Source organism: Typopeltis vanoorti, chromosome 24, assembly GCF_054136105.1.
Source record: "Typopeltis vanoorti isolate ZY-2024b chromosome 24, IOZ_Tvanoo_1.0, whole genome shotgun sequence".
Lineage (NCBI taxonomy): Eukaryota > Metazoa > Arthropoda > Arachnida > Uropygi > Thelyphonidae > Typopeltis > Typopeltis vanoorti.
In genome coordinates, this window is record NC_143572.1 from 84,288,464 (window position 1) to 84,360,552 (window position 72,089).

Sequence of the window (72,089 nt, forward strand, 5' to 3'; positions counted from 1 at the left end):
AGGGAGAAGAAAGTATTATACAACTTTTTTGTGTTAGATCATTTGCTGTGTGAGGCGGTAATAATGAAATTCCTTTTTCTAGACTACAAATGAAATCCACCTTAGGAATTTGTTGAGGAGCTATTGCATAGTTGACACCTTTCTCGAGAATAGCGATTTCTGGTTTCTTTAAGATGTGGTTTGAGAAATTAAAAATAACTTGGTTGTTTTTAATTTCTTAATAAATGAGTCTAAACCTTCTCCGGTAGAGAAGGTTTAGACTCATTGTGGGTGGTATAAAGGTAGTTGAATTTTTTAATCTGGGTCTGTCTGCTTTTGTTGAAAGCTTTGGCGAAACTGGTATTAATCATTCTATCTAAGAGTTGCCAAATTTCCTCATCGGAAGAGCTGGAGAGATCCATGAATCATAACATTGTGAGTCAATTTGACTAAGCACAAATCTTGTGTGATGTAACCTTTCACGAATGAGTAACATCGATGTCTTGAAATAAATATTTTTAGCTTGTAGAGTATTGAAAAGAGGTTTAAGAAGTAAAAACTTAGGAATTATACAGTTATCTCAGCAACGTTTTAAAAAAGTGAGATGGTCAAGTAAACTCACCTTTTTACATTTGTTCCCACAATATATAACCTCATTGTTTGCTCACTGCCTAAATTCTAACTACTTTTTGTGGAAAAATAAGATCTACCAACAATTAACAAGCTTGGCGAGGGGGATCCCACTCTCACTTCATGTGCTGACCTCTTTATGGAAGACTTAGAAAATAAAATCCTATCCCAAATTATTCCCAAACCTAAAATTTCGTTCAGATATGTGGACGATATATTCATCGTGTGGAACAACAATAAAGATGACCTATATAATTTTCTCAAAAAGATCAACTCCTTCCATCATTCTATTAAATATACTCTGGAACTTGAAAGAGAAAAACAACTACCGTCTTTAGACATCTTAATCAAAAAACAAATTGATGGCATCTATCAGTGTACAGAAAACCGACTAATACAGATCGCTAGATACATTTCAGCTCTTCTCACCACATCTCACATAAACTCAGCATTGTACACATGTTAAAGAAGAGAGCGATTCGAATCACAACAGACAACGAGACCCTTAAAGATGAGTTAAAATTTATTTCTAACAATCTGTAATAACGGCTATCCAAGAAGACTAGTCAGTAAAGTCCTTTTCTCTGAACCACCACAAAGAGAACAAGAAGATATTCAATATATAAAAACGATTGCAATTCCGTTTTTAAGTGGCATCTCCTATAAGCTCGCCAGCCTCTTCAAACAACATAAAATAAGAGTAACATTTAAACCAATAGAATCTATTCGTAAACTACTAAGATCTCCAAAAGACAACCACCTTTTCTATAAATATGCTGGAGTTTATAATATTCCATGCTCGTGTGGCTCTAGTTACTTCGGACAGACTTCGAGAAGCCTCGAAATCAGGCAAAAGGAGCACATTGGCTATGTCAAAAACAACAGACCGGACATTTCTGACCTATCGTCTCATTTCTCTATAACTAACCATATCATCGAGTGGGACAAAAGTTGTTCCCCTTACTTAGAGGAAGATTACCATTCAAGAACTTTCAAAGAAGCAGCCACAGTCTCCCGTTCTACTGTCAACCTTAACCGAAATCAAGGCCTAATGTTCCCAGAGATATGGAAAACCCTAATCAGATCTTTAAAAACAAAAGAAATGAACTTTAATGCAAACTACAGAAAGTTCCTTAGCAACAGCTAGCTAATCTTGTACACGCGATACGTGTTTCACGCACGTTCGATACTATTTTATTTGTAATTATTCTAGTCAGTTTTTTACAGTTATTCTTGTCAGTTATATAGTTACACATATTTGTGAGATTGTTTCAGCCTATATATAAGTGCCCCGAAGATGCCAACAGTTAAAGTGTGGCAAAACTAGTTAGTTAAGTTATCTGTGATCTGTGAACCAAAAATATTATTATTAATTCTCATGATCAAGAAAATAAACCTTCATTATGAATAATAATAATTTTATTATGTTTCTATGTATTGGTCGGCGCAGTTAACCGAGTACCTGGTGCTTCGCAACCATATGCCTGGAAAAGGAGTGTCCTTGGTTCGATTCCCGTCGCTGACGTGAGAAGCTTACGATCTTTTTCAGACATAGCGAAATTAGCCGGTCCTGGACGAGGACTGCAGGGTTTTCTCTCCAGTCATTGTTGGGTTTTTCCTCCTGCCAGCAGGCAAACCGTCCTTGAGAACAGAACGCTTCTATAGACTTATTATACACTGGGAGACATAGGGCCAACCACCTTATCCTTGTATAACGGTTGCAGTTATAAGGAATGGAAGCCCTCGACACCGTAAAGGTAAAAGAGGGAAAGAACTATGTATTATATATTTAGATTTTCATAAAGATATGTTTATCCTTATACAGTGAAGGTAATATTTTATTGATCTTTGAGTTTCCTAATTTCTGTTTCGTCTTAAAAAGGTATAAATATTCTTTCTTACTTCGATACTACATGTCCTGTTGATGGAATATTAATATTTATGAAATTATAACCGCAATCGTTATAAGAGGATAAGGTGGTTGGCCCTATGCCTCACATTGTATCCTATGTCTGTAGAAGCGTTATGTTCTCAAGACCGGTTCGCCTACTTGCGGGAGGAAAAACTCCACATAAACTGGGGAGGAAACCCTGCATTCCTCGCCCAAGGCTGGCTAACTTGGCTATGTTCTGAGAAAGATCGTAAGCTCCTCACGTCAGCAACGGCAATCGAACCCAGGACACTCCTTTCTGAGGCATGGATAAACGTGTGGACTAATACATAGATACATAATAAAATAATATTTTGTGAAATATATCTTGCACTGCATTTAGTTTTCACATATCGGCATCAATGCAATATCATTTCAATTTTACAGCAAATAACATTCTCAGCTAATTTTTTTCGGCGAATAATTGGTGCGATGATTTTTTCTCTCGATGATTTGTCCCCGCGATGAACAGTCCACGCCATGAATTTTCCGGCAATGTTTAAAATTCGTATCAAAAAATTCCAATTATCCTTGTCACACTCTAGTATTTGCCAATGATAATTTGATCTCATCACGAAGTGTAAACCCTCTGTGTATGCTTTCTGTATTTAAAATTATATTATATTAACACGTCCCGTTCGCACCTGGCGTCTGTCGTTCCTTTTTTCCCTGGCGGGTACTAGCTTTTAGAGGATGTATGCAGCCTCCGGGTCCAGCGGTCGCATTTTCACAAAGTTTTTTAAGATATATTAGCAGCAACTATTTTCGGGAGAATTTTATATCCAAAATTAGCATTTAAATGTCTGGATGACATCGAGTATCTGAAATGGAAGTCAAACCAATTTCAAGTTATATGTTTGCTTTTTATAAATTGAGCGCTTTATGTATTCACTGATTATTATAGACAGCTGTTACACAATTTTCAGCTGCAACTAAAAATTGAAAGTGTATGTTACAAATGCCTTTTACTTAGCTATGTATATTGTTACAATAAACGTGTTCTGTTTGTGTGCATGCAGGATATTCTGGGGGAGCAGAGTGTTTTCCCATTTCGTTCCAATTGTCTCTAGTTACACTAATTGTTACTAAATATAGTATTGGGTTGGCAAATAAGTTCGTTCGGTTTTTCAGAGTGGAACGAAACACATTTAATATATATAATACATACTAGTCTGACCCTCTTTATCAATGACCTCTTGCCATCTGTCCACCAACTTCATTATGTATATATATAAAACAGCTGAGGTTTACTTGCGAAAAAACAAATCCAGGTGTCTTTTTTTCTTTTGCCAATCCAGGACGTTTTGTGCTAATTGCACGGGCCAGTCACGTTAACTGTGAGCAATAGACAGTTGAGTCAATCGTTCTGCCTGACGGTAACACCTCGTAGTGGACAACACCTTTATAATCCCACCATACAGAGCATGATCTTCTTTGGGTGCAATCCCGCTTTTGAGTTTGTTTGCGATGGTTCGCACTTGTACCCCATGCATCAAAAATGGGTCGTTTTCTTGGTGACTTCGCAACGAATCACAGATGGATATTCAAGCAGTCATATTGGCCTCAGTCAAAATCATGTGGCACCCATACATTGAGTGTTGAAACATATCCCAGCTTGGGCAAATGGTTTTCAATGCTTGTATGGGATATGTTCAGTACTGCAGCAAACTCCCGCACTGTTTGTGAGGGATTTTTGTTGACGATATCCTTCACAGCACTCTAATCAACCTCGGTCAGGCGACCGGCGCATCACTGGCGTCGAAATCTCCAGAACGGAATTCGGCAAGCCAATATGCCGGTAATGTTCATTATTTCCTTCCATTTGTAAAATTATGTCAGACACACACGCAACTGAAATAGGCCGAATGAAAATTCTCTTAAAGGTTACGTGAAATGCGAAATGAAAGATGTCAAAATCTTGCAGGACGACTTGGATAGATTGGAGTTCTGAGCTAAGGAGAATGGATGTCAATTCAATGTGACAAAATGTAAGGTTATGCCTTTTGAGGTGAAAAGATTAGCAGCTGTATACCACATTGGTGGAACTGTACTCCAGGAGATTGACGAGGCCAAGGATTTGGGAGTGTTGGTGGATAGGGAGTTGAAGTTTAGGGGCACATTGCAAAAGTGGCTAAATCAGCTCATGAAATCACTTGGTTACTGAAGAATACTTTGAAGAGCAGAGACAAGCAAGTTATTGTACCTCTGTACTGAGGTACAATAACTTGGATTGATGGATGGACACAATAACTTGATAAGACCTCATCTCGACTACTGTGCCCAGATTTGGTCACCTAGGTTTCTTCTTGAGGGGGAGGAAGTGGAAAGGATTCAGATGCAAGTGGCCAAGATGATAGCAGGTCTATGGAATGAGAACAGATTGAAGATTTGTGGGTTGCAGAGATTAGTTGGTGGGCGGAAAAGGGGAGATATGATTGAGACATTCAAATTGCTCAAGGGTTTTTATAGGATTAATTCAGAGGATATTTTTGAGATCAGGACTGGTGGTGGGAGAACTACAGGAAACCTATGGAAGCTGGCAAGAGTGTGGTTAGCAAGGGTGTTAGAGCTGGGTTCTTTACTTTTAGAATGGTAAATGAATGGAATAAACTGCCAGATTCTGTTGTGGGTGCTGTGACGGTGAATGAGTTCAAGGCAAGGTATGATAGATACTGTGAGAATGTCGTAAAGTTGTGTGGACATGATATTTAGGGCCTCCCTCGATGAGTCTAAGCACTCGCTGGAGTTGCCCGTAATAATAATAATAATTACGGGAAGGGTCACTACCTAGACTGGTTAGAAACCTTTATTGAGGTTTCTTCAGTGGGAGTTGACTAGTGTATTATACTTGGATGAAGGGTTAACTAAGCATATGATTTCTTGTATAACCAAGTGGAAAAAAACAACTTCCAACATCTACCTCTAATCCAGAGGATTTTAATAATAAGGTGAGACACCTTTTGGCAACTCTTAGAAGAAAGTATGACTTCTGCATTACTTCAACCTTGTTATCACCTGGGGGTTTAGCTCCCACTGAGCAGACCTCAATAAAGGTCGAAATCAGTTGATGACTTGATTCTACCTAGGTGGCAATGCTTTAGCCAATGAAGTTTTAACTGATGCCCAGATGAGATATGAACAGCTCTGCTCAGTTGGTGAGGTGGAGCTGCCACTGGATAGAAAGGATGTTTTAACAACGCTGAGTTAAAAGATCCTTTGGGTAACTCATTGTTGGGGGATCACGAGTGTTTGGAGAAATACTCCGCACATAATACAGGGAAACCGGTCCGGGTATAGATCCTTCCCATAATGCATAGCATTATATATGTCCACAAGGAGATGTGCTTGCATTATGGGATACTAAGGCAAATGATGTGAATTTATATAGTATGCCCACCGTTCTCTCCTTGGCATTTTGTCAAGAATAGTCGATTCATGCTGAAGGGGAGAAAGAAATGATGTACGAATTGGTCGTGAACATGCGAAATCACGTGCTTTTCAGTCTACTAGTAGTAGCTTGATTTTTGTTGTCTTTTTTTTTTCAATTATTTTTTTATTATTAATTTAAATCTCCTAAAAGAAGCGCCAGAGAAAGAAAACCATCGAAACCGTAGCTTTGAATGATTTTGATGTAGACATTATAAAAAAACTATTCACGAATTTTACGTGGTCGAAAAAAGAGTGCCAACTGTTCCGAAATTGTTTCCTGTGCTTAAAGAAAAAATTAATTTTTCTTGGAAAAGAGAAACTTTAAGGAAAATACTTCATGAAATCGGATTTTGTTTTAAAAAGTCCCAGAATAAAAGGAAACATCATGGAGTGAAGTGACATTGTTTTATCTAGAACACAGTATTTGAGAGCAATAAGACGTTTCAGGGAGGAGAAAACAGACTGTATATCTAGATGAAACTTGGATTGATAGTAATTTAACTTAGGGAAAATGTTGGCAGTCTAAAGAACAATGTGGAGTACTACAAACCGGAAATGCCTCGCGGCAAATAATAATTTTGTATGCGGGTGGAGAAATGTTTTTTTTTTTTTTACCGAATTCAAACTTACTATACAAAGCCAATTCAACTACTGGAGATTACCATGGGAAAATGAATTCTGCGATCTTCGAAAAGCGGGCAGAAGAAGAACTGATTCCAAACCTTCCTAAAAATGCTGTTGTTATAACTAATAACGCTTCATATCATTCTATTATTAAACAAAGTTCCAAATTGGTCTAATAAGAAGCAAGTTCTTATGGATTGGCTCTCTGCAAATAACATTTCTCATTCCCCAGATATTCGAAAAATTGAATTGCTTAATTTGGTAAAAAGAAACTCACCCAAAACTAAAGTATTTAACTTCGACACGATGCTCAAAGAGCATGGATTTCTAGCTTTGAGGCTACCACCATATCATTGCGATATTAATGCTATTGAGTATGTTTGGGCAGAAGTGAAAAGTTTCATTCGCCATCGCAACGTAACTGGAGATATTGACATGTCGAAACTTTTTTAGCTTTCAGTAATATTGCTCTCATGTCACCTCATTGGAAAATATGTATTGGGAGAGAGACGGAATTATCGAAGAATTATGCGAACCTTTGGTGATCAGCTTAAGTGAAAGTGATGGCGATTCGGACACCGATTCAGATGACTCTGAAGATTAAAAGGCTTTGATAATGGTATTTTTTTCCAACATTTTTTTTTTTTTTTTTGCATAGGCTTGTTAAAAGAGTCACAACAAGTCATAAATAATTAATCGGTTTAGTACATTAAAATGTCTCAGTTCTCTCAACTGTAAGTTTAGAATATTTAAGTTCATTTGAAATAATTTCTGTTTTTCTGTATAATTATTCTTATTTTATAGAAAACTTTCTTAAAAATAAACTTAGTTAAATTTTTGTTTTATGCTATACCTTTTTTTAATTTTGTTAATACTCTACGTACATTTTTCCATCTGTTATACAAGCAAAATAGTTACACTTTAAAAACTACAATGTTCGCAAAAGAAAAGCTAAATTTTCCGACCTGTAATAATAAACAAACTAATCCCAGAAGACAGATTGATTACCCTATTATAGGAATGGATTCTCCTTTTTCTGACATGCGCAGAAGTGTCGAAGGATCTCTAATCGGCCACGATTAGAGATCCTTCGACATTTGCCACGAGTTTGCCCCTGTCCTGATAATAAAGGGTGTTTCAAAGAGAATGACCCGATTTCAAATAATTATATTTAATAATGAAAATGTGGTACAGTTACAAAATAAATTAACAAGTATGAAGTATAGTCTTAAGTTTTACTCGCAACAATTACAAATGCTCAATGTGTCCTCCACCTGCTGCACGGACAATCATCAAGCCGATAGCTATATTCATCCCAAACGCATCAGAGAGTGTCCTCTGTCACAGAATTTCCTGCAGCTGTGATTCTGGTTCTGAGCTCATCCAAGTCAGCGGGTAGTCTTTAACGTATCCCCATAAAAAGAAGTCACAAGGTGTGATGCCTGCAGATCTTGGAGGCCAAGAGTTCATAAGCAAAGTTCATCGTAACACATGCGAAAACATGAGGGATGGTAAGTTCTTGGCTAGCACGACGAATGGACTTGCGCGGGCTTAAAGCCTCTTGAATTCGTTGCACATTCCCCTCTTTATATAAACACCCTGTTTCTTGAAATTGTCGATACCAGTGACGAATCCTTTTGTCCCGTGGTGGATCAATTCCGTAACGTCGTCTAAACGCACGCTGCACCGTAATCACGGACTCAATCTTGCTAAATTCGAGAACACAAAATGCCTTCTGTTGACTAGACGCTATCTTCTAATTAACTAAGCCTAGCGGCTATTTGGACGCTAGTAGAAGCATCTAGCGATCGTCATATCAAACTCGGGGCCAAGGCCGTTCGCATGGTATAAGTCACTTTCATTTGTGGTTGCAGAGATATACAATTTTCAAATCGGGATACTCTTTTTTGAAACACCCTGTACTTCAGGCGGAAACTTTGTTTGCTTACACTAGAATACAGGATTAAAACGATTAACTTACTGCTAATCTTAGGATATGGCGATACGCTGCAAAGTCTGTGAGGAAATAGCCGTTGATAACAAGACTATTATAAGGTGCGTAAACTCTAACTCTAATAACTATCATTTTTACTGTGCAGAACTGAGTGAAAGTCAGTACAAAATAAATTATCAGAAGACAGAAAGCTGACTTCGGAAAAATCCTTTGTCCGAAAACGGAGGCATTTCACTGCTGAACAACGGTCACAAGCAAATGTGTCACTCAGCCCTGACACCAGTGCAGCTACGGCATCGTATTAATTTTAAAATTTTTATGTCACGCAGTCTCTTAACTTGAAGTTATGACAGCGCAACCAAAGACAGGTTGGACTCAACAGTACATTTTTAATTATTCCATTTCAAAAAATCAGAATCTTTCCCTTCAGACGGTCATTCTATTAATATGGGAGACTACTGGAGATCGCAGCGGATGCTTAACTGCGTGAGAGGGCAGCCCGTCTCAGTTTGCAACCGGATATCACGTCACAGGAGGGGGGGATGAAGAGGAAGTTTCGCATTCAAGCATTAGGTGATGCACAGTTCTGCCGGAGGAGGAGGAGGGTAGCGGCTGGCTAGTCGAATAATGATGCCGTTCAAGCAGTTAACTGTTTTTCCATGTGAGGAATTATGTTGCCTGTTTCTTTATTATGCAACCATGAAGACGGCATAGATTTCGTATTTCTTACTCTTTCAAATATTTTCCTTTATCCTTTAAAATGGTGCAAACTGTAGAAGCGGCAGAGAAATTTCTCAGAAAGAACTTTAACTGAGTTGCCCCCTTGATGGATGGATGGTGATAATTTCGTATTTTTTTCTCTGATGCGCTTTTCTTTGTTTCTTTTGCTCATTTTCTGGCTTTACAATGTTGCGTCTTTTTAACATTGTTAGAAAAGTGAAAACGTTATAGTTAAAAAGAAAACAAAATAAAAAATCAGGTGTAATTGAAGAAAAATAAGAGTAACACACTCGCGTCGCCAAGGCTAGTAAGTGACTTAGGTTTGTTCATTAAGTCATTATATACTGGGTAATTCCCCGTACATGTCCCTAATTGCCTTGGCCTCGAAAAATATAAAAAAAAAATGCGAACAGAGAAAATGCGTAAAGATAAATTCGTTAAGCGGCAATTCGTAAAGTGAGAACTACTTGTATTTCTTTAAATAGAAAATTGACTTTGAACAATACATATATTACACTCCGAACTGGCCAGGACGTCTATATACATCCAGCACAATATGGATACGATGCGTGCTGTTTTGAAAGAACACGGATAAGAAGTGCAGTTTAGCCTTTATGTTCATTAGAAGGTGCGATAATCCTTCATACAAAAGAGAAACCTTATCTAGATTTTCTCGCGATCATAGCTAGGTTTCAGTTGCTGATAACAAAAAATGCAGTTCCTTGTTGAATGCTGGGTAACTGGCCTTTTACTTACATGGAATAGACCAAAAATATACATTTTTTTTTTTTTCTTTTATTGTACAAGTTTTAATGAGAGGACAAAATAACAGATCCTTGCAACTTTATTCACTTGAATATTGCATTACCTTGGCAAACTATCATTATAATAGCCAGGGTGTGCTTTCAAAATATATACACCATTGAGCCCTTTGTAAAGATGTGAAGAGGGCGCAGCGGCTCAAATTATTAGTATTCAAATATTCTGAAACCCCTCAGAAGGCGCGGCTGGGTGAGTTCAGAGAAAATACACCTAGCCGGTGTGATTGGTTATTGTGCCAACCAATCCAGTTAAACGTTGTCATTTGTCATGAGTTGCCGTTTTTGTTTTCTGAGTTTCATCTGTTTTGCTTGTGTTAATTGTGAACTGACGTGGTAGGCTAGTTTTTATATTAAAATACACATGGACAAGTTTTTAATATAAAATTTTCCAAAAAATTTTATAAATTTTTTGCCCATATTTACAATGGGAAACAGTGTTCACGATCTAGTGAATGTCCCGTTGTTTGCCAGAACTTTTGGTGATTGCATGACGGTACTCGAAGGAGGTAAGCCTCGTTCTCCTCTTCCAAATTTACTGAGCAAGCACAAAGATGCAAGAACTGAGTAAGAAAAGAAAAGACACTTTTCTTTTCCATTACACAGTAGGATAGAATGGTTAACTGTGGATGCGAAGTGCAGTCAAGACTTTTTTGTTGGCCTTGTTTATTATTCTCCAGAGGGAAAGGCGTTTGGATAAGCATGGATATGCTGACCTTAACTATTTGACTGCAGCAGTGCAAAAACATGAGCGCTCCCAATCACATGGTCAATGATTTTTATATCTTAATGTGTTTAGAATACAAATTGACATTCACTTTGACAAAGAAAAATTGAAGTTACTCATCATAACGAAAAGGTAAAAAAGAAAATAGAGGCATTTTAAAAAGATTAATTGATGTTGTATGTTATTTGGCTAAGCAAGAGCTTCCTTTGACATGATGAGGCTGAAATTTCAGCTAATCGAGGAAATTATAGAGAATTTTTAAATGTGCTCCGTGAGTATGATCCTCTTTTAGACATTTAAGGGATTTCGTTCATTTGAGGTTTATGCTTTCCATATTTAAAATTATATTAACACGTCTTGTTTTGCACCTGGGCGTTTGTCGTTGTCTTATTTCCTGCCGGGTACTAGCTTTTAGCGTCTGTATGTATGCGCGTCGAAGGATCATATTTTCAGAAAGCTTTACTTCTACGCAGTTAGCATTCAATTGTTTTGAAGATAAAGAATATCTGAAATGCAATTCATATTGATTTCAAGTTATATATATATAAATATATAACTCGAAATGAATATATATATATAACTCGAAATGAATATATATATAACTCGAAATGAATATATATATATAACTCGAAATGAATATATATATAACTCGAAATGAATATATATATAACTCGAAATGAATATATATATATAACTCGAAATGAATATATATATATAACTCGAAATGAATATATATATAACTCGAAATGAATATATATATATAACTCGAAATGAATATATATATATAACTCGAAATGAATATATATATATATATATATATATATATATATATAACTCGAAATGAATACATATATATATATATATATATATATATATATTCGTTTTGTTTTCATAAATTGAGCGCTTTCTACATCCAATGGCTGCATTACAAACAGCTGTTACACATGTTTTCTGGAATTGAAAATTTCAAAGTGGTTGACAAATACATGCAACATGGCATGCTGGAGCGGAGTTTTTTCCATTAAGTGTGTCGTTCGAGTTGTCCTACACTAATTGTTTCTAAATATAAAACAGATGTTAAAAATCTACTTACTGTATTTAATGATAAACAAAGCTTATCGTTTCCCTTGCTTATGCAGTATCGCATCTGTTGAGGTTGGAATGTTTTTTTAGCGGTATGGAGACATTTCTATTCTAGTCTTCTGAAATTAACAGCAAAAATTTAAATATTCCTTAATAAAAATCAATACCTTTGTGTATTTATAAGACGTTGTTGATCTACAACAAAATACCAGCACATGTGAGATTGATAAGACAGAAAAGCCACTGAGACTAAAAAAAAAAAAACTAATGAATGCAGGAATCACGAAAGTGTGGATAATTCCAAAAATAATCAGATCTATTGTGTTTTGCATAAAATATATACTGAGTCTCAGTAAACAAAAGAAAATTCTTGGAAAACGGAGCGACATATACACGAACCAGAGAAATACACTTAACTTGTGCAATAAATTTTACGAGGTGATTTTCTGATACATCAAACCATATTTATTCCTGCCATACTTTCCATCTCCTCGTAAGATTTTTTTTAAAATTATGCCATCATAAATTCACTTATTCATGTCTACACTTTATACGTTCGTTCCGTTCGCTATACCGAACAACTTATAGGACAAACATATCACAAATGTTAATTATTAATAATTCGTTTCTTAATCCTTTCCTTTCATTTCTCATTCTCACTTGTCTTATAAATGATAGTTCACATATTTTCACATTTGGAGACAGGGATTTCTGAGTCACTTAACTTGAAGAATTTTTAGTCTTAAATCAACGTCTGAAGCATTGAAAGATGTAGGAGCTTAAGTGCGGTTGAATTCTTCCAATATTACATCAATCAGCAGATGAGAGCTGGGAAATTTCGAATAGTTCTACGTAGTAATAAATGCTCACTGAACACTGCTACTGCTGATTGAACTATGCTATTGCATTAAAATGGTTGCCATATGGACATGATTAGCTGTATTGCATTCATTTGGATATTCCTCATTCAGATTTCTTGTTATCAACAACTGTAACACTAGCAGCTTGAAAAAGTGACGAAGATAAGTGAAATGGTTTAAAATTCATTATGAACAAGAACTTCATACAAAGGAGATATTTGCATAAACAATTTCTCAACATTGCGTCATTTTTGTTCCATTATTTTTAACGAATTTTCGTCGTCAGTGTCACAACGGATGGCGAAAGGTGATCAAGACTTTCTTGTGCTGCCATCTGCTGTTTATTTGATGGAGTGACTAGATTTGATAATGAAGAGTGTAAAGCTGGAAGGCAACTTCGTCATCAGTGTCTTCCAGACCATCCACTTGAAATGTCAAGATTCTGCAAGATCGAGGACATTTAATCATTTCATTCATTTACTTGGTCAGTGATTCTTGATTCTTTTGCGAAATGAATAGTTTAAGGAAAAGTAGAATAAGTCTGAACAAGCAGAACTTAAGAGAAATACAAAGTGTCACATGTATTGACATTGATCGAAACCGCACCATGTTTGAAAGCAGAGAACCGCTTTTATTTCATTTACGCGACAGGAATGGAGCATCATAACATAACACAAGGCAAGAATAATAATCAGCAGAATATTTTAAAGGAATTCTATGAAAAGTACGAATGGTTTTAAATGATGCTATTTAAAATGGTCCCCAATACCTTTTGGGGATATTTTACCTGTTCCCTTTAACGTTATATAGCATCTTATTTCATTTTTTCTTAATCTTATGTAAATAAGATTAAAAATAAAATAAAAAGAATTGGCGTTTGTACTCCATAGCGCTTGACCGCACGACAAAAGGCGTTAGAATCTAGTCGCCCACTAGAGGAAGTTTTTCTAAGCTATTTCTCGGCTGGTTCCAGAGTTAGTCGATCTCTGGCACGGGCTAGTGGGTTTTTCCTTTCGGAAACTCGGGTTTCTCGTCCCGTAAACTCAAGAAAATCGGCAGTCGAACCAACACTATTTTCAGACGTTAAATGTATTGTGTTAGGGTTAGGGACCACCAGATGGCTGCACTTACAACCTTCTTCACTGCATGCCGATTAATTAGTGATAACCTTAGGCCAGTTTTCTCTGATTGGCTACCAGTGGAGATTGAACTGCCCACTCAGTCTCCAAAAGTTAAATAGGGCTTAAAAACGCCTCACCTACTCCCTAGAAGGGAACAAAAAGGTATTAGCTGATTTTTTTTTTTTCTGAAATAACATCTATTTTTCATTTTTAAATTTGAGGAAAATTTATTGTAGTGAATTTTTTTATTCAATAGTAATCGTTTTCCCATTCTAGTTATTTTATTAATTAAAAATAGCCCTTCAACAACTCTCTAAAAGACCATATGCTTCCTCAAACTGAATGGACACAGTTTCACAATGCTGACACTTGAAAGGCATATTACCTTACAATATAGTCTGTTTTAATTGAGTACGCATTTAAATTTAACAAAATCACTTTCCAATAAGTATTGAGAAAAAGCATCATATCACGTAGTTTACACGTTGTGCACTGCACAGGCATGCCTGGTTGTAAATGCTAAGAGTAATACGATTTCTTTCTTCTAGCAGATGGCAAATCAAAACGAAACTCACCAGAATGTCATCGTTTGAATGAACTCATCTCTCTCTCTGAAAATCTTAGTTCAGGAAAGCCTGTGCAGCGAAGGTGATGGACACATCAGTGGCGGTAGCGTTTCTCCAGCTCATGAGCAGAGTGCTGCATATCATCTGATTGGACAAAGCATTTCTTATTTGAATATTACGATAAACACACACACACACACACACACACACACAAAAAAATCCGAAAATCATTGTTTTTTCTTTAGATAATATCTTGTTTCGATGAAAAATTGAGTTCTCAAGAGATAAAAGAATAGACATTTTAATTTTAAAGGATGTTTTGTTAGGATGTCACCATCTGCTTCAATAAATTTCTTGGATTATTTCCTTTCTTTTATTATGAAGCACTTCTATTAATGATTCGATCTGACTATCACACCTTTGGGTCTGAACGATGTTTTCAGCGATTCCTATTTCTCTGAATATAGCTGTCTTATATTGTAAAATAGAATGGAAAAGTCACAGCTCCTCAAAGCCGTACCATTATATATCATACTCAGATAAGTTTAACACCAACGTGTTCCTCAATACCAGACTGAACAACATAAATCACGGCAATGTAAGGGATAATTGCCTAAGCATTGTTTTCGTTGTAGCATGAATTGCTAATTCTGGCATCGTGACTACTGTTCCATGTACAGATGCTGATTCGGAAAGATCTTAATTACCGTTTCTTTCAGTTTTTACTTTTAAGTTTGTTATTATTGATTATTTTGATATAAATATTAATATAATAGACGATATATGTGATTAAATTTTCGTAAATAACTACTAGTGAAATTGAATAAAACACAACACTTAAAAAAAAAAGATAGAAAATCAAGTTAGAGAGATATTTACTAAATTTGGGATTTTCAGTTCTTTGACAAATATATATATATAGTTAATAAATACGTGCGGGAAAGAATGGTTACCAATCTGGTTAGGAATACAAAAGAAATTATGAGGTAAAATTAGCTGTGCAGGGCAAAGAGAATCCCAAATATTCTTCTCTTTCTTGTGGGTAAGAGCAAAAGCTATTATGGAAAGATATCTTTAAGTAATGCTGCTGGTACGAGGGTAACCCAACGCAAAGAAATAATTCCATTCGGGATTGAATATTTTTTGGAAGGTTATCGTCAATTTGCAGGTAAGTCAGTTCCCGATGTGACATACATTGATGTGAGCTTTGGGAGACGACGAGCTGGAAATACACGAAGTGTAGGACATGCAATATTGCAAAATCGCTACCGGAATTCAGTCATTTGAAATTTTGCACCTGATGGCTTATCACACGTTTCCTTTGACTAAGATGTGCAGTTTACGTGTTAGACAGAGCTCCAGGAGAGTGGATGGAAGATAGGTTATTGCCATTACTTAAAGGAAAATCAACACCAGAGGCTGGAAATTACAGACATTTTAGTAAAGAGGTAATTAAAGTTTAAAAAGTAAGTTAAAGACCGAACGCAAAAATGGTGATATCAGAATATGATATGTTATAATGGGCATTATGTCTGTGTACATTGGATGGAATTGGTGTAAGGCAAAATGGATTGGAAGATAGTTGGCAGAGACAAATCAAAGAGTAATATATTGCGGCGTGTCACCAAAGATGTATCTATAATATTTCACTGATAAGCCCATTCTTGTTTAATTTCTCAATTAACGATACTGAAAGCAGTTTAATGCGTGATATTTATTTGTTGATAATCCTAATTTGAGGATGTCTTGTGTATGTAAAACAAACATGGATCTTTCAAGATGACTTGAATAAGACGAAATCCTGTTAACAATACAATGGCTGAATGTGGAGTTGGAAAGTTTCGGTTAAAAGGGTTCAACCTGTATATTATATTAATGAAATTTCATTTCTGGATATTGATCACACTACAGTTATGTGGTTGGTGGCTGAGAGGACAAAGAATTTCAGATACGCCTATTACAAAAATTAGCAAAATAGCTGAGATGATTATTTGGATGCTTACAAAGGTACCGACTAGTAAGAATAAAATAGTTATTATTCTTCTTTAGAAAAGTTTGAAATGCCGCATCTGGTGAAATGTTTCAACATTGTCCACATATCAAAATGAGATGAAAAAAAATCGCTGGACTTCGAAGCTGTGAGTAAAGTCTGGAATTTATCAAATCACCACTGTCAGAAACTGGCGAAAACTTAGTACAGGATTTTCTCACTTTACGAATTTTTTGGATGGGAATTTTTAATCTAAATTGTACGCGGTGAAGGAAGTAATGGTCTTAAGAACGTAATGACGTAATGATCAGGTCTATTCCTCAAAGATCGCCTAAATGACACTTCATAATAGAGATTAAGCCAGCTACACATACGCGCCTCAGGTCCTAACTGGAGAATGCATGCTGCATGTAAGAAAGAAATTCGGTAGTGTATGGTTCCCCTGTCACGCGATATCCTGAGCGAGCTCCCAACTCATCCATTGCTTCTGCCAACTCTATACTACATAAAGAAAAACTTGCAGTTTTTGCTAAATGTTATTAAAAGTCGCAATATTTAATATGATCTATTTAGTGCATATCCACATTTAATAAATGCTAATGTTAAAACCTGTTTTTATTTTATTTTTTCAGCGGCCTTTGCAGAAGGCGCGGCTATGCAATGCATCGCCTGCTTACCATGTTATGCACCCTGCACACGAAACATAATTTCATCGCATAAATGTACGTTTTTTCTAGTCCTCTTGACTCCACAACAGTCTTTGCTTACACGATTGCACTCTAGCCGCCTTTTCCTTGGAAGTCATGAGTGGCTTTTTCTTAGGAACACGTGATTGAAATCCCAATATCTCAAGTTATCACAGCATCGTAGATTTAGATACATTCCCACCTAGTTCTTTCCATCTGCTGTGAAAATATTTTACACATCGAAAGCAGTTTTTATTCGACATTCTTCAATCTACTCTAATCTCTTGATGCACTGTAGTGATTACCTTTCGATCGCAGCAACGGCAGTCGAAAGGTAATAACTAACGGTGCGAAATTGGAAATTCCGTTTTTACTTTTAGTAATAACTAAAGGTAATAACGAAAGGTTTGAAACTCCGTTGATTAGAATACTGTCTCAATACTCTAGCTAACGCTGGCTTCACAACCTTTCAATTCCTTAGCTTAAATCTGTGGAGTTTGGCCTTTGCGTAGAGACACCATACGAAACTTCTTAGCTTGCAATATGTCACTCGTTCGACCAATGTTTAGCGAATGATTAACTGAAATCCACACAGAAACGATTTGTCATACACATGTCAGTCCTGCAACTACTGAAATATATGCTATTCCTACGCTCTCCTTAAAACTGATCGAAGAAATTTGGAATATTGGAATGCTTTGAATCACAGTAAAATTTATTCTATTTTTTTGAATGTTTTCAAATAAGTTTTCTTATAATTAAATTTACATTTTTGTTATTAAATGGTTATATAATCTACAAAGTAATTAGATTTAAAGGATGCTAATTCATCTCATCTCATGCAATCCAGTATGTGACATGCGCATATGGTTATTCGGTTAGTATTGAAGTAATGTTTTAACATCCCTGTGTAGTAAAACGTAACTTTAGGAGTTTGTGTTTTGTCTTTGTGGCCAGTATGACAGTCTTCTCCTCTTCCAGAGTCCTAAATGGACCGTTGGGTCACTCATGGCTGTAAGATGATATTCTTTGTTAGCCTCCTCGGATCATTTGTCCATTTTTTTAATGTTATCAGTCCATTTTAATCGAGGTCTGACCCTAATCCTTAATCCTGGAATGATTCCTCTAGTGCTTGCTTTGGAATGCCATTATCCCTCTTCACATGTCCAAACCATTTCATCTGTCTTCTTCTGATGACTGTCAGAATATTTTCCATTTTTTAATCCCGTCTATTAAATCAATCTGTTTTCGGATAATTTCATTGGTTTCGTGAGCTGTATAGGGAATTCCCAAGCGTCTTCTGTAAGTTTTAATTTCACAAGACTCCTGTCATCTTCCCTCAATAAAGTCCAGGCCTCACAACCATAGAAGAGGATAGAATTCACCAAAGTGTCAATTAGTCTTAGACTGGTTGTGATTGCTATTCTGTTATCTGTCCACAATGGTTTTAACTTCTGTAGGGCAACAGTTGCCTTAACAGTTCGGTAATTAATGTGTTTTTGAGCGACCATATTGACTCATCGTGCTTCTTAGATATGTGAACTGATTTACATTCTCAATTCGTTAATTTTCAAGTTGCATCTTTAAGGGTTCAATGCCTAATTTTGAGGTTATCATTGTTTTTGATTTTTGCAGGTTTATGTATAATCCTTTTAGCCCTTCAGAAGTCAAAAGATTTCTGAAGGGCTAAAAAGCTGTGACAGATTATTTTGTCCTATGTGTATTGTAAAAATATGGTCGATTGTACTTCTGGACTTTCAGAAACCTATAGTTGCTGTTTCCTTCAGGAATTGTTCCATACATCATATCATAAAAAAAAAAAAAATAAAAATAATAATAAAAATAAAAATATATTTTTTTGAAAGTAATTCAGAATCGCATTTATAGAAAAAGTGAAGAAACTCTAATTGAAACACAATTCGGCTTTCGGAATGGTTTTGGTACTAGAGAGACCCTTTTCTGTACCCAAATATTGATACAAAAATGCATAGAAAAAAAGAAATCTGTCTTTATGTGTTTCATAGATTTTGAAAAAGCATTCGACAAAGTCAGACACACTAACTTAATAGAAGTCCTTCAACAAACAAGGCTAGACGAACAAGACGTAAGACTAATAACAAATCTGTATTGGAATCAGTCAGCTACCGTTCAATTAGACAACATTACCACCAGTGATATTAACATCAAAAGAGGAGTGACACAAGGATGTGTGCTCTCACCACTCCTGTTCAACATATATGCAGATGTAATCTTTAAAAAAGCATTGGAAGAATTTCCAGAGGGAATCACAATAAATGGAAAGATTGTTAACAAACTACGATATGCAGATGACACCGTGCTAATTGCAGATAACATTATGGATCTCCAAAAACTCATTGACAGAGTATACATAGAAAGCCAAAGAATGGGAATAAATATAAACATCAACAAGACAAAATACATGCTCATCAGCAAACATCCAGCCTCATCAATGAAACTGACACTCAATGGGAAAAATATTGATCAAGTGTCAAGATATAAATATCTTGGTTGTTGGCTTAATGAACAGTGGGATCCAGAAATAGATATAAAGACAAGGATTGAAGTTGCACGGCAGTCCTTCATGAAAATGAGAACACTATTCTGCAATAAAGACCTAAACATGGAAGTCAGATGCCGAATGCTGAAATGTTATGTGTGGTCTATTCTGCTCTATGGAGTTGAAACATGGACATTGAAGGTGACAACCATCAAGAAAATCGAAGCCTTTGAGATGTGACTATACAAAAGAATGCTGAAGATATCATGGACAGAAAAAATTACCAATGAAGAGGTCTTAAAATCCATTGGCAAAGCTAAACATCTTGTACAAATAATCAAGAAACGAAAAACATCATATCTTGGCCACATCATGAGAAACAGCAAATACCAACTTCTACAAACTATTTTGGTAGGAAGAATTGATGGCAAAGGAACTAGAGGAAGAAAAAGAATATCATGGTTTGACAACATCAAAACGTGGACAGGAAAGAGCAGTGCACAACTGCTCAGATTAGCACAAGACCGCAGTTTGTTTGCCAAGATGGTCGCTGACCTTCGATAGAAGATAGCACAATAAGAAGATGTATAATCCATTTTTTTAAGGTTCCGAATGCACGGCTGGTTGTCTCTTGTAATTCTTTTTCACTTCCTGCCAGAAGAGCGATATCATCTGCAAAACGTCAGTTGTCTATTCTTAGTCCACCAAGTAGTATTCCATTGTTATATTCATGAAGAGTTTCATCTATAACATATTCCAGAAAACAATAAAAAGAAGAGAGGACAAGATGAGAAATAAAGAGATTTATTGATCCTAATAATTTTACTGTCTATACCATGTTCTAAAATTTTCCGTAATGCCTTGTGCCATACTGAGTCAAAAGATTTCTGAAGGGCTAAAAAGCTGTGACAGATTATTTAGTCCTATGTGTATTGTAAAAATATGGTCGATTGTACTTCTGGACTTTCAGAAACCTATAGTTGCTGTTCCCTTTAGGAATTGTTCCATACATCATGAAATAAATTTAGCACGGTGTCTATGATGATGTGACCTCCTTCGCGTATCAGTTCCATTGTAACCCATCAATTCCCAGTGATTTTTCTGTATTTGAGGAGCTAACTGCAACAATGACTTCTTTTAATATCGGGTAATCTCCTTCCTCCGAACAAAATTCCGTCCAAAATATCATCATTCAGTTGGGAATCCTTTTGAAGAAACTTGATTGTGTAACATTTCCATCTATCAACTATTTTCTGGTTATCCATGATAGGAGTCTTCTATACTCCAATTAATTGCAGCAAAAGGTTTGTTTAATTTATTGATAATTTGAAAAGTACTTTTACGATTATTTTTATTTAGGTCCTCTATGTTTTTGCATTCATCTAGTATCTGTAGGTTTGACTTCTTTTTTTCAATAATCTTGGTAATACTTTTATACTACCCTCTATTGTCACTACTATTAATATGAGATTTCAAATATCTACTTCCATTGCATAGATCCAAAATATTTTTGATTATCCATGGCTTATTGACATTCCTTTTGTATCCAAACATTTCTTCAGCTGTTCGAGTTATCTTTTGTGAGAAATATTTGGTTTTAGATACATACACATGCATCTTCAAGGCCCACCTTTCCTAATTGGGTTGTGGCGGCAGCAGATGCAAGAGGAACTCCCAATGGTCACGATCGTCTGACACCAAGCATGTCCACCCAAGGTTTTGGATATAATCTATCCAGCCAGTCCTTGGCCTTCCACCCTCTGGCTTCACAAAGAGGCTCTTCTGGGGGAGCCTTTCTTGTGGCATTCTGACCAGGTGCCCGTACCAATGTAACTGTGATCTCTCAACACCGAGAACAACGGTTGAGTATTGAAGATTTCTCGAATCACAGAGCTTCTGACTTTGTCGAGTCTTGTCAGCCATACAACCACTCAATGGAACATCATTTCAGCCGCTTGGATTCGTGTCCGCATTCTTTCAGTCATTACCCAACTCTCATGACCATAGGTGAGGATGGGGACATAGACTGTATTGAAGGCAGCCAGCTTTGTCTTGATATCGCGCTTGCTGAGCCAATCCGGGTATCTAGTTCTATGTCCCATTTTCCATCACTCGTGAATATGGACCCTAGGTATAAACTTTTCCACCTGCCTCAGTGGACCCCACTCACATGTAGAGTGCACTGGGATGGTTGTCTTGAGACCACAAATGTTTCAGTTTTGGCCACACTGATCTTCATTTCAGCTTCTGCACAAACAGCTACAAAGCTATCGAAGGTCCGCTGGAGGTCATTTGTGGAAGAGCTAAGCAGATCTAGGTTATCTGAAAAAAGCAGACGTCCAATGCTCCATCTTCCAATTCTGACACACTCAGCTGTGGCTATCAATTCATTCCATAAATATTATGAAAAGGAAAGGTGACAGAACACACCCTTTACCGAGACTGAGAGGTTAAGGCTTTGTGCTGTTTACCCGGACCCAAAACTCCAGGCATTCATACAGGGACTTGATGGCAGCTAATAGTTGGCCATCCACTCGCTACTCCTGTAATACTTCATCATCATACGTATCAAGGATTTAGGCCTAGTATGGCCTGTTCCGGCCTTAGAAGTCATCGTTGAATTGTTTAAGAGGACGTCCTGGTTTTCTTTTTCCTAATGGCTTGTACTTTAAGGCTTGTTTTGGTAATCTTTCTGTTTTCATTCTTTGAACGTGTTCCATCCATCTATGTTAATATTTATTTTTTCAATTACTGGTTCTTGGTTTAATTCTTTCATAATATCTTCGTTTCTTTTGTGATCAAATAGGGTATACTTTGCAGTTTTTCTCATAAACTTCATTTCTGCTGTTGTTAATCTGTCTTTTTGTTTTATTGTCCAGATTTCGCTTCCATACATTAATACCAGTAGGGCTAATGTATTGTATGCTTTTAGCCTGGTTTTTTTGAACTAGGTTTGGTTTAAATATATATAGAGTTAATTACTCATGTTATTTTTTAAATATTTTGCAATTTTTATGTTTATATGTTTATATCTTTTTCATTTTCTTAAGTGATCATGCATCCTAGGTAGTTAAATGAATTCACCTGTTCTAAGATCTTGTTATCTATCTAATACTATTTTAGTTCTTGCTGGATCTTGTCCTTTAAAGGCCATAGTTTTTGATTTTTCCGTTGATATTATCATACCATAATCTTTGGATATCTCATTTAGATCTGAAATAGCTTTCTGTAGTTTATCTTCAGAATTTGTAATTATTATTGGCAAAGAGGAGAGTGTTTAAGTTTACTGTAGGAGAAAGTTTAATTCCTTGATGTAAATTTTTACTCCATTTTATTATTTCATTTAAGTAGATATTAAAGAGTTGCTGAGAGAGGACATCCGTGTCAGATCCCTTCGTTTATCTCTCTTGTATATGATAGCTCATGATTTAATCTTATTTGTATTTGATTATTTTCATATATATATATATACTTGTGACAGCTTTTAGGATATTTGGTATGTCTTTCTTTTAATATGTTAAATAATATGTTTCTTTTAACTTTGTCAAATGCTTTTTCAAAGTCAATAAATGCAATATGTGTTTCTAAATTATATTCTCTTCTTTTCTCTATTATTAATTTTAGGCAGAAGGCTGGGTCTATACATGATCGTCCTTTTCTAAATCCATTTTGTACCTCTAGAATAGTTTTCGGAATATTTCATTAGTTTGTTATTTAAGATTCTGCTGTATATTTTGACACATGAATTGAGTATACTGATACCTCTATAGTTTTTAGGGTCATCTCTATTACCTTTCTTAAAGATAGGAATCACAATTGCTTTTTTCCATTCTATTGGGGGGATACCAGTTGAGTAAATTTTATTTAAAAATAATAGTCTTCCTTTGAATCTTGTTTCTGCGTATTTATATAGTTCTAAACCTAGCTTATCTTCTCCAGGTGATTTTCCATTTCTTGTTTCTTTCAGGCTGATTTCTAATTCTTCTTCAGTTATTTCCTTTTCATTTTCGTTAATTGTTTGCCAGTTGTCCTTTTTAAAATATTTGTCTGTGCACAGTTCTGTGTAGTAAATTAGAAATTCTTCTACTTTCAATTCAGTGTTTAATTTTATGTTTTCTTTGGTATCTGCATTTAGGTGTTTCAAAGTCTTATATACATTGGGTCTTATTTTGTATAAATCATGTTCTAAATTAGAAACAAATTTATTCCATGATTCTCTATGTCTTTTTCTGACTTCCCTTTTAGCTATAGCTCTTATTCTTTTATATTCTATTCTATTTCATCTTCTAATCTTTTACTGCTTAACCATTTTGATAGGCTTCTTTTTTCTTTTCGATTATTTCTTTGATGTATCATCCCAGATCTTCAGTTTTTTTCTTTTATTGAATGTTTTGGTCTTTCCTAAGCTTTCATTTGCTGCTGCATTTAGTATCGTTTTTATATTATTATATTATTAAGCCATTCTATTTCTATTTCTTCATTTTGTTTAATTTTATCTAGATACTGGTTAATTCTTTGTTCATATAGCCATTGCACATTTGTCATTCAACAGTCATACTGCTGAATGACACAAATGTACAATGGTTTATAAAGTTTATAAAACTATGATACATGTGTATCAGTTTTATAAACAAATGTTTCAATTTTTCTTTCTGTTCTTGTTACTTGTAGCCATTTAGGTGGTAATCTTAATTTTATTTTAACAAGGAAGTGGTCACTGCTTATTTCATATCCTCTGTGATCTAGTGAAAATTTTGATGTCTTTTCATTTAATATGAAGTAATCTAATATTGATTTCCATCCTCCTGCTGCCCAAGTATATTTATGTATGTCTTTATGTTTATAGAAGGAATTCATTATTTTTAGGTTATTATAAACTACAAAGTCAATCAATTTTTTACCATTTCTGTTTAGAGTGTGTTCTCCATGTATTCTTATATTATTAATTTTCGTGTTTCCAATTCTTGCATTTAGGTCTCCTGCGAAAATTATGTAATCATTTTTATTTATTATATTATATGTGTTTTGTAGCTGATTATAAAAATCAATATTATCCTGTTCCTTTCCTTCTTCTCTGGCATATAAACCAATTATTGTTAAATAGCCTCTATCTATTTTTATTCTAGCTTCTATCATTCTTTCATTCCATAATTTATAATGTTTTAACTGTTTTGAAAGGGAGTTATGAATCCAAATCATGACTCCTGCTTGTGCTCTTTGGTCTCTGTCGACTCCACTGTATATCACATTAAAATTTTCAGTTCTCATAGTTCCTTTTAATTTCTTTTTTTGTTTCAGTGATTACTGCTATTTTAAAATTTCTTTCATTTAATAACTGGTCTAATTCTATTTCTTTATATGCTATTCCTCTTACATTCCAGTTTGCTATGTGTATTATATTTTGTTGTTTCCATTTTCGTTTTCCCTTTTCCATTCCAGGGTCGTTTCCCATAGATTCAATCCGATTATCTTTTTCTGTCAGCTTACAAGTATGGTTATGTTCTCCATTTCAGGGGACTAGCCTGACGATGGAATAGTTCAGTGGTAGGGCTGCTACCTTAAGGCTTCTGAACTCGCCTTCTTCCGAATTTAAACCCACAAGAGGAATAGGGTGTATTGAAGGGGAAAGGGTAGATTATAGAAGAAATATAGTAAGGTTTATAGAGAGGACATAGTTGTAAGGCCAGAAATGAAAAGACCCCAATGCCCTCGAGTACTCTAATAGCACAAGGGTCATAAAGTAAGAAGAGTTGGCTGATAAGGCCTTATAGGAAAGATTAAAGTAAGTGGGTCTTCCTCAAAGTAGAAGGAGAGGATACATCCAACTAGGGGTCCAGAGTGCCGCTTCGCTTACAATCAAGATGATTGCCCCTTATGGCCCTGTTGGTCCACGAGTCCTTATTCAGTATATTCGGACCACTCCACCATATATATATATATATATATATATATATATATATATACATACACACACACACGCACATATGGTGGGCTCCCCTATCCACCACCCAGGGGACGCGCTCTCTAGTGGTTACAGGTTCCCCTGAGAGTCCTGTAATCCTTGCCAAAGCTTATCCCAATCCCGATCATATGCCTTCTCTAAGTCCACAAAACATGTGTAGACTTTCTTGGCATATGCCCAAGATTTCTCACAGACGCCTTAAAGTGAAGATTTGGTCAGTTGTGCTTCTACAAGAACGAAAGCAATTGTTCTTCCTGGAACTTTGACTCAACTATACTCCTGCACCTTCTATCAAAGTGCCTAGCATATACTTTCCTAGGCAGGCTGAACAGAGAGATGCCATGATAGTTGCTGCAATCTCTCTGGTCTCCCTTCTTCAAGCCTGTCTGCCATTGCTTTGGTGCTCTCCCAGATATCCAAGCAGCCTGATACATTCGAGTCAACCAGAGAACACCGTCTCGATTGAAAGCTTTTAGCATTTCGGGCCGAATTTCATCATCACCAGAACCCTACCCGATTTAACTGCTAAATGGACCTCTTCTGCTGTGAGACCAGTCATAGCCCCGATCTGCACCTCTTGGATGTCCCCAGCTGCTGAGCTACCTGGGTTAAGAAGGCTCTCAAAATATTTCCCTCCATCTGTGGAAGATATCCTTCTCTTGTTAAAAGTGCACCACCAGAGCCCTTAATTGCTCTTCCTCTGCACAATTTCCTCCCTCGAAGGGAATCTGCCAGAATACTTTGCATTTGCATAGGATGTCTAATCTTTCTCCAAAGGATTCTCAAGTTTTCTGCTTCCCTGCCTGAGTGTACCAGAAACACATCTCAGATGAACTGACTCTAAGCCATGTTAAGCAGCCTCCATTTTAGCACAGACAGCTTTTTGGACATCTTGGTTCCATTAAGTTGCCCTTTTCTAACTGCCTGTCACCAAGCCACTTTCTGCCACAGCATGAGTGTAGAGGCAGCTGTTCTGAACAGTTCCAACTCCTCAACATCTGCAGTATGCTTCTGAATCTCTTTGAACATGGAGGAAAGTCATCTGCAAAATTCTTCCTCATAGCCTCATTTTCTAATGCCTCCCATTTCACGCAGTATAGCTGCTTAGGTCTACCAGCATTGATGGTAGCATCTGGTTTCCAAAGCAGTGCAGACAAGGTGGTCAGTTGATAGTTCTGTTGTCCAGCACTGATTAAAATAGGTCTGCTGAGACTATAAAAAAGTCAATCAGAGACATTTGTTCATGTGTATCCCTTTACCAGGTATACTTATGGACAAGCTGTTAGCACAGCAGAGGTCCAATAACTTCAACCCATTCGCGTTTTAGATTCGATATTTTATTTTTTGAAGATAGTGTCAAAAATTTGTTTTAATTTATGTTTACATAATGTATTTATTTGGGTCTTAATTTTTTTTTTCTATATTATATCTTTTATGAGTTGATTTTGTAGGTAATAATTCTCTCATTTTCATATTCGTGATGACCATATTGTGGTCACTGCCAATTTCAGCTCCAGGAAATGATCTGGTTCTTGAGAGGTTGGAGTTTTTAAATTTTGTGCTAACAAAAATAAAGTCCATTTGGTTGTGTGTTTTACCATCAGGGGAAGTCCATGTCCATCTTTTGGAACGTTTATGGGAAAACAGTGTTAGTAATGGAGAGTTCATTTTGTGAGGCAAAATTGATCATTTCAAAACCTCTTTCATGTCCCCAGAGCCATTCACTCTGATAATTGGGAGAAAATCTTCAATGTCTATTCCAATCACCCTGTACAATCAAAAGGTCTTTTCCATTCACTCTGGTGATTGTTGCATTAAGTTGACCATAAAACTCTTCTAATTCGGAGCCCTCATAGAATCTGGTTGGGGCATAGTCCTGTATGGTGGTGATATTCAGTGGTTTTTCTCTCAGGACTAAAGCAATTCTGCTATTGATAGGATTACATTCCATGACAGAATTTCGTGATGTGTATCAAAAACCCAACACCTTTTCCGCTGCAATCACATCCAGAGTAAAGAAGCAAATGTCCATCTGTTGTTAGCGCTCCTGTCACATCACATCACAAAGTTCCATAAGTTCATATCTTTTTAGTTCATGCTGTAGTAGTTTGAGTTGACCATCATAGTAGTGTCCTAATATTCCACGGTCTGGTCATTAAATAGTTGCTGAGTCTGAATCTGGATCCAGTTTTTTCATTATATTTGTCAGTGATAGCACCAGTTGCTAACTTCTCATTGCCACCCCTCAAGCTGTTACCAAATAGCAACGTGGACCAGGCAACATCTGAGCCAGCATTGTATGCTGGGTTAAATCCTTTGCCATGAATATCTAATGGACAGAAAGTCAAGCGAGATGGCAACTATCTCTTGTCTTCACTTGCTAGCATTTAGTGGGATGCCTTCATGCCTTGGATAGCCCTACCAGGAGTAATAATACTTCCGTGCTTCGCCCATCACAAAGAGGGAATTTTCATTTCATGTCTTGTAATCAATGTAAAGCTAAGCACACACTATCGCTGCAGCAGGCTGCATCACATTGCAAAAATACGACAGTGCATGCTACAGGCATGTCTGGCTGCAGCTCATTACACTGACCTTGCTTGTGACAGCACGTTTCCTTTGTACTTCACTCTTGGTCGGAAGCGTCGACAACCGCAGGCTGCTGAGTCAAGGCCAGTGCACGCTGGCCTTAATTGCACAATCCACATGTAAAATGATGAGCAAGTGATTATCAACCATGTTTGAACTTGTCGCAGCATTTAAAACCATTCCAGGCTATTAATTTTTCATGGAACAAATATTCACTTTCTGCAGAACAGATTTTGGGAAACCCAGAGTTAAACAAAATGCCTGAAATTTTAATAATCGACCCTAAAACACTTGGCAAGTACAGTCAACTGTAAATGTTTCAAAATAGAAAACAATATTAACTTTTTCAAACATTCTCTTGAATCTCAGATACCTTTTGCTGATGTAAGTTATAATAATGGCCAGCACTTCTATAAATAGGTGGGATCATGTAAAAAATCTTGTGGGTATGATGTCATCTCAAATGAAACTAAACAATAGGCGGAGAAATATTTGCATGCTGATAAAGCATCACAAGAGAAATTAACGAGGAACAAATTTTGAATTTTAAGCGATGATAAATGGGATTAAAAATTAGGTACATCACTGTCATAATTATAAGAGAATACTCTGATCGTTTCATTTAGGTGGTTTCCTCAAAGAAGTGGTCAGTTAAATTTCGATGAACAAAAAGACGAGAAGTACAGGCCTTATTTGAAATAAAGAAATGACTGTGCGTGTGATTACTTAATCTAATTTGCTTTTTTTAGAATTGAATTTCCGTTATATCCCTAAAGACACATTGTCCTATTCAAAACCTATTTATTATAATTTTAAAAAAAATCTTATACATTAAAATGAGTATTTGTTAGAAGCAATTATGTTATCAAAACATTCTCAACTTTACCAAGAGAACTGCATTTTGTTAAATTTCGGAAAGTGAACCAAACACCTCAGCAAAAATTACTTAGCAATTACAATTTGTAATTCACATTTCACACTTAATAAATTGTCTGCAGAGCAGATGAATACAATTCTCATTTCACACTAAATTAAAAAACAAACATATGAAATGGTAATGAAAATAAAGCTAATTAACTAAACCTTTATTCATTCCAAGTCATTGAAAAAGTGCTTTCATATTTCTGATGAAAAATGCATATGTTGAAATTGCACTCCTGTACTCTAGATACTGCTGTCTCCCAACTTTCATGCTCTTACCTAGTCTGAATCTTTAAACACGTGAACTTCAAACGAGGGGTGGTGTGGCTACACAGTATAAAGGTAGGACAGAAACTAGTCATGGTTACTAGATATTAGCATGTACAAAATTCACCTGAGAGTTCTCACAGAAAAAATAATCAGATTGATCTGAAATATCTTTCATCTTTCTACTGCCTCGTATGAGAAAAACCAAGCTCTTCAAACACTTCTTTGAAACAGCTTTTTGTTCCATTTTCATCAAGTGTGAAGACATCGATTTAATTTAAACAAGATGTTAGGAACCAACCAAATACCATCAAAAAAATGAAAGAAAATCGCAGGTAGTCAGTTAGGAAAATTGTATCCATTCCTTCAAGAGGATTTCATTTCTAAATTAGTAGCAAAAAAGTGAACTGAAATGATTGAAAAATCCCTGCTTGCTGTCAGCAGGTTTCTGATACTGCATCTTTCTTCAATGCATAGCAATAAATAATGAGTTCAATTTTTGTGATATTAAAACCCATTAAGTTTGCACTGTTTTGATAAATTTAAGATGACTTTTCTTTCAGTCCATGTAAATATATTTTTAAAACTCTTTCGAAAATAATATATTATTTTCGAAAAAAAAAAAATGATAAGTTTTCCTTGTGAATCGGTTTAAGTTGTGCTAAAAAGGGTGACTTGGATATTTCGCATATAAAGTTTCTCACCAAAATGCACTCTTTTCAGACTCAAACTTAATAAAAATTTCATGTTGCAAATTTTGCACAGAAAAAGTTTCTCACCAGACTGGAAATGTTTGAAAACTTATTGTTGCAAATTTCATATAGAAAAGGTTTAATACCAATATGAATTCTTAGATGTTTTTCCAGACTCGAACTGTTTGAAAACGTCTTGTTGCAAATTTTACATAAAAAAGTTGTATCACCAGAATGGATTATTAGATGACTTTTCAGACTCAAAATGTTTGAAAACTTCTTGTTGCAAATTTCACATAGAAAAGTTTTCTCACCACTATGAACTCTTAGATGTCTTCCCAGATTCCCACGCAATGAAAACCTCTTGTTGCAAATTTTGCATAGAAAAGGTTTTTCACCAGTATGAACTCTTAGATGTCTTCCCAGATCCGAACTGTATGAAAACGTCTTTTTGCAAATTTCGCATGGAAACGGTTTCTCACTAGTATGAACTCTTAGATGTCTTTCCAGTTTTGAACTGCATGAAAACCTCTTGTTGCAAATTTTGCATGGAAAAGATTTCTCTCTGGTGTGAATGTTTTCATGTTTTCTCAAGTGACACAAATAGAAGAATTTCTTGTGACAGATTTTACATTCAAAGGAGCAATGTGTGGTGTGAATTCTCATGTGTTTTTTAAGATAGCTTGATTTAGAAAATTGTTTGCGACATATTTCACATGTAAAATGCATTTCTTTAGTCAGATAATCACGTTTTTGGTGCTTTTTAAGAGACTGTATAGCCGAAAACAGAGCTACACAAGTGACAAGTGTAAAGTTTCTCACCAGTATGCACTCTTAGATGTTTTTTCACTCAAACTGTCTGAAAACCTCTTGTTGCAAATTTCAAATAGGAAAGCTTTCTCACCAGTATGCACTCTTAAATGACAGATTCTAGCTGTGTGAGAAGACTAACTTTTCTGATACACCACTAGAAGTGCAACCTCTTCGCAATTAGTCGATTTTTATTTTGCAAATCCAGCATGCCGTTTCCTACAACTTCACAGTTTTCACACATTGCTGCTTATCAGCTTGGTTTTAACACATTAGTAGGCGAAATGTCTCATGGTTGTAACCCTATTCATAATCTGTAAAAAAAAAAAAAAACTATGTAATTAATGCTAAATTAAAATTCCATTTAGTAAATAAAATATTCTCAACATAGAAACTAATATTTAATAGCAATTAATGTATGAATTTTAATCTAGAAATTTAATATTTTTAATGAATAGTGGAAAAAAATAACACTAAACTTCCAATGAAAAATAACAGTATTATTGCTCTTAAAATGATGATTGTGTTAATAAACTTTATTTCGCTTGCCAAATACATCATGAAAAATATTAAGCTAAGCAGAGAGCTATGTCATCGTATTATATTCTGAATTTGAAACATGTCCTCAGAAATAATTAAGAATGAACTTAGATATGAACGTATTTCTTGCACACATGGAAACGGCAAAATAACAGTCAAGGTTTAAGTTTAAAAATGGCTTTTTTCAATCCTGGAGTGAATTTCTAAAAAAAAAAAAAATACCACTTTATTCACTTGGATGTGTGTCAATTATTACTAGATGTGCAATTGTGATTTACAGGTGTAGGTAGCATGAACAGCTATTCTTCTGTTGATATTATTTCGTTGGATTGCCTTCTCTATTTCATTCTAAGGCAGCATTTCTCAACCTTTCTAAGACCAAGGACCAGTAAAATGCACAAAACAATTCTACAGACCACTAGGTTATGTAATTTTTTTTAAATGTAGGAATTATCAACATTTACAAATACACATGGAAACATAATTAAGTTGGAAGTAAACGATTAAAAGTGTATCTTCACTGAAGAACGTTTTAATTTTTAGTAAACAAATCAGTTTCCGATTTGCTGTGGGCAAATGAATGGTATGTCAATGCCATCCCACTGATATCCCCATTCATCTGTCCTCACTCATTAAGCTAACCCCACAACAATGCAGGGAATGTCAGCACCATCCCCCTGCTACCTTCATTCATCTGTCTACAACAACGTTTATCTTTAATTCCCATTCATCCTCCCATAGGAACTTTTATATTTTATGTTATCCCCATTTTCTGCCCATACTAATGAAGCTAGCCCCACAACTTTTATCTTCACGCACTCTCTGATTCGACCTGCGGCATGTAAACCGTTCCATTCACTAAGTGTGTTGGGAGACTAGGGAAAAATGTTGTTCTTATCTTACTCCATTCATCATAATACAGCATACGAACATGACATCCATGGATTCCATCATGGATGACAGCCCTTGTCATATCCGAACCATCCCCTGCATATACCAAAAAATTTCACTCAGAACATCCCAAAGCCATTAATGCCCCCATCCACACACACTATCAGCCGATACGAATTGCCTTATTTCCCTGAGGAGTTTTCCATGACAAGCAAAAAAATTTAAGATATCCTGGTATGTTAGGTCATTCCCGATACCTATAAACAGTCCAACACACAATATCAGTGACAAAGTCCCATCCACGTGGTCAGGTGCATTTTCCTGCCAGCGACCATATGCCATATATACTGTATGCATATGATTTGTACTAATCGTGTTATGGTGGTTTTAATTATATCAGTCCTGTTTTATACAGAGGCACAACAGTGGTCATCTTAAATATGGTAGATTCATTAATCGTGTGGTGGTTTTATTTATATCCGTGCTGTGTGCTGCTTGTATTTGTTACGTTGTAATGAGTTTCTGTATAATCCATGACCGTACGGATGATGTCTGCATGAGATGGATTTCGTATGCTGTGCTGCATATTCCAGAAGTGAACGAACGAGGTACTGACTTTGCTAAATGGGACACCAGTAGAGTTGAGCCTTCCCATGTCATCACTTCAGATAACTTTCATTTCACACCTGATTTCGGAAATGGATTAATTCCAAAACCAGTAACGAGAATAATCGGAAACTGTAGTTCAAATAAGTAATATGATATAATTATGTTACTATTTACTTTTAATGAGATGGTTCAGCTTCTCGGCCTTTGCAGAGTTGCTGGATATCTGTTTCATTATTTGTCAACTTCAGTCAAAGAACGGCACCCCACACTAAGACGATTTCTGTATTGTTTTCATTTGAGCAACAATGAAAATTCTTTCTCACAAAGATAGGCTGTAGAAAACTGCATGACGATTTTCAGTGCTTCTTCAGATAATTCTGGAAATTCACTTCTTACTGAAGGCAAGATCCAAAATCGACCCAAACCAACATCACTGAATTGCATTTTAAGCCCACTGTTCTTGAAAGCTCAATTAACTGTTCTTTTTTCGATAACGAACGATCATTCTCATAACTATAAGCCTGAAATAGATCTCGAACCCACAGAAATTTCTTATAAAAGTTATTTGGAACATATGTTTCAAAATTCTGTTTCAGTTATGAGGTGGTTACAAACCCTTTCCAGAAACTCATGAGATCTGTACGAATTTGTACAACAAAAAGATCATTTTCCACTAAAAAGGATTCCAATGTTGAAAAGGTCAAATTACCTGTCTTTTACGTAACTAATGCACAACGCTTTTTTTTTTTTCCTGAATGCCTTTATTTTGTCATAGGCATCAAGAACAGTGGAGAATTTCCCTGAAGGAAGAGATTTAGTTCATTTAATGTCGAAAAAAAAAAGTCTGAAAGATAGGATAGTGTTGATAACCATGCTTCCTCAACAAGTAGTGATGCAAAATTAGGATTATGTTTCATTTACAAGCAATAAAACTTTGTGCCTTAATTGGAATAAGCTTGTTAGTACTTTGCCCCTTGAAATCCAGTAAATTTCAGAATGAAGCAAAAGTTGTATATATTCACTCCATTTCATTGTAGAATAATGAAAATAACCTGTTATTTAGCGACCAAGACTTAATAAAATTAACTAGCTTTACAGCGTTGTATAGCAGTTTTAAATTCTGGTGGTATTCCTTTGGAGACTAATGCTTCCCTATGTATGAAACAATATACCTGATTCATATCCAGAGCCACTTCCCTGACCATAGAAGCAACCCCCAACTATGCCTGCCTTTAAGGGCATAAGCTCCATCCAAAACAGAAGCGCATACATTTTTCCCACTGAATCCCTTTGTGTATTATGTAATTATTGAAAGTGTGAAATATTTCTTCTCCAGTTGTTCGGGATGACAGAGTTCTACAAAACAGAATATTGTCATGAATGTTTTTATCATGTGCCTATCTTACGTAGCATATTAACTGCACTTCATTTGTAACATCAATCTTGTCTACTTGTAACGCATAATAAGGGCTCTTCGTAACTCTTTCGATTAACTGAGATTCCACGTCACCTGCCATATCATTAATTCTGCAAATGACAGTGTCATTGAAAGAGGAGTCAAATCAACATTTTTCAGTAACTCGTTGCCAAACAGTTTTTACCACATCTTTTATAGCTGGAAGTAGTAAATTTTCCACAATAGAATGAGGTTTCCCGGTTTTCGCTATTCATAAACTAAGGAGATAGATGCTTCCAGTGGCTTGCTATTAATCAAACCCATAGAAGAAAATACATCTTTCCCATGATATAATGTTGCTAAGTGTAGCTGAAATTGGCTTTTTCTTTCTTTTTTTTCACATTGTGGTTTCTGTTCATTTTCATCTCCACACCAAGTAAACACGAATTCCAAATATGAACTGTTATATTTCCAGTATTTTTTCTTTGAACTGCTTGTTTCTTCTACTTTAATAGTATCAAATTTACTCGCCGTTACAACACCACTTACAGTTAGCATCACCTGTTTCATTTGCTCTTCTTTTCAAACTCCTATTTATCTAAGTCATTTTTCCATTATTAAAAAAAAAGTATCCGAAAAATATATAACTATATAAATACTGGGGTTAACTCGCGACACAGTCTGTCCAAGTATCATTTAGCACTTCTGGGGGGTTGAAGGAGGAAAACCTTCAGTAATAAAAATCAATAAACAAGCGATTGGTTGAAATAGCATATGTTCACTTCTTAGCTGACACAACAGCAATTGAAGGTGGAAGCAATAAAACTATATTGTTGTTCACTTCACCCCTCTCATTATTTGTCATTCTGCTGCTACAAATTATTGTAGTGCCAGAATGATGAGTAAAAAACAATGGGTGAAGTGAACAATATAGTTTTATTGCTTCATTGAGCTATTTGTTTTTTTTTTAAAATCTATTTGATTTCAATAATTTTTACTTATTCAATTTTAATTTGTTTGGACAATTAAAAAAAATATTTAATTAATTTAAGACTACTGGAGACCACCTGTCCCATCATCACGGACCACAGGTTGGGAAACACTGTGGAAATGCAGACTCCCCCCCCCCTCCAGATCACCCAATTTCTGGGTTTTCTTTTTAACAGATTAAGAATATCTTCCATTGAATGTAAACACTTCCTCTTAAGATGTATTTTGGCTGTCCTTCAATTCTTTTCTCAGGTTTCTCCCCTTCCAACGTCTATAATCCATTCATTGTCTCCTCATGCATACCAGAAGACGATTGTCTTCAATACTAGACTCATTTCTTATTCATTCAATACTTATTTCTTGCAAAATTTATTCTTTAGTTTTCTTTTCTCCATGTGTTTATGTTTAGTAATCTTACTTGTATTAAATAATATTTTTTCTTTAATACTTATTTGTAAAAGTAATTCTTCATATTTTCAGCATACATCTTCCATCATCTTGGATAATCCCTCCATGTTATAAGTGATTTTTACTTGTTCATTATTTTTACCTCATATCACAATTATTTTATTTCTTTTTTTTTTTAAACTGTCAGCATTATTTTAGTTTTTATATTATTTTTTAGTCAATGATCAGATGGAACATCATCCATTCTATTTAATGACTATTAAATTCTGATGATTCTCAGTTAATACAAGTACAACTTTCCTAGGAATCAAATACTTGTTAACCCTAATCTATCAAGATGGAATCTGGGAAGACGAAATACACAGACACAGCAAAACAATTCTTACAATTTCAGCAAGTATTTCATCTGTGCAGATCGGTTTTCACGATAGGAAATTCATTGCTCTCCCTTTAAATTTCTTCATACGGCTTCTCTGGCCAAAGATTTCTTCTTTGGTAAATTCACTATTCATGTTTTCTTAACGGTATAAGGCTTGAAGATATTCCTTTTTTCCCTCTTTCTACTATTTTTCTGTTACCAGTAACTCCCCCCCCCCTTTTTTTTAAACCTGTCCTTTAATTTTTTTTTTGTTTTGGGATGGACTGGAGGTGTGAGCAGCAATTATTAGATATTCCTTATCAGCACTTTTTCTCACTTCAGTTCATATTTATCTTCTTTATGTTACTTCTTCCACTTCTCCTTTGCCATTTTCTTGAAGCCTTCTTTAATCTTGCTTCGTAGTCTTCGATAGTGTTCCTTGGTTTTCACAATTTTCTTTACTTGCCATTTTTATATTCTTCTATTAACTGAAGTAACTTAATTGTAGTAATACAAGGTTTTTGCAGTAGTAATTTTGTAAATCTTAACAATTTGGGTGCGGATCTTTTATTTATTTCTATAGATTTTGAATAACCTGCAAGAGAAAACTAAATAATTTATTACTTTTTATATTTCACTTAATATATCATAAGCTTTGTTCTGGCAGAGGACAGAAAAACTGGTAATATTTAAATTCTGAATACAAGAATGATTCACACAGCATGCGTGAGACGCAGTTATCCAGTAAAAGGAAACACTTAAGTTCACTTCAGAGGAGTAGGAACAGATATATAATTATTTAAGAAATATTAATAAATTCATCAAATTCCTGCCATGTACCCTCAAGGGGTGTACAGGATATGATAGTACTACATGAAAAAATTATATCATTACTAACTTCCTATCTACAATTTTCCTCCAAATCAGTCTGTTACTTGTCAAGACTCCAACATTATCAGATCTTCTATTTCTATCATCTAAGGCACTTTGTACCATATCAATCCACCTATATCTTGGTCTTCCTCTGGGTCATTTTTCTGCCAACCTCGCAGAGAACACTTGTTTTGCTAATCTTTCCTCGCCCATTCTGTTTAAGTGACCATACCACCTGAGATTAGTTCTGCTAACGCATTCCTGGATGCTGACAATGTCAAGTTCTTTCCTAATATCCTCGTTTTTAATATGATATTGCCATTGATGCCATCTGTTCACGCCTCTAATCTTTCTCAGGACTCTCGTATCTGCAGTCTCTAGTCTTTGGTCAAGTGTTTTACTTCTGACCCAGTTCTCGGATCCATAAGTTAAAATTGGTTTGAACACTGTCTTGTATACAGCTAATTTAGTGTTCTGACTAATTTCTCTCTTATTCCATATGAATTTATTCAATTGACTGCCTACCATACCAGCTTTTTTGATTCTGTTGTCTATTTCCATATTTAATTTACCATCTTCACTAAAAATCGTGCCTAAGTAGCTGAAACGTTTTACTTGTTCTACAGGTTCTCCATTCACAACAGTTGACATTTCAATGATTCTGCCTATTATCATTGTCTTTTTACTGCTGACCTTCATACCATATCTATTACAACAGCTATTCAATTTAGTCAGAATCTTGCAGACTTGTGGCGGATTTATTTAGAAGTATAAAATCGTCAGCATAAAGCAAAGAGCTGACATTAACATCTCCAATTCTACTATCATGTTTAATACCACTTTCCTTCATAATGTGATCCATATAGATAATGAATAACAGAGGGGATAATGTACATCCTTGTCTCACACCAGATAACATTAAACCATCTTCCTGTGCCTCCTAATCTTAATTGGAAAAGCTGTGTGCCTGTTTCTAAGTTGCAAGAAGTGATTTCTGTTAATTGTTTGTAATTTTTAATATTTTTTGTAATTATGTCTAAATGAATTTATTAATAATTTATCAATAAAAGACCTAGCTGAGGAATTAGATAAGTACCAGATTGACATAATAGGGGTGACTGAAACAAAAAAAAGACCAAAACTGGTGAGATCTTTCTGAGCAATAAATACAAAATGTTATATTCAGAAAATGACAATCAAGGAAAAGAAGGAGTAGCCATAGTATTCAACACAAAATACGAGGCTAATCTTCTTGAATGGCAGTCAGTCTCAAGTAGAGTAATGTGGACAAATATGAGAATGGGGAACCGGACAATGAGACTTAATTGTGCCTATGGTCCCACAGAATGTTCTACTAAGGTAGAAGTGGAGGAATTTTTTGAGGCTTTAGAAAAAGCAACTGACACAATGAAAAAGGAAAAGTTGGTCCTTGTTGGAGATCTAAATAGCAGAGTAGGAAATGATTGTGAGACATACAAAAATATTTTGGGAAAATTTGGAGAAAAGAGCAAAGTTAATAATAATGGCAAATATCTTTTGGATTTCTTTTCTCTCCATGTGAATTTGTGCACATTTTTATGTTGGAACATGGTGTTAGTAATAAAAGACAAGGAATAAGAAAAGTCTGATTGACTATATTATTTTTGATAGTGATGTTTTCTCCCTGGTACAGGAACCAGAGTGTACAAAGGATTTGAAATTGGAAGTGATCACTATTTAGTCTTGAGCAGGATAAAATTGAATTTCATATTGAAAAGGATAACATGTAAGAAAGTTTTAAAGCAAATAAAAGTTGAGCAGATCTCAGATGTGAACTGTAGCCTAAAGTACACAAAGATTATTGAAGAAAAAATGAAAGAGTTTGAGAACAGGAATCAAACCCTGGAGATTCAGTGGCAAACTCTGAAGAAAACATTGATTCTGCCAGAGAGGTATGTGGTGAGGTTTTGGTAATGGTCGTTTTCTTTACTTAGGCACAATATTTTTATTATCAACTGCTTTATTTATTCGCATGAAATACGAAAAAAATAAATAAAAATAAAATAAAAAAATGCAAGTTTTTTTTTATTGTGGAGAATTGTTTATCCTCTGATATGAACTATTATAGCATTTTGTGGTTTGCATATAAAGGTATATATAAACCTGAATGTTATAATCAAAGTTTAGAATATTCTAAAGAATAATATCATATACTGTTGTTGGCTGTATAATATTATAATAGATTACTGTATAATACAGCATTATAATATGATTTTTCTACAATAAAATATAATTGCGAATTCGAATGTTGCATTCTTACCGCATATTTTAGAGTATGCGAAAAATGTCACCATTTCAAGAGTTATCATTGCAGAAATTGATAAATTACAATTATCAGCAAATAGTGAATTTCAAATACTAGTGCATTAAGAGAAACGTTTAGCAAATTAAGCTATCCTACTGAGTCAGATCCTATAGCAACTCTCAAAGAGAAACTTATACAGTACTAGTTTATCAGTTTCTGACAGTGGTCATTGGATAGTCTCTCAAACATTATTCAGTGCTTCGAAGTCTGGCAATTTTTACCATCTCCTTTTGATATATGGAACAATGCTGAAACATTTCACCAGATGCAGGCATTTCAAACTTTTCTAAAGATGAAAAATGACTACTTTATCCCTACCAGTCAGCACATTTCGAAGCATCCAAATGTCTGCTAGTTTGCTAATGTTTATTACAGGCCTCTCTGAAAATATTTTTCTCTCAGCCACCAACCACCACATATCTGTAGTCTGATCAATATGCAGAAGTGAAATTTCATTAATATAATATACAGCTGAACCCTTATCAACCGAAAGTTCACAACTCCACATTGATAGTACAGCCATTGTAACATTTACAGGATTTCGACTTAAGCTTTGTTTTATTTACTCTTGTAAACAGCAAATTATCATTATCAGCAAACAAATTAATATCACACATGATGGACTGATCACTGAAATGTGAATGATTGGTCTAATTTTCAACATTTGGTATGGATTTGCCTTTAAATAATGGCAATACCTCACTTTACTTCCACTCTCCTGGAACTCTACCAGTTGTAACACATAAATTGCACATCATAGTCAAATGAAACGTGCCGATATCCCACCAGGTGCAAAATCTCAGATGGCCAAATTCCACTTGAGATTTTGCAGCATGCACCTCCAGTTTATCTGTTTCCAGCTCGTGGTTTCTCAAAGCTCACATCAATGTGTGTGAAATCAGGAAATGAGTTAGCTGCAACTTAATGAAAAACCTTCACAAAATATGCACTCCTGAATGGAATTATATCTTTCGTTCCATTACCCTCATACCAGCATTTCTTAAAGATATCTTTCCATAATAGCTTTTCCTCTTACCCACAAGAAGAGGAAAATATTTGGGATTCCCTTTGCAGCTAATTTTACCTAATTTCTTTTGTATTCCTAACCAGGTTGGTAATCATTCTTGACTGTACTTCTTTATTAACTATATCTATTAGCAAAAGAATTGAAAATCAAAAGCCTTAATAAATGTCTTTTTAGCTTGATTTTCTATCTATTATTTATTGAGGGTTGTGTTTTATTCAATTCAATTGTAGTTAGTAACGAAATTTAATCTTATATATCATCAGGTATTTATATCAAAATAATCAATAATGAAAATTTTAAATGTAACAACTGAAAAAAATAGTAATTAAGATCTTCACGAATCAACATCTGTACATGGACAGTAGTCAGAATGCCAGAATTATGGAATTGATGCTACAACCAAAACACTACATAAACCACAGCAGTGTAAGGCAATTTTTCCTTACACTGCTGTGGTTTATGTTGTTACAGTCTGGTACTGACAAACACGTTTGTGTTAAACTTATCTGAGTATGATATAGGATGAATACGGCTTGTAGCAGCTGAGACTTTCCAATGCCATTTTTAAACCTCCATACTCTTGAAGAATACATTATGTGAATCGTTATTTTCTCCTGATATATTAGAAAGTAATAAATTCACCCCTGGTATGAACAAAAATGCAAACAGACATCTAAATGTTTAAAAAAACCACTAAGTAATGCATGCAATATAAAACCACAGACTTAACTATAGCTAGAGAAATAAGAATCACTGGAAACATCATTCAGAACCAAAAGATCTGCCAAAAATTTTTTGGTCACACCGAATCATTAACAGAAGACCGTCATAATAAAAAAGGAAATAACTAACAAATTTTATTGATGCAGATAGTGACATCCTAGCATTGGCGCACGCAGGGAGGGAGCCAAGGGCCCTGGCCCCCTCCAAAAGACAGAAAAAAAATAGAAAATTTTCCAAAAATCTTATCCTAACTGAAATTCTTTCTTTTTAAATTTTATTTTATTTATGTTTTGTCGTGGTTTCTATACTACTTATGAATTAGCGGTCACAAAAGGTGAAAATACCCTCTGGCTCTCGGGAATCACGGCTGTTTTGAACACAAGGCAAAGAAGTAGTTATCAGGGATACTTTGTCAGAGATCACAGTTATGTGTTGGCGATCACTGCAGATGCTCACTCATAGTTCGTATGCAATGTGTAGTGTGTATTCTCAGATTGTAAACTCAACTCGTACTGGCATAACTGGATCAGCTCGTTTAGCAATTTTTATTTGTTATTCTGTTGGGAATAACATCAAAGAATTGATAAGTTTAACATCATTAGCAACAACAACAAAAAGGAATAGATATTTGCAACGCAGTTGTAAATGCACTTGCTGAAAGAGATATAGATCCCTCCAAAATTGTATCAGTAACTACTGATGGTACTCGCAGTATGACTGGGTTGGTCAATTTATTTACCAAATATATTGGACATTCAGTTCTGGGTTTTCATTGTATTATACATCAGCAGGTTTTATGCACAAATGCTAGTTTCAAGCAACTGGAAGATATTATGAGCATTGTAACAAAATTGGTCAATTTTATATCGGCACGTGCTTTAAATAAAAGAAAATTTATAGGATTATTAAGTGAGGAAACTCTGTGTTCAATGGTTTACTTATACGTCTGATGGTTAAGTCATGGAAAAGTTCTTCAAAGATTTGTCGAGTGTTTAGATGAAATCACTTTTTTACATAATGAGAAAATCATTGAAAAATACAATCAATTAATGAACGTCGAATGGCTTTCGAAATTAATGTTTTTTTACTGATTTGTGTTTACATTTAAATGAATTAAATGTTAAACTGCAAGGTGTTAACAAGACAATTGTCATTTTTGATTTAATCATCATCATCAAATTCCTGCCATGTACCCTCAAGGGGTGTACAGGATATGACAGTACTACATGAAAAAATTACATCATTACTAACTTCCTATCCACAATTTTCCTCCAAATCAGTCTGTTACTTGTCAAGACTCCAACATTATCAGATCTTATATTTCTATCGTCTAAGGCACTTTGTACCGTATCAATCCACCTATATCTTGGTCTTCCTCTGGGTCGTTTTCCTGCCAACCTGGCAGAGAACACTTGTTTTGCTAATCTTTCCTCTCCCATTCTATTTAAGTGACCATACCACCTGAGATTAGCTCTGCTAACGCATTCCTGGATGCTGACAATGTCAAGTTCTTTCCTAATATCCTCATTTTTAATATGATATTGCCATTGATGCCATCTGTTCACGCCTCTAATCTTTCTCAGGACTCTCATATCTGCGGTCTCTAGTCTTTGGTCAAGTGTTTTACTTCTGACCCAGCTTTCAGATCCATAAGTTAAAATTGGTTTGAACACAGTCTTGTATACAGCTAATTTAGTGTTCCGACTAATTTCTTTCTTATTCCATATGAATTTATTCAATTGACTTCCCACCATACCAGCTTTGCTGATTCTGTTGTCTATTTCTATATTTAGTTTACCATCTTCAGTAAAAATTGTGCCTAAGTAGCTGAAATGTTTTACTTGTTCCACCGGTTCTCCATTCACAACACAGTTGACATTTTCAATGATTCTGCCTATTTTCATTGTCTTTGTCTTTTTATTGCTGACCTTCATACCATATCTATTACAACAGCTATTCAATTTAGTCAGAGAATCTTGCAGACTTGTAGCGGATTTATTTAGAAGTATAACATCATCCGCATAAAGCAAAGAGCTGACATTAACATCTCCAATTTTGATATCAGGTTTAATACCACATTCCTTCATAATGTGATCCATATAGATAATGAATAACAGAGGGGATAACGTACATCCTTGTCTCACACCAGATTTAACATTAAACCATCTTCCTGTACTTCCTTCAATTCTAACTGCTGACTCACAACTCAAATAAAGACTAAGTATTGCTTGATATAATGCCCCATTGACACCATATAACTGCAGTGTATTGAATAGCTTCTCTCTTGGCACCTTGTCATATGCCTTTTCCAAATCGACAAAACTTAAATACAGATCTTTGTTATATTCCCATGCTTTCTCGACTATTTGTCGTAAAGTGAAGATCTGATCCTGACAGCCTCTATTTGGCCTGAATCCAGCTTGTTCTTCACCAAGCTTTTCTTCCACAATTCCTCTCAACCGTTTCTCAAGTATACTTGCATAGATCTTGCCAGGAACACTCAGTAGGGAAATACCTCTGTAATTCTCACATTCAGTTTTATTTCCCTTTTTATATATGGGTACTATGAGAGCTCTACTCCAATGATCGGGAATTCGTCCCTCTGTCCAGGCTTTCTGAACTATGCAGTGCAGCCACTGCAAGACTCTTATACCACCATACTTCAGCATTTCTGGTCGAATATCATCTACTCCTGCTGCCTTTCCACATTTCAAACCTTTGATGGCTTTTTCTACTTCAAGTATGGATATGTATTCCTGACTGCATGCCTGGTCAGTGTTTTTTTATCACTGTGCTGTCATCACTGCTTGTTTCATTTAGCAGTTTTTCAAAGTAATTACTCCATACTTCAAGGATATCTTTTTCTCCTGTTTTCATTTCACCTTTATCATCTCTAATTCCTTTTACAGCACTCTTTCCTCCATTCCTAAGCTTCTTCAACAACCTCCAGAATATTTTGCCACCTTCTTGATATTTATTTTCTATATTCTTGCCAAAGTCCTCCCATGACTTTTGTTTAGCTAGTTTTACACACTGTTTAGCTTTCTTACATTTGTCTCTGTATTCTGTAAGAGTAAAAGCTGACTTATTTGCCAGGAACTTTTGATATGCTTTCTTCTTTTCCTTCACTGCCTCTTTAACTTCCTGTGTCCACCAGGAAGTTCTGATTTTTTTATCCTTGCACACAACCTCACCACATGCCTCTCTGGCAGAATCAATCAATGTTTCCTTCAGAGTTTGCCACTGAATCTCCAAGGTTTGATTCCTGTTCTCAAACTCTTTCATTTTCTTTTCAATAATATTTCTGTATTTTAGTCTACAGTTCACATCTGAGAGCTGCTCAACTTTTATTCGCTTTAAAACTTTCTTACAAGTTATTCTTTTCAATATGAAATTCAATTTTATCCTGCTCAAGACTAAATAGTGATCACTTCCAATTTCAAATCCTCTGTACACTCTGGTGTCCTGCACCAGTGAGAAAACATCACTATCAACAATAACATAGTCAATGAGACTTTTCTTATTCCTAGCCTCTTCTCTCCATGTGAATTTGTGCACATTTTTATGTTGGAACATGGTGTTAGTAATAACCAGTCCATGTCCTGAGCAGAAATCCAACAGATATTTGCCATTATTATTAGCTTTGCTCTTTTCTCCAAATTTTCCCAAAATATTTTTGTATGTCTCACAATCATTTCCTACTCTACTATTTAGATCCCCAACAAGGACCAACTTTTCCTTTTTCATTGTGTCAGTTGCTTTTTCTAAAGCCTCAAAAAATTCCTCCACTTCTACCTTAGTAGAACCTTCTGTGGGACCATAGGCACAAATAAGTCTCATTGTCCAGTTCCCCATTCTCATATTTGCCCACATTACTCTACTTGAGACTGCCTGCCATTCAAGAAGATTAGCCTCGTATTTTGTGTTGAATACTATGGCTACTCCTTCTTTTCCTTGATTGTCATTGCCTGAATATAACATTTTGTATTTATTGCTCAGAAAGATCTCACCAGTTTTGGTCTTTTTTGTTTCAGTCACCCCTATTATGTCGATCTGGTACTTATCTAATTCCTCAGCTAGCTCCATTTCTTTGCCATTCAGGCTTCTTACGTTGATAGTACCGATCTTTAACTCTGGTGATGTTGAGTTGGGGTTTGTTTTCAGATTTGTTCCAGTAGCTGACTTTTCGCTGTTCGCCCTGGTTCCCTGGCAAAAACAACGGGGGCCTTGTTTAACCGGGCGACGCCCCAGCCGGCATGAAATTTTGTCATGTTGTACCATCATTTTTTATTTTGGTTTAACCAATAAGAATACAATTTGGTCGGCTAAATCCCAAATTGCCAGCCCATCCTCGTTCGTTCAGTATCAAAGTAGATACCCAACAGGGTGCACCACGAGAAGGTGAGGATTGGACATTAGGTCAGAAGCCCTGGTCGGTTCTCCGCATTCCTTTAAAGGCTATGTGGAGGTCTCCTCTCAGTTATACAGCTTTGACCCTTAAGCACCCCGATTTAATCAAAGCCTTTGATTTAATCAAAGCATTCAAAGCTAAATTACCAATTTTTAACCGTGACATCATTTCCAATACCTTCTGATATTTTCCAAATACAAAAAATGTCTTTGCAGATCTAGAATCCCATGAAAAAACAGATCAAGTTAAATTGATAAGTTTTCTACAGTTATTCAGTTGATAATCAACAAATTTTCTTCAAGATTTACGCAGTTCAGGCAATTTGCAGACATCAAAATTTATTTTGCATCCAGACACAACATCAACAGAAACTCAATTTACAGATATTCGAGTGGCTGAATTTGGAAGATATAGAAATGCAACTAATCGATTTTCAATCTAGTTCTATATGAAAACAAAAGTTTGTCGATTTCAGAAATGACTTGGAAATAATGGAAAAATGATCGATTATTGGGGGCAATTAAAAAGAATGCAGACGAGGAAATATTGAGAACTTGGAATGCCATTCCTGAAACCTTTTGTTGTTTAAAAAAAACTAACAATGGCTATATTATCAATTTTCTCCTCTACATATGCTTGCGAGTCATTATTTTTCGAAATGAATTTTATAAAAGACAGTTTAAGAAATAGAATGACTAATGAATCTAGTTCCGCGTGTGTATTACTAAAAGTGACAAAATATGAACCTGATATAAAGCATTTGGTATCTAATGTACAACAGCAAAAATCTTATTAATAAATTGATATTGATAAATGAATAAATTGATAACAGGTTAATATTGATTTGTATACGACAATGTGTATGTCAAATTATGCGTTCGTTATTATGAAATTCTATATTGATTTTTAAACTTGTCTCAATAAAATTCTGCAATTAATTAAAATTCAACACTAATTAATTATTTATTATTAAAACACTTAAGGAATAGAACAACGTAGTTAAGGATATAAATTAAATTAAACTTTAATAAATATTTTCCGATATTTCGGCAACGTCACATTGCCATTTTCTAAAGGAACTTACAAAAAAGTTACGTGCACGTAGGCACAACACAGAAACTGGGAATGAAGAGATGAAGCTATTGTTCTCCTAACAGTCCTGATGGTGCCCTCTAGCGGGCTAAGTAGGTGTTCTTGGCCGTTGGGCTGAAGGTCTGCAGATGTAGGCTTCCCAAATTTGGGGCAGTCGCATACAACCAAATTTGTTGAGGTTTGGAAAATTTGGTTGTATGCGACTGCCCCAAATTTGGGAAGCCTACATCTGCAGACCTTCAGCCCAACGGCCAAGAACACCTACTTAGCCCGCTAGAGGGCACCATCAGGACTGTTAGGAGAACAATAGCTTCATCTCTTCATTCCCAGTTTCTGTGTTGTGCCTACGTGCACGTAACTTTTTTGTAAGTTCCTTTAGAAAATGGCAATGTGACGTTGCCGAAATATCGGAAAATATTTATTAAAGTTTAATTTAATTTATATCCTTAACTACGTTGTTCTATTCCTTAAGTGTTTTAATAATGCATAACGTATAAGCCTGTCTATGAGAATCAACACTAATTAATATTTTTTGTATTAATTAATGCTAATTAATACAAAATTAATTGCAGAATTTTATTGAGATAAGTTTAAAAATCAGTATAGAATTTCATAATAACGAATGCATAATTTGACAAACACATTGTTGTATACAAATCAATATTAACCTGTTATTGATTTATTAATTTATCAATATATCAATTTATTAATGAGATTTTTGTTGTTGTACATTAGATGCCAAATGCTTTATATCAGGTTCATATTTTGTCACTTTTAGTAATACACACGCAGAACTAGATTCATCAGTCATTCTACTTCTTAAACTCTTTTATAAAATTCATTTCAAAAAATAATGACTCAAGCATATGTAGATTTGTAAATTTTTGGCATGCATCGGCACGTCAGCAACTCAATTTGTAAACTTTTGGCACGTGGTCATAAAAAGGTTCGCCACTACTGGTCTAGATCTTCAGTGATCATTGATCCTAGGTAATTGAACAGCTTTACTTGTTCTACATTGTTTCTTATTTTCATTTGGATTGCTTCCCTTTTTATTCTTATTACCATTAGTTTTGTTTTAATAAAATTGATTTTCATATCATATTTTTTACTTGTTTGATGTAGCTTGGTCAGGATATTTAATTTTTCTTGGCTGTCTGTAGTGATAATTATATCATCAGCATACAATAAATGTGTTATATTTCTTCCATTTACCATTATACCTTCACACGTCTGTAGTCCTTCATCCACTACTTCTTTTAGGTACAGGTTGAATAAATATGGTGACAATGGACAGCCATGCATAACTCCTTTTTTCAATCAAGATATCTCTTGTACATGTTTGCCAGATTTCTTCTTGCAAGTGTTCAAGAAATTGACTATATTCTGCCTCTCCATTTGATTGGTCTGGGGCATATTTTCACGAACATTCCTCTATCTTTTGCTTGGATATTACAGAGATGATTCTAGAGGAAATTGGTCTTACTTCAACTACTGAGTTTAGGAACAATTTTTTAATGATTAGTGCTATACTTTCACTGTGATGGTTATCTTCCCTTCCTGATTAAAATATGATTGCATTTTTTATTTTGATTTTTTCCTCACCTGTTCAGTGGGTCTCTGCAACTCCCACTATTTCCCATTTGAACACTTCGAGTTCTCTCTATCAGGTTTAATTTACCAGGTTTTTTGAATGTTCTGATGTTGACTGTTGAAATATATATGCTGTTTGGTCCCACATAGCTGTCTTCTCACCTACTCTATGTTGGCTTCAGTTAGGTGCGTCAGCTCCCCCATATGCAGTAGCATTATTTCTGCATCTATTTCCTGGAGAATTGATCTTTAAAGATTTTAAGCAATTAATGCAGCCAGCTTGTTATTCCTCTACTGCATACCTATTGGTCTGCATGACAACCAGCATGCAGAACATTATAGATGGATAAAGTTATTAAATACTTCATTAAAAGTACTAACAAGAATATCTTCTAAATAATAAAATAAAGGAAATTAATCTACTAGATGAACAACAAGGATTTAGAGAAGATAGATCATGTAGAGATGCAATATTTATAATTAGACAATTGATAGAGAAAATAATAGAATATAATAGAAAATTATTTATATGTTTTATAGACCTGGAAAAAGCATTTGACAGAATCAGAATCATAATACAAATAATTAAAGAAATATATGATAATAATAGTTATATAATAAAAACAAGGAAAACAAGTAAAGAGATACAGAAAATGCAACCCAGTTGCAAATATTACTACATGCATTTAATAAAGCAGCAAAATTATATATGAGGATATCAAAAGCTAAAACAAAATGTGACTATCAAAAGAACCACAAAGATGTAAATTAGAATTGGAAGGTACTATTATAGAACAAATAACACAATATCTATTTAGGTAAACGTCAGAGAACAAGTTGAAAAAGTTGCAAGAATATCAGATGCTTGAATGAAATAGTATGGAAAAATAAACATTTTAGAATAGAGACAAAAACAAGAATTTATAAAGCAGTAATCAGGCCTATTATGACATGTAATGCAGAAACTAGACCAGACACTACGAAAACAAGACAAATAATAAACACAGGTGAAATTAATATATTAAGAAAAATAGTAAACAAAACTAGATAAAATAAAAAATACTACTATAAGAAAACTATGTGAAATACGAGCAATAAACAACTGGCTTTACATCCGAATAAAATGGATTAAACATGTGCAGATAAGTGAAAAAAGAATAATAAAACAAATCTACAGTTGGAAACCTAAGAATAATGGAGGAACAGGAAGACCTAGAAAAGCATCAAAAGATATCATAAAAGAAGATGAAGTATTGGTAGCAACAGATATTATATTATACTAATGCTTGAAGAAAAAAAAAGATTATGACGTAATGAACGAACCTAAGTCACTCACGCGCGTTGGCGACGCGAGTCTGTTATTTGTAGTTTTCAATTACGCCTGATTTTATTTTTTTAACTATAACCCTTTCACTCTTCCAACAAATATCAAAAAAAAAAAAAAATCAGTGCAAAACCAAAAATGAGCAAAAGAAACAAAGGAAAGCAGATTTTTTTTAAAAAAATGGAAATTATCACCACCCATCAAGCGGGTAGCACTGTCAAGCTCTTTCTGCGAAATTAAATGATAAAGAAAAATATTTGAAAGAGTAAAAAATGCGTAATCTATGCCGCCTACATGGTTGCATAATAAAGAAACAGGTAGTATAAGGTAAAACTATTAACTCCTTGAATCGGCACTCGAGTAGTGAGCGGTTATCCTCCTCTCTCTGGCAGAACTGTGCGTTACTAGTCCTTCAATGCGAAACTAGCATTTCGTCCCATGCGTTCGCCATTAGACTCTCGTGCTAACGAAATGACCGTTTGGAAGGAAAGAGTCCTAATTTTCTTTGGTTGTGCTATCATAACTAAAAGTTAAGAAAGTGCATAATATAATATACAAATTTTGAAATTTAATACGATTCCACAGCTGAACTGGTGTCAGGGCTGAGTGACACATTTGCCTGCGACCGCTGTTCAGCAGTGGAATGCATAACACTTTGGACAAAGGACTTGACCGCTGTGAGCTTAGTTTTCTCTAAATTTTCATGTAATACATTAAGAAGTCAGCTTTCTGTCTTCTGATGATTTTTTTTTGTACTGAATTTCACTTAGTTTTGTGCAGTAAAAATGATAGTAAAAATAAAAAACACATTGTAACAAAAACGTTACAATTAGAGTTCACGCACCTTATAATAGTCTTGTTATCGACTATATCGTCGCATACTTTGCAGCGCATCTCCATTTCCTAAGATTAGCGCCTGCTATGTACGGAGGTCATAAGGTTATGGCAGTACTCGAGTTTGGAGATCATTCATTGACTGTTAAGTTACTATAAAGGGCACAAAGCTATCAATTATATCACCTTGTGGGATAGTTGATCAAGTACATGACACACAAAAATTTACTTACTAATTCGCAGTTAAACACACTGTGAAACTATCTTACAGCAACTTACTTACACCTAGCGCTCAAAGTGAAGACTTCACTAAACTACTGCAGCAAATGACGTCGACTTGTGTATTCCACTGCTATGTGCGACACCTGTCGGAATTAAATTCAATCGGATGAAGAACAGTAATATAATATAAAATTATATAATTTATATATAGTGGTGAAGTGATTAATTCCGCGGTGTTGAAAGTGTGAATATTTGAATTGGAAGGTCTTAAGAAACTGATGATGAAAATAATTGCACTTTCATTTTTACTGTTTTCGAGATAGTCTGAAACTCCATCATTTGCCAGTGCATAGCCAGTGGGTAGGATGCAGGACAAGAAATCATTTCATACATTACTCGAACCGTGGCGAAACGGACGATCAAAATCTTCAAAACTCAGGAAAACATGATCACAAAATTGTGAATTGTTTATGCAAATTCTTTACATAAATAATCCTTATATAATTTGCGATTACGGTATTGTTCGAAATAGGATGAAATTCACGACAACATACAAGCAAGAAATTACATCCCCTTGTTTATTACATTGTTATGAAAAACATCTATACAATGGACCACAACCCAAAGAAATGCGATTTCACTGTGGATCCCGAAAATTCTTCCATAAAAATATTTCAAAAACTAATAAAATCAAAACAATGAATATCCAAACATTAAAAAAACATCAAAAATCCAAGCAAATAATCCAATCCTAATTCTTACCAAAAAAAAAAAAAAACCTATCCACATTAACTTCACTAAATATCGATGGCCTAATAAAAGCAGTATAAAGGATGTGCAGTGCCACCTGTGGTCATGGAAATCAGAATAACTCTTTCTATGAGAATCCCATAGGGAAGCTATTCATTGAACAGGTCTTTTTGCCCAAGGGCAGCACTTTTGCATTTACCAGAACCAACATACCATGCCACACTATAAATCCTAATATATCAACTAATTTAACCGTATTTCCTCAAAATTTCTCTTCCAAATCAACCTGCTCTTTTCATATGCTCTCTTATTGCTTTCCAATTCCATCAAACGCTCTAAGCTCTTCAGCTTTGTCTGTCTAAAACTGAACTTGCTTGCAGTCGAAATACTGCAATTGTAAGGTCAATTGTCAAAAGTCAAAAAATCGTATTTGTTCACTTCTCCAGTTACATCGAGCAATCAGGAAGTGATGTTGAGGTGTTTATCATCAGCAATAACCTATGTCAGATCGTTAATCTCCCTACTAGAATACCTAACAACCCCGCTAGTTTGCAAACACACTTGACTTCTTCTGAACAAGATCCTCATCCTTGTATGCTGTGGTTATGTTCTCTTCTTGGTAACTAATTAATACAAGGATGCCATTTAGGGGAGACCGTCCATCCATTGCTTCATTTCTTCTCATCAACACCACTGCCCAAACTGAATAAAAAGAAATCATCTTAACAGGAATGAAGGCTTTCATCTCTTATTCTAATCTAAATTCTCAGCCAATATCAAAGCTATGGTTCACAAAAAAGTGCATCAATGCTGTAATAGAAAAATACCTCTGCAAATTATGGATGGGGAAGGCGAAATCTCCTGTTGCCCATTCTGTCTGTTCTAAACTTCGCAACAGCCTTAAAAGAATCATCACCAATTGGAAGTCAGCACATACCCAAATGACAGTCGTTCCTTCTGGTCTGTTGCCATGGCCATTGGGAGCAAATTCTGCTTGACAAAGGTGACTTACTGGAATCAGTCTTCTCTTCCAATTCTTGCATTAATGATCTGGAGAAAGGTCACTTACTTTCAACAATATAGGTGCTGTTCATAGCTTCCAGAGTCTTCCAACAAAAAAGATATCCGAAGAATCCTTAAAATTTGAACAAAAACAAAACATTTGGTCTTGATACTCTCCTACCTATTGTGCTAAAAATTGTGCCCCGGAACTAATACCAATCCTGTGATGCCACGTGAACTTATCTTATGCAGCTCTCATCTGCCTTGCAACATGAAAACAGTTTCACATACAGCCCATCCCAAAGAAAAATGATTAAAGCCAACCAACGAAATGCAATCCAATTAGTCACACTTCTATTGTCTCTGAAAAAATTGAGGTACTCCTCTATTTTCAGAAACTGACGGATTTCTGCAAATTTTTGTCGGGTATGGTTAAGGAGCCTACATAATAAACATCCATCCTATGGTCTGCCATACTCACTCTGCAACTGGATCACTAACTTTCCCATTGATTGCTCACTACTTATCATAGCAGACGGTTTATGCTCATCAGAGGTACCAAACAATGTAGGATTACCCCAGCGTTCTGTTCTTTCCCCTTTCTCTTCCTCTTTGTATATAAATGATCTGGTCTTTTCCAATATTATCCATAGCTCTGCAGATGACAGTACACTCTATTCTTCCATTTCATTCGACAAACCTTCTAGTACTAAAGTATTAGAATCCTTAATGTCATCACCAGTGACATAAAGTTGGTTCTAATAGCTTATCCATTGGGGCAAGGACAACATTCGAGTGTCAATGTCAACAAAACTCAGATCTGTCTGAACTCTCGCAAGAAAGCGCTCAAGTTATTTCCTCTTGCCTTCAGTAATATTGAGATATCCAAAAATGATCAAATATCTCTTCTTGTACTGTCTGTATGTCCGATCTTTCCTGGCACAACCCCATTTCAACCATACATCTGCATCCTCCAAAATACTTGGATTTTTCTGCAACAGACGTTACTTCAGACCTCCACAGATCCTCACTATATGCAAATCAAAACTCCAGTGAGACATGGAATACTGCTTATAGATTTGGAGTGGTGCACCAAACTCCTTTATAAGATTGCTTGATTCTATCCAGAAAAGGGCAATCCAACTAATCAATGATAATTTCTCGAATACCCACTTCAAACCATCTCTCATAGATGATCAGTTTCTGCATTGTGCTGCTTCTACAGATACTTTCATGCACAGTGAAACTAAATTCACACTAATATTCCTCGAGCCTACTTCAAAATCATTAGAATAACGGCAACTGCTAACAAATATTAAAGACCATCTTGACACTCACCAAACCAACTTCACTGCCTCCTCTTTTATTCCATCTGCTTCTGACTTTTGGAAAAACCTCGATCACTATGATTTCCTCAAAGGATAATACCTCAGTTGTTCAAGCAATATGTGACCAGATTTATCCTTTCTTCTATTCCTCTTGCTTATACACGGCACTAATGTGCTGTATGTCTTGTGGCCATTTGTTTCTGAATTAGATATAAAAAATTCTATCGGATTTAAATTTAATTGGCGGTTTTCATTGGCAACCATTTCACACATCGGATAGCGAATGAGAGCAGCTCATTCGCTACTCTCGTAGCAAAAAATATGAACCTTACATTCCTAATAACTACACTGCTACTGAATTTCCAACGGTGATCTCTTGCTCTTCTCTTAAGAATTTCTTCCATAAATCTGAAAGCACCTTGAGAGGAATAATTGAATGCTCTCAACCACTTCTATATCCTGAGCAAACCCACTCACCAAATCTGAGCACGAAATTCTAGATCGGGATGCATCAAAGCTTTATAAAGGGGATGGAAACGACGTCTTCGCTTCTAGGATGCTTTGAAGTAGCCAATTGATTCCTGGTGCGGTTTTGCCAATTATTGTAAGAGGATCTGTGAAATTCGCAGCCATGATCTTCATATCTTCATTCAATCGATGAGGATATAAAGATCGTAACTGCCTCTGATTTACTTTTAACCAAAAAAACATCTTTCTCTCTCGCTCGTTTCTCCAGATACAGAAACAAAAACGTTTATTATTATTACTAGCAATTGTAGTCTTCTAATGCCAGAGAAGGTTTTATCTTATAATTTTATTGCTATACATGTTAGTTATTCAACATTCATGAGATGTCTTTAGTTTTTCTGAGCAACTGAATTCAGATATCCATCGCATGAGTTATTTTGGGCATGCAATGAAATGTTAACTTCTCTCCACATTCCTTTTTGTAGACGGAGAGAATATTCCTGAATTTCAACTACCTGAATGAAGTTGGTTTTACTGAATAGAATACAACACAGGAAATTAGCCTTAATTCGTTCACAAAAGAAAGCGCGTATTTAAATTACTAATACTCGTTTTTTCCAGGTGAAAATGATATTATCAAAGAAGGGAATGATTATTTTCGAACAATATGTGTTCAAATTTTATTGTGTTACTCAATTCCATCATTTATGGAGTTGAACAAAGGGGAGGGATAAGTCTGTTCCTTTTATTGAACATGTCTAACACATTCTTGGATTTGAAAGGCACCGATTGGGAACCCGATATTCCAATCTTTAGCGTGACATTTAGTAAATGAAAATAACAAACATTGTATCTAAAATCCAGTTTCTAATGCATATTCACAAGTCGTCTCATTCATAAATGGTATCGCACTTTTTTGCCGAAATTCTATTATTCCCTGTCAGATTGTACAAAAACTGTGCATATAAATAAGTCACTTAATCCTTGTTTATAAATAAGGTATCATTTGAAATCATGCAGGTGAATTATTTTCTATTTTTCAACAAAATTACACACCGTTGTTTTGATTATTATTATTATTATTATGAAAATAAATATCAAATAGAGAGGGCACTGCGTAGGCTTACGAACGGATATGGTGACACCACTTCATATGCCTACACAGGTGATATTGCTTCTCATTTGCTTTTATGACTTTAAAGTGGTTCAAATTCCTGGTTTTAATTTGAAGTTGTTGTTGTTGTTTACGGTAATTCTACTTGTTACGCTAAAGACAGTGATCTATAAATAATCGAAATCGCCTTTGTAGTATCCAAACTTTGAGTGCTAAAATTTGAATACTATATGGACCCTGGTCACTCAGAAGCGAAGAACAAAGCTACAGTTTCTCAACTGAAGAAAGGTATCATAAAGTGCAACATGTGCCTGAAGGATCTACCTTCCAACGGGAATCATATAACATCTTGGAAGTGCGTTAGGAGTCTTCATTTTACATGTTCAGAAACAATCTCACAAAGCAAAACCAATGCAAAAAGCGAAGAATGAAAGTGCCTGTACTCCAGAGAAAACAAAGGAATGCTGCCACATACGATGGTGGCTCGGTATTCCTGAAACTTCACCTACACAAAACTTTACAGACGAAGTTATAAAATTAGGTCTTGCAATTGGCATCCCCCCTACAGCAGTACAGTAACGAGAGTATGAAGCGCCTCTGGCAAGTGTCTAACCTGCACCCGCAACCCCTAACCCAAAAATGACAAAAAGTATGAAAAATTTAAATGTAACAATTTAAACTTTACTAAATGCAATTTGTTAAATACTTACTATTAACCCTCAAAATTAGTTGCAGTGTGTTGTAGAATTTTTGTGTCTAAAGCGGTGTATTGCCGAATTTTAAAAATACAATATAAAATAGCAGACTTTTATATCTATTTATTTATTTTTATTTTTTACATTTTTTTACGTTTTGCGCCCTAAACCTAGTTGAGCCTATGGCGGGCTCCTGTTTCGCCACGCCATCGTTACAGCACTGCCCTACAGCATAACGACACTAAGGCCGTAAATCGGATTCTCAGGAAGGGCATAAAACAAGACTTGTCAAGAGATGCATCAGTCATAGTTCGTCTTAAAACCATATCCATTAGAGGCAATCTCATAAAAGCCCAGCAAGCTGAAAAAACAGTTTTCAAGAAATTGGACGAATTGCAAAACAATACACCAGTCTTACTACTAAAAAATTTTAACACTGTTCAACCAAAATATGTTCTACCAAGTCAGAAAAGCGAAAACTGGAAAAAAGTATCAATTACTCTAGATGCTAGGATATTCTTCAGGAAGTCGATACAAAATGAAAATCTTGAAAGACATAAACAGGTTGTCACAGTATAACAATAAATTTCTAATTAAATCAAAAAGAAGACTTCAGCACAATAACAACAACAAAAAAAAGAAAATGAACGTGAACCATCAAACAGATGTAAATAAACCAGAAAATATCAGCAATTGTACATTTGAATATCTGGATGCATGGAAACTACACACAGTTTAAACAAGAGGCCTCTCCATTATGTATATTAACATTAGACGCATCCGAAAACTGTTAATGCTACAGGCTTATCTGAAGAATACAACGATGTTATTGATATATTGGATATAACAGAAGTATTCATTTCTATTGATGAAGCAACAACTTTTCAAATTCCAGACTTCAAACAACATGGATTCCATTGCCAAACAAAAAGAGTGGGTGGAATATTAATATTTCTCGAACATAGATTAATAGCAAAAGAAACTGTTTATCAGTTTGAGCAAGCTGGAATCCTTTGAATTGAGATTATTAATATGGCCAATCGACTACAACCCCTTAATACTAAATGCTATTTACAGGCCACCAAACTCAAACATGATAAAATTTTATATGAACTCAATTTCTGGCTTTCGCACTAAGAATTATACTGAACTGAATACCCAGTGATAATCGGTATCCGGAGAGTTCATCGAAAAAGCAATTCACCGAATAAACAATTCATCGAAAATCAGTTTATCGAACAACAATTAATCGAAAAAGCAATTCATCGAAAGACAATTCCCCGAAAACGCAATTCACCGATGAGCAGTTAATCGAAAAGACAATTCATCGAAACGCAATTGATCGAAAAACAACAATTCATCGAAAAATCACAATTCATCGAAAATGCAGTTCACCGAAAAATGAATTATAAGGCGTGTGGGGGTGAAGATGTGTGTGCATTTTTTTTTTTTTTATTTGTTTTGGATTATTTTGAGAGGTATATATCTTTTTATTATCCTACTATTTATAACTACTATTTATCCTACTTCGTTCGGAAAGCGATTTTTTGGCGGGGCATACTGGTTGCAGTGAATGATAGCCACTGAGGCGGGTATAGTTGAGATGTTAAAAGAACATTTCATAAAGGGATTTCATCCTCGTGAAATTTTTTAGCTCATATTCTAACCGTTGATGAAACATGGCTTCGTCACTATGACCCAGAGAACAAACAACAATCAATGGAGTGGAGACACAAAGGTTCTCCATGACCAAAGAAGTTTCGAACCAAACAGTCAGCAGGGAAAGTTCTTGCCATTGTCTTTTAGGATATGGATGGTGTAATCCTTACCTTACCTCAAGAAAGGTGAAACTGTTACAGCAGCTCTAAAGGAATTGAAGGAGGTACTGAAGGAAAATCGGTTCGAGAAACTAAGCAGAGGCGTGTTGCTTTTGCAGGACAATGCACCTACTTATGAAATCCAACAGACAATATACGACTTGCGATTTCAATATCTACCTCAAACACCATATTCACCAGGACTGGCCACAGGGCCAACCCTAGAAATTTTGTCGCCACCTGCAGTAGCATATTTTTCCGCCCCTTCCCCTTAAAAAAACTCTTTTAATGACGTCTTAAAAGCCATTATATTAATCTAGGCCTCAACATCTCTGATCATAAATTCTAAATAGCAGCATTAGCTAATAAAAATTCATACGTTAATGAAAATGGATCATAAACTGTATTTTTTACAGAGAGAGAGAGATTTCCTCTTAATGTGCAGTATAATAAAATGATTCGAAACATGTTATTGTACTTCGGGATCTTTTAATTTTTAAAGGGGGGGGCACAAAAATTTTGCACTCAGGCGGCGCAAACCCACGGAACGGCCCTGAAGATCAGTCACTAAGAGTTGTGTAGATTCTAGTTAATTGTTAAGAAAAGTTAATTGCTCTCCACATGTTTACTTGGGGCACCAAATAATGAATGAATAATTCCAGGGAAAAAAAGTTTCTTTTCCAGGCATTAAAAAATACACAGCCTACATATTTACAAATGAATTGTAAGAATAAATTGCCGGTAGACAGTGTCATTTCCTGATAACATGATCAGGAAATGAAAGTTTATGCTAAGAAAGAAGATATATATATATATATTCAAGATACCAAGTAATTTTATATTTACTTGGTTTTAATCCTATTTCCCAAGTAAGCAAACAGACAAGAAAGTCAAGTTTGCACCTGTAAGTAGTGGAAGTCCAAGGCAACTCTTGGTAATGCCAGTCGAGGCAACTCGTGGTAAAGGTGGATGAAGATCTGATCACTTTTCGTAGTATACTTTATTAGTATATTACTTTTTATTAGTTATTATTTAGTTATATAGTATTATATATATATATATATATATATATTATATTAGTTATATATATTATATATTAGTTATATATATTATATATTAGTTATATATATTATACATTAGTTAGTTAGTTATTAGTATATTAGTATTATACACACTAAGAAAAGTGATCAGAACTTTATCCACCTTTACCAAGAGTTGCCTCGACTGGCACTACCAAGAGTTGTCTTGGACTTGCACTACTTGCAGGCGCAAACTTGACTTTCTTGTTCGTTTGCTTACTTGGGAAATAGGATTAAAACCAAGTTTATATAAAATTATTTGGTATCTTGAATACATAATATACCCAAGTTAAAAAACGTTATGAAACTATGAAATTTCTTCACGTTTATTTTAAAAATTTAAATTAACATCGATATTTCTTAGGCAAACAAAACGAAACGAGAGAGCGGGTTCGCTATGAAATAGTAAATTGACGGAAAGAAGAATGAACATCGATATCGCCCTACCTAAGTAAACTCAAAGAGACCACACATAAAAATCAGAATTACATTAGTTGGGATGTCTTTCTAAATATAAAAAATGAATTCATTTACGGCGCCATACCATTTTTGCAGAAAATGTTGCGATATTTTCAGCTATTTTGCCTAGTTAAAGTTATGTTTGCAGCTTAGCATCATTCTACATGTCTAGAAAGAGTGATATCTAATGTTAATGGAAAAAAAAATAAATTGATAATTTCGACTGACTGCACAGGAGCCCTAAACTATCGCGAGAAAGTGCAGTTTCTGTGGACATCTGACCTACGGTTCAAATCTTTGAACGATAGTTGTTTCAGATGTCGAATAAACTGTAGATTACTAAGTGTGTGTGTGTGTGTGTGTGTGTGGTGTTTTCGTTTTCTTCCCAACAGTAACCCTACCAGGAGGTTATTTATTGTTTATCGTATAGCAATCTACATAAAGTTATAAAAGTACATTTACAAAAATGGGTACAGATATGTAAAAAGTAAAATAAAAAAAAGTGTAAATGATAAATAATTACAGTAAAACAGACAGTTACACGTTTGACGAACAAAGCACTTATAAGTTAAGATCATGTTCTCTGATCCAGTCTATAGAAGGCGGTGTCGCCTCTAGGAAGTTGCTCCTTTGACCCGTATATGCGCGAAGACTGCACTCAATGCAAATATGATGGATTGATTGGTTCGGGTGTCCACAGTCACACTCCGGTGAGGGAATTTTCCTCCACTTGTACCTTGTACAGAAAGCTTGCACATCTTCTATTGCGTACGAATCCTGTTCAGTGTTATCCATGTCTTTCCAATTCCACACCCGGGATGCAGGGGCACGCCGGCCATATGTGCAATGTGTGCGACGCACACTGGCGCCAGGATAGTAAAGGCGCCAAAGAGGAGGAAATATTTAAAAAAAAAAACGTTTTTTTAAAGTGATTTTTTTATTGGAGGGGAGGATAGGGGCGCCAACTAAAGTTTTGCACACAGGTGCCAGACACTACTGCCGCGCCCCTGCCGGATGTTGAGGCAGCAACTATCAAACAAAATTTTGAGTTGGGCATTAGTATTTATGCTCCACACTCGTTTCCATTAATTTTTAGTATTTTAATTAATCATTCTCAGATGTTTATCTTCACGAAGGGGGGGGGGGGCTTTCTTGATTTCAATCTGTTAAGCTATAGTTCTGATATGTCATTATGTATAGGCAATACAGTATTTCTGAGTACTTTGTCATATTCTCGTGACAGAGCATCACTTCTTAGAATTGGTGATATTATGTTGCTTAGCATTGTAAGCCAATAAATAGGAGTTGTTTTAATGGTTCCAGATATAAGTCGCATGGTGCTGTTAAGCTGACCATCAATTATCAATGGTAGTATAGCTCCTGTATATATTGTTTTCAGGGCTCATCGGCCTAATCCCTCAATCTCAATTTTCCATCTCTTGTTACTCCTAGGTATTTTAGCTGACTGGCTACCTTGAGAACTTCGACCTTTGGAAAGACCGTTATGGGTTGTTTTGATTATTTGAGACAAATGTGGAGTATTTTAGTCCAGCGCTTCCCAAACTGTGGGCATGGCCCCTTGGGAGCCGTTAGTTTTGTTGAGAAGTCTCAGATATAAGTTGTATTGTGCTGTTAAGCTGACCGTCAATTATAATTGACGGTCAGCTTAATTGTTTATTTATGAATACTTGTTTATATATGAATAATTATTCACTTAAAAGTGAATAATTATTCATGTTGCGGAAAAGGTAGATAATAGATAATATATTATTCATAAACTGTTATTTGTGTTTCTTTCTGGTTTATCTTTTCAAAGTACTTATATTATCACATTTTTGAAATCAATGGCTGAAATCAACAATTTCATCATTGAATATAAAGTTGCATCATAAACGAAGAATTTAAAAATTTTTGTAGAACGCACTTAGAACTTTTACTAGATAGCTACAAGCATCACAGTTTTCCATAGTGTCAAAAGTAATGGGAACCTAGAGCATGCTGCCTTTCCACAATTAAGAAAGAAATGTAATCAAAAATTATGAAATTAGCTCAGATTGAGATTTCAATGAGATACAACTACGTATCCTATTCTCTGCAGTTAAAAGAAATCATAAGGAGAACGCTGAAGTTATCACAAAGATATTTAATATTTAATATATTTAACCTTTAATTTCATTTCCATCTCCTAATGGGGTATTAGGGTTGAAGTTATTTCCATTGTCGAAGTTCCTTCAGAATTCAGAATTTTTGTAGAATACACTTAGAGCTTTCACTAGAAAGCTACAAGCATCACAGATTCCATAGTGTGGCCCATATATTTATTTATTTATTTATTTATTTATTCTATCAAAAGCAAGCAGGCCAGAAGAACATATTTAATATTCACTTAGACATTACACAGTCATCGAAGCCTTAGTCCATTCGGCCGAAGCATATTTATGCCGCAGATATTTGCATATGGAAAGTCATTAGTGTGAAACCCATAAAATTCAAATGAATAAACTACACATATGGCATCTTCGAAAACATTTAGTTGTTTAGGAATATACCCTAAGATAGCAGTTTGAGAGCGATCAACCACAAACAAAACAAGAAACCAAAAAAAGTCACATCACGAAGCTGCAGGCAAACAGAAATCTTGAATGTTTAATTTAATGTGACGGATTTCACGCCCGTTTGTATCTTATAGCTTGATTTGATTTTTAATAATTTGTAAAATTATTAAAACCTCACTTTCAACTTGTGAACTACACTTTCCAGTTATGGTGGATAATCAACAGCTTATAATATAATATATATAATATAGTATAATTATATGTAATATAATGTAATATATGTGAAAAGTTTTTTAACTTGGGTATATACTATGTTAAAGATACCAAGCAATTTTCTAAACTCGGTTTTAATCCTTTTTCGCAAGTAAGCATACAGACAGATAAGTGAAGTTTGCGCCTGAGGTATTTTCAGGTATGAGGCAACTCGTCGTAAAGGTGAAGTATGCTCTGATCACTTTCCCTTAGTATCTCCCCTAACGATAATAATCCTCTACTGACCACATGCAATAATCCAAAACAGGAAAGAGAAATGGTATACAAATGCAGTGTTTAAAATGAGTAAATTAAAATGAATAAATAAATAAGGACGCACTAGCAAAGATTATCGGAAACGAGAAGACTAGATTTCAGAAAAATAGGTAATAAAAAGAAGTATAGAAAACAACAAAAACGACTTTCTTCAGTTTACAATGTAGAGTAATACTGCTTAAGAAACTTGCGGTGTTATGTTTTGAATAGTATTCTAAAATAAATGCACATTATTGCAAAAATTGAAATGTAACATAATGTATAATATAATACGTATAATAATATATATATAATATATATATAATATATGTCACTGAATAATTGTATTTCCTTACTAATTCTCATATGATTAATTTATTATCAGTAGACGAAAGTTGCTGGTAATTGCAATTACATATGGAAAATAACGGGAATATAAAAGTAGGTCAAGTTTATTACATTATACATTATTATTATTATTATTATTATTATTATTATTATTATTATTATTATTTTGACACCTCCAGGGAGTCCAAAGACTTATCGAGGGAGAGTGTGCCGACAGCATCGAACGATTGGCCCCCTTCCAACTATTAACCGCGCTCAATATAAAAGCAAGAGAAAATGCATCACTACCAGCCTGAGTGTAAATAAGTCAGGTAAACTGAATGAAAATGGAAAAGTTATTTGAAAAAAAAAGTTCAGCAAAATCAGATAACATACATATAAACTATATGATCCATTTACAGTGTAATATCACTGAAAAACAGTTAGCGCAGTTAGCATCGTGGCTATGCGTTCGCAACCGTACTCCTGAGGAAAGGAGTACGGTTACGGAGTGTCCTAGGTTCGATTCCCGTCAATGACGTGAGGAGCTTAAGGATCTGCCATAGCCAAGTTAGCCCGTCTTGGGCGTGAACAGCAGGGTTTTTTCCACCAGTTTACCTGGAGTTTTTCATCCCGCAAGCAGGCAAACCGGTCCAATGAACATTATTATTATTATTATTATTATTTTCGGGCTACTCAAGGGAGTCCTTAGACTCATCGAGGGAGGCCCTAAACATCATGTCCACACAACTATACGACATTCTCACAGTATCTATCATACCTTGCCTTGAACTTGCTCACTGTCATAGCACCCACAACAGACTCTGGCAGCTTATTCCACTCATTTACCACTCTAAAAGTAAAGAACCCAGCTCTAACACCACTGCTAACCACACCCTTGCCCAGCTTCCATAGGTGTCCCCTAGTTCTCCCACCACCAGTCCTGATCTCAAAAATATCCTCTGAATTAATCTCATAGAATCCTTTTAGCAATTTGAATGTCTCAATCATACTCCCCCTTTCCGCCAATCAACCAGTTTCTGCAACCCACAAATCTTCAACCTGTTCTCATATGGTTCATTCAATAGACCTGCTATCATCTTAGTCACTCGCCTCTGGATCCTCTCCACCTCGTCCCCATCGAGAAGGAACCGAGGTGACCAAATCTGGGCACAGTAGTCAAGATGAGGTCTTATCAAGGTTCGGTACAGAGGTACAATAACTTGCTTGTCTCTGCTCGTCAAGGTATTTTTCAACAACCAAGTGAGTTGATGAGCTGATTTAGCTACTTTCGCAATGTGCCCCTAAACTTCATCTCCCTGTCCACCAAAACTCCCAAGTCCCTGGCCTCATCAATCTCTTGGAGTACAGTTCCACCCATGTGGTATACTGCTGCTAATCTTTTCACCCCAAAATGCATAACCTTACATTTTGTCACATTAAATTGACATCCATTCTCCTTAACCCAGAACTCCAATCTATCTAAGTCATCCTGCAAGACTTTGACATCTTCTGCATTCACTATCGCCCTCCCCAACTTTGCATCATCAGCGAACAAATGAACTGTTCCACTTAGATCCTTCCCTATATCGTTAATCAACAGATTCAACAGCAGTGGTCCAAGAACAGAACTCTGTAGCACCCCACTAGTCACAGGCCATCTTTTGGACTCCACTCCTGAATAAACCACTCTTTGATATCTCTCCATCAACCACCCACCTATCCATCTCACCAACCCTATATCCATTCCCATATGTTGTAGTTTACGGATTGGAATTCCATGTGGTATCCTGTCAAACGCCTTTGCCAGGTCCAGCAGTATCACTGTAAACCCATTTCCCTTATCCAGTTCAGCCGTCACCTTGTTATAAAATTTGAGCAAGTTACTCAGGCATGATCTACCCTTTACGAAGCCTTGCTGTCCCCTGTACAGTATCTCATTTTCATCAAACCATTCCTGTATTTTTCTCTTGACTACTTTCTCCAAGACCTTGACAACAACTCCTGATATGCTGATTGGTCAGTAATTTGCAACTGTAGTCTTGTATCCTCCTTTATGCAGTGAAACTATTTTCCCCTCTTTCCACGCCTTCGGGAATAAACCAGACCCGAGACTCAGATTAAACAACATGGTCAAGGGCACTGATAATTCCTTAGCCGCTTCACGCAAGACCCGTGCCAGTATACCATCCAATCCCACAGATGTATTTACATTAAGGTTCTGTAATAGACTATTCATTTCCACTTCATTCATCACAATTCCCGTATAAACTAATGGCTCCTTCATTTTTTCAATGTCACCACCTGGATGATATAGTTTTGCAAAGTGCGCGCTCAGTAACTCCACTATATCGACTGGTTCAGTGACCTCCTTACCATCGTCATTCCTTAAAATCATTTTGCCATGTACAGTTTTTTCTTGCTTGCAGCATATTGAAAGAACTGTTTGGGATTCTCTTTTGCTTGCAAAGCTAGCTTCCTTTCATAATCGGCTTTTGCGGTTTTTACCACACTCGTTAACCTTCTGGCCTGCACTTTATACCGTTCGTGTGCCTGCAAGTCATCCCTTTCTTTAAATTCCCTCCACAGTTGTTTCTTTTTTTGCAGCTCAAGCTTAATGGTGTTATTCATCCATTTAACCCCTACTTGTTTTACTATTCGGACCCTAGGTAGACAATCAGCCATAACCTCCTGTAAATGCTCCTTGACCACTTCCCATGCTCTATCGACGTCCAGCCCTTGCAGTTGTACATGCCATGGCACTGATCCAAGCAATCTCCTAAGCTTGTCATAATTGCCAGCACGGTAATTCCACATATACCCTGTCTTGATCAAAAATTCCACACCTTTAGCCACCTCCCAGGTCAAGACCTTATGATCACTCTCACCAATAGGTGGCAACATGGTCATATTCATTACAGTCAAATTGTGAGATGCTATTACCAGGTCAAGCACTCTCACACCCCTAGTATTTTCAATTACATGATGTCTCAGATAGTTAACCCTTAATAATTGAATAAAATCCATTTCCTTCCTCACATGTGTCCTCTCCTCCTTCCAATCAATGTTACCATAGTTGAAATCCCCATAATAATTACCCTCCTTCCACTCATTTCATCAATTTCCCTATGCATACTATCTCCACCATGTATTCCATCACCTGGTCTATAGCAGCACCCAACTGTATATTTTATTCAGCCAGTCTCAATCTCACACCAAATAGCCTCAAATGAGCTCCTTTCACTATCCTGCAATACAACTTCAATTCGCCATGGCTCCAGTTCATCAGCTATCATCAATAACACCCTTCCCCCCATTTTATTCTCTCTGTCCCTCCTAAACACACTATAACCTACACATTCTATCCCACTAACTATATCATCTTTCGTCAACCATGTTTCACTAATGCCAATCACCTGTGGCCAGGAAGAGCCAATCAAGGCCAAAAATTCTTCCTTCTTGTTCCTAATACTCCTGGCATTAGTATACATGAAATGCAGTGATCCCTTTGTCCCACCCCTATCTTGATGCGTTATTCTAAATGTCCCATTCCCATTTTTTGTCCTTAGTGCTGGCTCAGGTACATTATATACATTTTTACACTCAACTGTCTCACTGATGTCTGCATATCCACTCCCCTCCCTCCTTGGTAGTTCTAGTTTCCCTGGTTCTGCATATCCATTTTCACTTCATTCAGCAACACTTTTTCCAGTCTTAGCACGCCAAGTCCATTCAAATGCAGGCCATCCATCTTGTATAAGTCCTTTCGCCCATCAAACTCATTCCAGACGTCCACGAATTCCACACCACACCGTCTGCATAACCTGCGCATAATGTCATTTGCGATTATGGCTCTCCTTCTAAACTCCTTTCTGTCATACCGCGGCAACAGACTCACCATTCTAACTCTGTCACTCTTTTCTTTCGCTACCTTTAACAATACTTTCAAGTCCTCTCTCAACATCAGTGGCGCACTCAGGATTTAATCTTGGAGGGGGCCGAGCGCTCAGGATTTAACCTTTGGGGGGACCGAGTTGAGTAGACGTTTTGCGAATACACACTACACATCGCATATGACCTACAACTGAGCATCTGTAGTGATCGCTAATTCATAAGTAGCACACAACATAAATTAAAAAATGAATTTTAATTAGGAAAAGATTTCTGGAAATTTTTCTAGTGTTTTTTCCTTTTCTTCGGGCCCTTTGTCCCCCCCTCTGGGTGCGCCACTGCTCAACATACACGGATTACAGTCAGGAATACTGACCCAGCCATAGGTCTGATTCGTCAGCTGTTCCGGAGCCCGGATAAAATTTTGGCGGGAATGAGATGGTACCGTACCTCCCCATAAAGGGGACTCACGACCGTGTATCATCATACGATTATTATTATTACTGAAAATCAATTAGTTTCAATACTTGGTAAATAAATTTGTTGACAAAAATGATAAATTTGTTGGTAATAGGAATTTTTATCTACAATATTGGTCTTAGCATAAAGATGATAACTAAAACATTTAAATAACATAAAAAATATTTAAGATGCACATGCAAAAATCTTGTCTAATTTTAGTTCTTGGCTAATTCTCTACAAATGATATGTGTATGTATACTTGTAAATTAATAGTAAACAGTTATGTAAATTGCATAAAAATGAAAAAAAAAAAAATAGAAGAATTTCGACTTACAGTAGAGGTCAATTTTTTTTTTTTTTTTTTTTTTTTTTTTTTTGCATATTCTTAAATAGTTTAAACACTTCCGCATTGGGCAGGAATGAAGTCTGCTGACTTGGAAGGTAAGATACAAATTGAAGTACAGGTAATTCTCGTATAACGCGGATGTTAGGTTCCACAAAAATACCGCGTTATATAAATCGCGTTATGCGAGACTCAAATCACATAGAAAAAGTAGGTTTAGGTTCCCATATCGTTTTTTTCTTTTTTTTAAGATTATATAAACAATGACATATTCAGGTAATTCATGTAAGTTAAGAAAACATAAACTATGCAACAAATACATAGTAAAAAATTATAAAAATTATAAATTGTATGTATACTTCATAGATGTTCTTTATTTATATATGCAATAGTTCTTATTGCATACTTCGGTTGGTTTAGTTATGAATTCAAGAAGTCAGTAATAAGACCTTGCTTACCACTATGCTACAATTTTTTATTAAGTTCATAATACGAAACTAAACAAATATTGAATTGTCTCGTAAATTTTCTGGAAAGCTCCATTGAGAGATCATTATCCATAAAATAACTTTCTTGCCAAGTCTAATCTTATTGCTAATTTCTTTAAACTGAATTCTTTAACGGACTCATCACAATCATAATCTTTGGCAGAACTTTCCCTGCCATTTGGTTCGACGTCATCTATTAATTGTACCAGTTCTTCCTCGTTTAACCCCCCCCCCCCCCTCAACCGGGCAGGACGTCTATAGACGTCCAGATAAATCTGGGTACGATGAATGCTATCTGTTGAAGTTATAAGAAGTGCAATTCGGCCAGCATGTCCATTAGAAGGTATGATAAACCCGCCCGCTGAAGAGAACAGTTAATCGGATTATCTCACGCTCATAGCTGCATCTCAGTTGTCTATAACAAGGAATGCAGTTCCTCGTTCTATGCTGGGTAACTGAATCCTAGTTATATTGGATAAACTAAAAATATAGAAATTATTTTTATTTTCTCTTTTTATTGTACAAAGCAATTTTAATGCCTGGACAAAATAAAGGTTCTTGCATAGTTTCTTCATTTAAATATCGCCTTACATTGGAACACTAATTTAATTTTTATTTATTTTTATTTTTTGCTAATTTTTTCTAATCGCTTACTCCACAAAACATTTTCTTTGTTCTCGAAAAAAATTAATTCACGATAATTATTTGAAATATTTGAATTATTTTTGAAAAAAAAACAGGCTGCGGAGGTTCAAGATTATGTTATATTTTTGTTCAAAATCATGTTTCGAAGAATACTTCAGAGATTTCCTGAAGGACCTGCTTGAGCGACTCTGTTTTATAGAGAATAAAATGAAATTCTTTAATCATATCACTAATTTTTTTTCTTTATTTTCTTTATATTGTAATCTTCTTGGTTTTCCTGTATAATTGGTCATTACAAAATGAAATTAACGGTTATGATTTAAATTGATATGTATATATTTTCTGCTAGTTCAGATATACTAATTGTATCAGATGTTATAATGGCAAAAAGAGTAAGAAAATAATGATTTACACTTTCCTTCCAAAACACAAAGAAAGGACATTGTAAATTCACCCAATGAAAAAGAAAATACTACATATTTTTCTTGTGTTATCTGATTTTTTTTTCTTGTAGTACAAAGAAGAAATCGCTGCCCATAAGATGGTAGAATAAAAGAGGGCAAAAATCTGTAGATTGATTACATTATAACTAATAGAGATATGTCAGAAAAAAATTATTTATGTAAGAGTTCTAACATCAGCAGATGTTATTACTCTTGTATAAATGTTATTACTCTTGTATAAATATTTTTTTCTTCCAGTTTAGATACATGGCATTGTTGAAGTAGCTAAACATTTGCTACTATTTACACTAAAATGAATGGACATGTTTCCCCAAGTGATTTACGTTTGTAACAGTTGTCTTGCAAACGATTTATAAAATAAATTCTCTGAAATATCTGCAGATTGAATAAGGCTATACCCCCCCCCCCTCCCCACCAAAAAATAAGATTATGCATATGTTCCTTTTCTTTCAAAAACAATTCAAATCTTCTTTTTCAAGATAATTGAAAGAAATAATTTATAATTTTTATAATAAAAATGAAACAGATCATTACAAATTAAGAACTTATTTTAGCATAAATACTGTATCAGCCTGTGAAAGAAATGTCTATATTTATTTCTATGTTAGGATATCTACTAATCAACAATTGAAAACAAAACACGACATTCTTGATCTAATTCGCACTACAGCTTGAGGCATTTTAGTGTCCCTTCTGGCTAAGTGTCCTCTCTTTTCTTTCTCAATAGCACCCAGAGTAATCTAAGCCTTTACCCTTTTCCTCCAGCTAAGAGGATTACTATCAAATATTTCTAAGACGTAGATTACTTCAGAAATAGCAACCAGCATCAGAAGTAGAAGTAAAAATATTTAGATTATTTTAAGAAAAAGAAACAAAAATCTGAAATTTCTACTGAACTTTCTTTTGTGTGATATGCATATAAGCAGTTTTACACGTTGAAAATATAGCATAGTGTTTCTAAAATTTCAAATAATTTCAGCAGACAATAGAACAGCTGATTTAAGATGGCAAAGAAAGATTACAGAATTAGAATCTTCACGGTACAACAATATTATTCTCTTATTTCTTTTGTCAAAATGGTAAAATGGAGTAATAGATTTTGAATACTATCTGGAAACTTTTTCAAACCTGTAGAAATTAAGAGTGGTTATGTAATTGAATTGCAGGAGAAAATAAGGAGGGGGGGGGCGTAAGCATTAGAAATTCTTCTAAATAAGCATACATTTTGAATCATTCTGTATATGATATCCTTCATATTATATTTTCAACATATCTACGGTGGTTACGCACTGGATATTATTGTAATGTACATCCTACAAGAAAAAAAAAAAAAAAAATATATATATATATATATATATATACACTCTCATATAAATCCAGTATAAGTCTGCTTCCCTAAATAAACTGAATAAATGCTGTATTAAATTTGGTATGAAAATCAACAATAAAAAGACGAAATGTGAACTGCATCCTGAACGGAGAACTTACAGAAGCATAATATTTCAGCTATTTAGGCACAATTTTTAGTAAAGTTGGCAAATTTAAAATTTTAAATATGGAATTAGACAACAGAATTAGCAAAGCTGGTATGGTAGGAAGAAAAAAGAACAAAGTTTCATGGAATTAGAGAAATTATTCAAAACACTAAAACTAGCTGTATACAAGACAGTGTTCGAACCAGTTTTAAAAAATTATGGATCTGAAAGCTGGTTTAGAAAGAAAAAAAAACACTATCAAAGTCTAGAGAGCGCAGATATTAGAAAGAAAGATTAGGAGCGTGAATAGAGGGCATCAATGGCAATATCATATTAAAAACAACGATATGTGGAAAGAACTCAACATTGCTAGCATTGAACAATTTGTTAATCTCAATACATTAGGTTTTTTTTTATTTTATTTATTTATTTTTTACTGTCAGCAGCTCTTATGTCTTATCAATAATAGAAGATATCTCAAAAATGCTAATATTTTGTTGTAAATCAACTTCTTATAACACACAGAAGTATTCATTTTTACTCAGGAATTGATAAATTTTTACTACTTCTGTTTTGTCCGAAGACTACAATGAAAATGTCCATGTACCATTAAAGAAACTTTTACTTCAACAGATGCTATAATGCAGAAGCCAGAAAACAGGTGGCTTTGTTTAACACTGAATACAGTAAAAAGACATTTATGTATTGCGATGGCAAATAAGTTTGTTCAGTTTATGCGTTAGTAAAAGTTTACGCCTTTACGAAATTTATCTTCACTGCATTTACTTTTTATATCGGTATCAATGCAATATCATTTCAATTTTCTAGCGAATAACATTTTCAGCGAATTTTTTCTGCAATCAATAGTTCTTGAGATGAATATTTCTGATTTTTCCTCGGGATGAATTGTTCGGTCACGAACATAGCCATATGTAAAAATCGGAAAAAGTAATCATTTGGGAAAATAAATCTTTCACTTAATTATTTATACACGAATATAAATATACGCAAAAGAAGAAATCCATCGGAATCAAATCGGGACTGCGCGGTGGCCACAAGCAGTGGGATACGCGCAGTCGCCATAATGTGGAGTTGCTCCATCATGCTGGAAAATGAGGCCCTACACATTCTCAATCTGGGAAACACAAATTTCTCCAGCATATTTAGGTATGCCACTCTCGTAGTCGTCTCCTCATGGAAAAAATGGCTCAACGATGCGATCGTGCATGATCGCATTGTTGAGCCATTTTTTCGAACCAACTCAAAAATTCCAAAACAGAAAAATCAACTTTAAGAAACATCTCTGGAAAATGGAAGACTACAAAAAAACTTGGTGTGAATGTATGAGTCCTCCATCCTAAACTTCTTTTCTACAAAACTGCAGAAACCGAGAAGAGAAAAATTCTACAGCCCATTTAATGAAACTGCTGAAAAGGACGTCAGCATCCTACGTTTATCAAGGATGCCAAGATTCTTTATCAGGGCGTTTAACCTGAAGGTGAGTTAGCCTGTCTCATACGAGGATGGAAGGTTTTTCCTCTCTGAAATATTTTCTTTGTTTTTTTTCTTGCCGAAAAACAAGCGAACCGAATAGGAAAAACACGCAGTGATTTAAGGCCAGTTACTTCTTCCTTAATTCAAAACAGCTCAACCCAATTCCAATTTCCTTTAGCACTGTGTTTTCTAACTGTGATCTGCCGACCACTGGC

At 35.2% G+C, this 72,089-nt stretch overlaps 1 protein-coding gene across 1 annotated transcript; it reads right to left on the bottom strand.

Annotated features, from left to right (window-relative positions):
• Nucleotides 1-29,010: 29,010 nt before the first annotated feature.
• LOC150093503 (uncharacterized) lies at nt 29,011-50,562 on the bottom strand. Its single transcript, XM_090414092.1, has 2 exons — nt 50,300-50,562; nt 29,011-31,190 (listed from the first exon to the last, which is right to left on the bottom strand). Exon 2 carries the CDS (start codon nt 30,793-30,795, stop codon nt 30,118-30,120), a length of 678 nt encoding a protein of 225 aa, XP_090270218.1. The 5' UTR covers nt 30,796-31,190; nt 50,300-50,562; the 3' UTR covers nt 29,011-30,117.
• Nucleotides 50,563-72,089: the final 21,527 nt, after the last annotated feature.

What these genes read in the sequence shown, in the direction of transcription:
- LOC150093503 (XM_090414092.1), bottom strand. Translation starts at nt 30,795, where the DNA reads ATGCATTTTACATGTGAAATATGTCGCAAACAATTTTCTAAATCAAGC.